The 68,917-nt window shown below is 47.8% G+C and overlaps 4 protein-coding genes across 9 annotated transcripts; all 4 read right to left on the bottom strand.

Annotated features, from left to right (window-relative positions):
* Positions 1-13,276: 13,276 nt before the first annotated feature.
* LOC113935658 (cytochrome c oxidase subunit 6B1) lies at positions 13,277-20,701 on the bottom strand. Of its 2 annotated transcripts, none has more exons than XM_027617982.1 (4): positions 20,565-20,701; positions 18,714-18,829; positions 17,452-17,552; positions 13,277-13,468 (listed from the first exon to the last, which is right to left on the bottom strand). In XM_027617982.1, exons 2-4 carry the CDS (start codon positions 18,817-18,819, stop codon positions 13,415-13,417), a joined length of 261 nt encoding a protein of 86 aa, XP_027473783.1. In that variant the 5' UTR covers positions 18,820-18,829; positions 20,565-20,701; the 3' UTR covers positions 13,277-13,414. The 2 variants fall into 2 exon arrangements, with proteins under 2 accessions (XP_027473783.1, XP_027473784.1); XM_027617983.1 differs by having other exon boundaries at positions 13,280-13,468; positions 20,486-20,605.
* Positions 20,702-22,346: 1,645 nt separating this feature from the next.
* ETV2 (ETS variant transcription factor 2) lies at positions 22,347-25,436 on the bottom strand. 3 transcript variants are annotated; one of them, XM_027617897.1, is made up of 7 exons: positions 25,033-25,436; positions 24,694-24,783; positions 24,485-24,598; positions 24,159-24,218; positions 23,428-23,910; positions 22,809-22,921; positions 22,347-22,564 (listed from the first exon to the last, which is right to left on the bottom strand). In XM_027617897.1, exons 2-7 carry the CDS (start codon positions 24,761-24,763, stop codon positions 22,364-22,366), a joined length of 1,041 nt encoding a protein of 346 aa, XP_027473698.1. In that variant the 5' UTR covers positions 24,764-24,783; positions 25,033-25,436; the 3' UTR covers positions 22,347-22,363. The 3 variants fall into 3 exon arrangements, with proteins under 3 accessions (XP_027473698.1, XP_027473700.1, XP_027473699.1); XM_027617899.1 differs by having other exon boundaries at positions 24,485-24,595; XM_027617898.1 differs by having other exon boundaries at positions 25,218-25,436.
* A 3,356-nt stretch (positions 25,437-28,792) lies between these two features.
* Positions 28,793-36,929, bottom strand: RBM42 (RNA binding motif protein 42). Of its 3 annotated transcripts, none has more exons than XM_027617857.2 (10): positions 36,685-36,929; positions 36,314-36,458; positions 34,926-35,010; positions 34,743-34,817; positions 33,096-33,161; positions 32,841-33,016; positions 32,096-32,428; positions 31,667-31,784; positions 29,135-29,329; positions 28,793-29,042 (listed from the first exon to the last, which is right to left on the bottom strand). In XM_027617857.2, the coding sequence occupies exons 1-10, from the start codon at positions 36,810-36,812 to the stop codon at positions 28,930-28,932; spliced, it is 1,434 nt and encodes a 477-aa protein (XP_027473658.1). In that variant the 5' UTR covers positions 36,813-36,929; the 3' UTR covers positions 28,793-28,929. The 3 variants fall into 3 exon arrangements, with proteins under 3 accessions (XP_027473658.1, XP_027473659.1, XP_027473660.1); XM_027617858.2 differs by having other exon boundaries at positions 32,841-32,995; XM_027617859.2 differs by lacking the exon at positions 33,096-33,161 and having other exon boundaries at positions 32,841-32,995.
* Positions 36,930-42,726: 5,797 nt separating this feature from the next.
* HAUS5 (HAUS augmin like complex subunit 5) lies at positions 42,727-52,774 on the bottom strand. The gene is made up of 19 exons (XM_027617760.2): positions 52,624-52,774; positions 51,817-51,879; positions 51,699-51,731; positions 51,523-51,547; positions 50,790-50,895; positions 50,553-50,712; positions 49,394-49,463; positions 49,222-49,304; positions 48,638-48,695; positions 48,373-48,497; positions 48,108-48,171; positions 47,858-47,988; positions 47,471-47,633; positions 47,167-47,247; positions 46,920-47,065; positions 46,549-46,660; positions 46,339-46,471; positions 43,771-43,903; positions 42,727-43,609 (listed from the first exon to the last, which is right to left on the bottom strand). Exons 1-19 carry the CDS (start codon positions 52,719-52,721, stop codon positions 43,492-43,494), a joined length of 1,902 nt encoding a protein of 633 aa, XP_027473561.1. The 5' UTR covers positions 52,722-52,774; the 3' UTR covers positions 42,727-43,491.
* Positions 52,775-68,917: the final 16,143 nt, after the last annotated feature.

Raw genomic sequence — 68,917 nt, 5'->3', positions numbered from 1 at the left:
TTCATTGAGCACCAAGTAGGTGATCAGGCCGGAACTAAGCCTCAAGGACACAGTGCACATGATGTTTCTCAGGCCCAGCCCTGTGTGGGGCTATGCTGAGAAAACAGCGGTGATCAGGACAGCTCAGTTCCTGCCCTCACAGGCTCACGGGAGAACAGGAAGACTGACATTCAGCAGAGAATGACAGCCCAGCATGGTCAGGGAGATGCCGAAGGGACCCAGGCACTGAGAGAGGAAGCTCAGGCCAGAGTTCAGGGCCACAGCGGGAAAAACAAAGGGTGAGCCCCAAGGAGGCAGATGACCCAGACTGGGGTGTAGAGGAAGGCCTCCTGAAGGAAGGGGTGTTGGAGGAGACTGAGGCCAGCTGGTAAAAGGCAGGAAAGAACATTCCTGACAGAAGGAACATGATATATACATACAGTGGAATATGATTCAGCCTTAGAAAAGCAGATCCTGTGATATGAGACAACGTGGAGCAACCTTGAAGACATGATGCTAAGTGAAATAAGCCAGTCTCAAAAGGACAAATAGTACACAATTCCACTTATATGAGGTATCTATAATAGTGAAACCCATTACAGCAGAGAACAGAATGGTGGCTGCCAGTGCTGGGGGGTAGAGGAAATGGGGAATTGCTGATCCACAGGTACAAAGTTCCAGTTATGCAAGATGCAGAAGTTCTAGAGATCTGCTGCACAACATTGTGTCTATAGTTAACAATACTGTATTACGGGCTACAAATCTGTTAAAAGAGTAGATCTCCTGTTAGGTGTTCTTACAATAATAATAATAATAATAGACATTTAGAAGGACTATTTCCTCATTATGTCAACAATCTAGAAAGGAGACCAATGTGCTGAGAGCAGCTAATATTTAGAGGGCATTTCCAACACACTGGGCACTGTTCTGAACACCCCACATATAGCATCAGGCACAGATCTACGCACCTAACATGTAGCATCTGATTTAATCTGTAAAACGGCCCTATGAAGGTGTCATTAATTTCATTTTATAGATGAGGAAACTGAGACAGAGAGGTCAAGCAACTTGCTCCGAGTCTCACAGCTGGTAAATGGTAGAGCCTGAATTTGAACCCAGGCAGTCTGGCTCCAGTGTCTGTCCCTTTAACCACGACACTGTACTGCTTCTCTGTGTGTATACTGCCTTTGCCAGATTATTTTCCTTTTTTTGGTTTTTCATCAGAAGAATATATTCATGTATTAATTGTACAATTTGAAAAGCTTAAGAACATCAGATTGATAAGGCGTGATCTTTAAGTGCTGTTACTAATGGAGAAAAGCAAGGTTCAGAACATCAGGAATAGCAGGCTATGATGGTGGACAGGCAGGCAGGAGGGAAGATCTTCTTGCAAATGTATAAACTATCTTTAGAAGGAGACACAAGAAACCAGTAATGGCAGTCCCTCCTCATGACTAGAAAAGCTGAGGAAGAAACATATTTTTCCTGCATAGTTTTTGCACCTTTGAAAAGGTAGAGAGTGATATATCCAATGGTGAAATAGTTTTTCTATTCTCTTTCCCCCAAAGAACACTGATTTTGAAAACCACCCATGGACAAGAGCAGCTCTATGGGAATCTGGGAGTCCAGCAGAGAAGTTCCCTCACATGACTGGCGCAAAACCCCCAAGACCAAACGCGTTGAAGAGAAATTCTACACAACTAGGAGTCAGGAAGCAGCTGGGAGATGGCAGCTGGGGTCTTGGAGAACACCAAAGGCACTTGGATCCTACTAATCGCATTGCAGACATCAGAGAGACTGCCCGTGCCTTGCCTGTGGATCCCCTCAACTGATCCTTGGGCATCCCAGTGCTCTGCATGCCTCACCCATACACCCAGGCCTATTTCGTGGCTGGCTCCCTGTGGATGCCTCTGAGGACTGTGAGAGTAAGGTTTTGAAGGTGACTAGTGAGCATGTGCAGAAAGCCGGTTGACTCAGTGGGACTGGGAGAAGGCACGCAAACTTGAGCAATCAGCACAACCCAAGGGAAAGCAAATGGGAGGCAGTCAGAACTTGGTCTGGCTTTGCAGGATCAAGAGGAGGCGTATCATCTTAAAAAGCACCACACCCCCCAAGGGAGTAAGAAGTATAGAACAGGTGTATCCATAGAAAAGGTCTGAGAAAGCCTCACAATCCCTAACAAAGCTGATGGAAGGTATTTCTCACCTGAAGTCAGTCAGTAAGACTGGATAAGGTGAGTGCTTCTACAAATGCGAACACAACGCAAGACTTCAAGGAACATGAAAAATCAAGGAAACAGAATACTACTGAAGGAACACAATAATTTTCCAAGAACTGACCCAAAGAAAGGATATCTGTGATTTGTTTGATAAGGAATTCAAAATAGTTGTTTAGGGGTACCTGGGTGGCTTAGTTGGTTAAGCATCTGCCTTTGGCTCAGGTCATGATCTCAGGGTCCTGGGATTGAGCCCCATGTCAGGCTCCCTGCTCTGCGGGATGTCTGCTTCTACCGCTCCCTCTGCTCCTCCCTGCTTCACTCATTCTCTCTCTCTCAAATAAACAAAATAGTTGCTTATAGGAAGCTCAGTGAGCAACAAGAAAAGACAGAAGGACAATTCAATAAATCAGGGAAAAATATACACAAAACCAGAAATTTAACAGAGAGATAGAAGTCATTAAAAAGTACCAAAAATAAATTCTGGAGCTGAAGAATACAAGGAATGAAATGAAAAATGCAATACAGAGCATCAACAACAGACTGGATCAAGTGGAATAAAGAATGACAAAGAGTGAAAAAAGCCTAAGTGAACGATGGGATACCATAAAGATAAACCACGCATCGGTAGAGTCCCTGAAAGGGGAGAAAGGGGGATAAGCTATATTTACATCAGACAAAATAGCCTTTAAGTAAAAAACTGTAATGAGACGAAGATGGTCATTATATAACAATAAAGGGGTCAATTCACCAACAGAATATAAAAATTGTAAACATACATGCACTCAATATTGCAGCACCTAAATATATTAAGCATGTACTAAGATCTGAAGGGAGAAATGGACAATACAGTAATAGTAGGGGACTTCAATATCTCACCTTCAACAATGGATAGATCGTCTCGATAGAAAATCAATAAGGAAGGGGCGCCTGGGTGGCTCAGTCGTTAAGCGTCTGCCTTCGGCTCAGGTCATGATTCCAGGTCCTGGGATCGAGCCCCGCAACGGGCTCCCTGCTCCGCGGGAAGCCTGCTTCTCCCTCTCCCACTCCCCCTGCTTGTGTTCCCTCTCTCGCTGTGTCTCTCTCTGTCAAATAAATAAATAAAATCTTTAAAAAAAAAAAAAGAAAATCAATAAGGAAAACATTGGACTTGAACTATATACTTTAGACCAAATGGAACTAGCAGACATATACAGAACATTCCATCCAATAGCAGCAGAATACACATTCTTCTCAGGGGCACACAGAATATTCTCCAGGATAAATTCTTTGTTAGGCCACAAAACAAGTCTTAGAAAATTTAAGAAGACTGAAATCATAACAAGTATCTTTTCTGACCACAATGTTATAAAAGTAGAAATTGATTACCAAAAAAACCCTGGGTAATTCACAAATATGTGGATATTAAACAACATGCTCCTGAACAACCAATGCGTCAAACAAGAAATCACAAGAAAAATAAAAAAAAAAAAAACTTGAGAAAAATGAAAATGGAAATACAACATACCAAAACTTATGGGAGGCAGCAGAAACATCTAAGAGGGAAGTTTATAGAGATAAATACCTACATTAAGAAAAAAGAAAAATCTTGGGGCGCCTGGGTGGCTCTGTTGGTTATGCGTCTGCCTTCGGCTCAGGTCATGATCCCAAGGTCCCGGGTTTGGGCCCTGCATCGGGCTCCTGCTCAGTGGGGAGCCTGCTTTTCCCTCTCCCTCTTGCTGCTCCCCGGCTTGTGCTCTCTCTCTGACAAATGAATAAATGAAATCTTAAAAAAAGAAAAATCTCAAACAACCAGGATTTACACATCAAGGAACTAAAAAAAAGAAGAAAACTAATCCCAAAGTTAGTAGAAGGAAGGAAATAACAAAGATCAGAGCAGAAATAAAAAAGATACCAGAAAAACAATAGAAAAATCAACAAAACTAAGAACTTTTTTTTTTTTTAAAGATTTTATTTGTTTATTTGACAGAGAGAGAGAGAGATAGCGAGAGCAGGAACACAAGCAGGGTGGGTGGGAGAGGGAGAAGCAGGCCTCCCGCCGAGCAGGGAGCCCGATGCGGGGCTCGATCCCAGGACCCTGGGATCATGACCTGAGCCGAAGGCAGACGCTTAACGACTGAGCCACCCAGGCGCCCCAAAACTAAGAACTTTTTAAAAAAAAGATAAAATTGACAAAACTTTAGGTAGACTAAGAAAACAAGAAGACTCAAATAAAAAAATGGAAAAGGAGACTTTACAACTGATAATACAGAATACAAAGGACTATAAGAGCCTACTATGAACAATTGTATACCACCATATTGAACAACCTAGAAGAAATGGGTAAGTTCCTAGAAACAGACAACCTACCCACACTGAATCATGAAGACATGGAAAATCTGAACAGACTGATGACAAGTAAGGAGACTGAATCAGTAATAAGAAACCTCCCACCAAAGAAAAGTCCAGGACCAGATGGTTTCACTGGTGAATTCTAGCAGACAGTTAAAGAACTAATACCAATCCTTCCCAAACTCTTCCAAAAAATTAAAGAGAGGGGAATATTCTCAAATTCAGTTTACAAAGCCAGCACTTGATACCAAAGGCAGATAAGTACACTAGAAGAAAAGCAAACTACAGACTAATATCCCTGATGAATGTAGATGCAAAAGTCTCAACAAAATATTAGCAAACTGAATTCAACGGCTCATTAAAAGGACCATACACTATGATCGAGTGGGATTTAGCCCTGGGATGCATGGATGACTCAATATATGTAAATCAATAAGTGTGATACACCACATTAACAAAATAAAAAGAGAACAATGAGGGGATCATCCCAATACATTTTTTCACAGAAATGGAGAAAACAATCCTAAAATTGGTATGGAACAACAAAAGAACCAGGACAGCCAAAGTCATACTGAAAAAGAACACAGCTGAAGGCATCACGCTTCCTGATTTCAAACTCTGTCACAAAGCTATAATAATCAAAACAGCATGGTATTGGCATAAAAACAGACATACAGGTCAATGAAACAGAACAGATAGCCTAGAAATAAACCTGTCCATATACTGTCAATTAATTTTTGACAAAGGAGCCAACAATTTATCAGGAGGAAAGGACAGTCTCTTCAATGAATGGTGCTGGGGAAACTGGACAGCAACATGCAGAAGAGTTCAACTAGAACCCTATCTTACACCATACACATGATCTCAAGTGGATTAAAGACGTGAACATGAGACGTGAAACTGTAAAAACTCCTGGAAGAGAACATAGGGGTAAGTTCCTTGACATTAATCTTGGCAATGATTTTTGGGATTGGACACCAAAGGCAAAGGCAACAATAGCGAAATAAACAAGTGGGACTGCATCGAACAGAAAGGCTTCTTCATAGCAAAGGAAACTATCAACAAAATAAAAAGGAAACCTATGAGACAGGAGAAAATATTTGCAAATCACATATCTGATAAGGGGTTAAACTCCAAAACATGTAACGAACTCATATTACTCCATAGCAAAAACAAAGAACTGCCACAAAGACCCAATTTAAAAATGGTTAAAAGACCTGAATAGATATTTTTTTCAAAGAAGACACGCAAATGGCCAAGGGTACATGAAAAGGTGCTCATCACTCATCAACAGGGACATACAAATCGAAGCCAGCGTGAGATAACACCTCACACCTGTTAGAATGGCTATTATTAAAAAGACAAGAAATAACCAATGCTGGTAAGGATGTAGAGAAAAGGGAACCCTGTGCACTGTTGGTGGAAATGGAAACTGGTACAGCCACTGTGGAAACAGTATCAAAGTTCCTTAAGAAATTAAAAATAGAACTATCATATGATCCCAGCAACCTCATTTCTGGGTATATATATCCAAAGGAAATTAAATCACCATCTTGAACAGGTATCTGTATTCCCATGTTCACTGTAGCACTATTCAGAATAGTCAAGGTATGGAAACAACCTAAGTGCCCACAGACAGGTAAATGGATAAAGAAAATGTGGTGTGCGTGCACGCACACACGCACAGAGGAGTATCGGCCAGCCTTTAAAAAGAAGTAAGCCTTCCATTTGTGACAACATGGGTGATTCTGGAGGGCACTGTGCTAACTGAAATAAGCCAGAAAAAGAAAGACAAGTACTGCATGGCATCACGTATGGAATCTAAAAAAGCTCAGAGGAGCAGAGAGAATGGCAGTTGCCAAGGGCTGATGGGGGTGGTGGGCTGGGAATGGGGAGATGTTGGTCCAAGGGTCCAAACTTCCAGTTAGAAGATGAACAAAGTTCTGGGATTCTAATTTACAGCATAGTGACTAGAGTTGACAATACTGCCTGAAAGTTGCTAAATTTTATTTTATTTTTAAAAGCCTTTTGATTTTTATTTTATTTTTTTTATAAGAGACAGAGAGAGAGAAGCAGAGGGAGAAGCATGCTCCCCACTGAGCAGGGAGCCCGATGAGAGACTCGATCCCAGGACCCCGGGATCACGACCCGAGCCGAAGGCAGACGCTTAACCATCTGAGCCACCCAGGCTCCCTGAGAGTAAATTTTATATATTCTTGCCACACAAATACACACACACGCAAAGGTAATTATGTGAGGTGATGGAGGTATTAACCGTCCTTATTATGGTAATCATTTCACAATACATATGTGAATCAAATCATATCGTATACCTTAAACTTATACACTATATGTCAATTTTATCTCAATAAAGCTGGGAAAAAAGGTTACCTGGGCTTGATTTCAGAGTTCAGGATGTTCAACTGGTTCTGGCAGTGAGACAGCCCCTCCAACTGGGGGGTGGGGGAGGGGGTGGCAGTGAAGCTGATGGTACTTTCCAGCACTGTCTGGACACCCCTGCCCCGCTCCAGCTTCCTACTGTGCAGAAGCTATGCTAATGTGGTGGGCTCTTGCTCCTGCAGCATGTAATAGTATGTTCTTGACATAAAGAGTTCCAACAGGTACCTCCCGATTCCTCAACTTCTCAATTGTAGGGGAGGTAGCTGGGCCCTGTGGCATGCCTGTTCTTGAGTATTTTCTTGAGGGTCATTTCTGCAAACCCAGGCTACAGCCCGCTTCTTCAGATCTTCCAACTGTTAACCACTTTTGGAAGCCATCAATATTTCAGTATTCAGTATACGCAGTATCTCTAGAAAATAATAGCTTAAAACACAACCTCAGTATCATCATCACACCTAAAAAATTAACAATAATTCCTTAACATAATAAAATATTCAGTGTTTAAATTTCCAACTGTCTCATAAATGCCAATAAAACAGTTTGCTTCAAGGGCGCCTGGGTGGCTCAGTGGGTTAAGCATCTGCCTTTGGCTCAGGTCATGATCTCAGGGTCCTGGGATCAAGCCCTGCATTGGGCTCCCTACTCAGCCTCCCTCTCCTATGCTCTCTCTCTAATAAATAAATAAAATCTTGAAAAAAAAAAAGTTTGCCTCACAATGTCCACAATAGCCGAACTATGGAAAGAGTCCAGATGTCCATCAACAGATGAATGGATAAAGAAGATGTGGTGTATATACAATGGAATACTATGCAGCCATCAAAAAATGAAATCTTGCCAACAACGTGGATGGAACTAGAGGGTATTACGCTAAGTGAAATAAATCAATCAGAGAAAGACAATTATATGATCTCACTCATATGTGGAATTTAAGAAACAAAAAGGATCATAGCAGAAGGGAGGGAAAAATAAAACAAGACAAAATCAGAGAGGGAGACAAATCATAAAAGAATCATAGGAAACAAACTGAGGGTTCCTGGAGTGGAGGGGGTTGGAGGGATGGGGTAACTGGGTGATGGGCATTAAGGAGGGCACTTGCTGTAATGAGCAATGAGTATTATATAAGACTGATGAATCACTAAACTCTACCTCTGAAACTAGTAAAACATTTGTTAATTGAATTTAACTTAAATGTTAACTGAATTTAACTTTATTGAACTTAAAAATAATTTTTTAAAAAAAATTTTTAAAAAGTTTGCTTCATTTAGGATCCAAATATTTACCTTTTTAAAAAGATTTTATTTATTTGAGAGAGAGCGTGAGCAGGGGGAGAGAGAAGCAGGCTCCCCATGGAGCAGGGAGCCCAATGCGGGGCTCGATCCTAGGACCCTGGGATCATGACGTGAGCTGAAGGCAGACATTTAACTGACTGAGCCACCCAGGGAACCCCCAAATATACACCTCTTAAATCTCTTTTAATCTATATGGTCTTCCCCTAATACCCTCCCTCCTTTTTTCCTGCATTGAGAGTGCATTTATTGAAGAAAATGGGTCATTTTTCTTGTAGAGTTTTCCAGAATCTAGTCTTTTCCAACTGCTTCCTATGATGCAGTTTAACATGTTCCACTGTCCTCTATAATTCCTGTGAATCAGAAGTTGAATCTAGAAGCCTGATCAGATTCAGGTTTATTTTGGCAAAACTTTTCGTGAGTGGTTATGAGTACTTCCGTCTGGAGGCACATACTATTCAGCTGTCTCTCTTTAGTGATGTCTGCTGCCACCAACATCATGTTTCAATTCATTAGGGGTTGCAAAATGCTGATGTTTTAATTATTTCTCTTCTTCATTTATTAGCTGGAATACCAGGGTTTTGTTTGTTTAGAGAGACGTGTTTAATTGTAAAGTTTGGCACACTCCAGCACCAGGTATGGCCTTAAGTCAAAGCAGCAGGATTTGAATACTATGCAGCGACTCCCATGCAGCCTTACACGGCGAAGAGGATGAAAAAGGCGACCATCAAACAGAAGAGCCCCATGGCCTCAGACAGGGCAAAGCCCAGAATGGCAAACGAGAGCTGCTGCTTGAGACAGATTCCTGGCACAGCCAGGAACATTGTTCCAATGCCAGCCCCCCTGAACCAGCCGCACCAGCTGTGGCAGCCCCAGGAGACACCACCAGTCTGGAACGTGCGTCAGGCCACCTGGCATGGGGAACTGCTGCAGGATGGCTGTTTAGATGGGATCTCTGGCCTACTCAAGGAGGCAGACATAGGCCTGATTAGACCCCCTGGTACAACAGTGGACGAGAGCCGGAAGGATGAGTACTGTCCCAGGGGTCTGCATTTTCAGTCTGCACTCCCACTGCCCCTGCTCCGGCCACAGTGCTTGCCCTGCTCAAGGTGACTGGAATACCAGATTCGTTTTTTTTTTTTTTTTTAATTTTATTTATTTATTTGAGAGAGAGAGAGAGCACATGAGCAGGGGGAGAGGGACAGAGAAAGAATCTCAAGCAGACTCTGTGCTGAGACTGTGACCTGAGCCAAAACCCAGAATCAGACACTTAACCAACTGAACCATCCAGGCACCCCTGGATATTTTTTTCAAGGTAATGTAAAAACTTATTGCAAAGCTACACTGAAACCTGTAAAATGTTGGCTCACGTTGAATTGAAAATAACGAAATACAGGTGTGATACTAGGTCCAACTTCACTAGATCCAAATTCCTATTAAGTCTCTACTTCCTATGCCTTGGGAGGTTTCCATTTTCTGCACTGAACCCTCTGATACAGATGCACTAAAAGGACACCCACAGCCCCACGAACCAGCAGATGGCTGCAAGTGGCAGTGTCCTCACTCATAAAACAGGGGTCATAACAAAATCTATGGCTTGAGTTGTTAGAAGGCCAGAGAATAGGCAGGTAAGGTGCTCAGCGGGGTAGCTTCAGAGTAGTTTTATAGCCTGCAGCTATACCCTAAGGGGGAGTGAGGAAGAAAGTCCTGTACTCAACTGAAAGAGGAGAGGTGGATGAGAAATGGTCTTGTAGCAGTCTCCTGCAAAAGAGATGGATGAGAAACTGCCTCACAGCAGCTCTTTACAAGACCGTCCGTCTCCCTTTGTTTCGGAAGGAATCCCCAGGCCTTCTGCCAAAGTTCGGGCCAGACCACGGCTAAGTTTTCCCTACGTGGCTTATGGGGAGATGTGTAAGGCTGTCACGGTGCCATGGAAGAACCATTCATCCTAGAGCCCCCCCTCCCCCCCACAGGTCACTTGCCAATGACGAAAAGGGAAAACATCTTTCTGGAGGAGATAGCTGGTGGCCATCCCCGTTCCCAGGGATCTGACTTGGCCATCACTATTGGGGCAACCTGGCATCAGGTACCTCCTGACAGGAAGCAATAAGGAAGAAACACAAGAAAGATTCTTATAAAAAGTACTTCACCTGTACCTAATCAGGCCTTTAGAGCAAACTTCCAGTTTTTAAGAACTACAGATCGGGACACCTGGGTGGCTTAGTTGGTTAAGCGTCTGCCTTCGGCTCAGGTCATAATCCCAGGGTCCTGGGGTTGAGTCCCGCATCGGGCTCCTTGCTCAGCAGGGAGGCTGCTTCTCCCTCTGCCTGCCACTACCCCTGCTGTGCACTCATTCTTGCTCTCTCAAATAAATAAATAAATAAATAAATAAATAAATAAAATCTTAAAAAAAACAAAACACACACTACAGAAGATGGCAGAAGCAGCTAAATGACACCATGAGAAAGCAATTAGGCAAATCCGGAGTGGGGGACACTCTACAGGACAGTTGTTGGCCTGGCCTCTTAAAAAAACCCATCTTCTAAGAGCAGGTGGAGCAGGGAGGCTACTGTAGAATTTAAGAAACACTAGAGACCTAAAAAACCAAAGCAGAACTTGAACCTTGATTGGATCCTGGTACAAAACACAGCCAACAGTATAGAAGACTTTTGGGGTACAATTTGGGAAATCTGAGTATCAGACATTAGGGAATTAATGTCAGTCTTTCTTAGAAGTGATAATGGTATGAAGGAACATGTCATTTTTCAGGGATACAGACTTAAGTATTTAGGAGTGAAGTGTCTAGATGTTTGGAAACTACAGTTGACTCTTGAATGAGACATGTTTGAATTGCATGGGTCCACTTACCCACAGATGTTTCCCAATCCACACACATGCAGTGCTGTAAATGTATTTTCTCTTATGATTTTAATAACATTTTCTTTTCTCTAGCTTACCTTATTGTAAGAACAGTATATAATACATATAACATAGAAAATAACCGAGTGTTAATCAACTGTTATCAGTAAGGCTTCCACTCAGCAGTAGAAGCTACTAGTGGGTAAGTCTGTGGGGAGCCAAGTTATATGCGGATTTTTTTAAATACATGGATGGTTGGCACCCCGAACCCTCACTTTGCTCGAGGGCCAACTGTACTTTTAAATGGTTTAGTAAAAAATACGTGTACACACCAAGTGAATATGACACAATATTAACAATTGTTAAACCGAGGTGGTAGGCTAACAGCAATTGTACTCATTGTCCAGTTTTTCTGAAAGTTTGAGATTTTCCATAATAAAATGCTGTAAGAGGGAACGTGCATTTTTAAAAATCCCTGCCCTCACAGAAATTACCTTCTGGTGTGTGTCAGGGCAATGATCAAGGGCGAATTAGTAAAATACAGGGCATATTAGTGGTCAAGCACTTAAGAAACAAAAGGAGCGAAGGGCTGCAAACGTGTGTATGGGAGCCGAGATGGTAGGTCGAGGGGTCAGGGAAGGCCCGAGTTATATCTGAAGAAGACCTAAAGAGAGAGCCAAGTGGGTCTCTGGTGGAAAGGCATTCCAGGCAGGGTGAAGAGCAAACGCAAAGGCCTCCAGGTTGCAGACAGCCTGGTGTATGTCGACGCTTCATTTGCTCACCCCGTTCCTGTCACCTTGAAAGGCCAGCATGGCAGGAACCGTGGGAGCAAAGAAGTGGTAGATCAGAGAAGAGGAGAGCCCTATCAAATCGTTACCAAATCAAATACATATAAAGTACATATTTGTAAATACTTGTAGATATATGGGCAGTCTCTGCGGGGGGAATGCCCGGGAAACTGCTAATGGTGGCAGCCTCTGGGCAGAATTGGGCATCTGGGATCTGAGTAAGTCACCTACATCTTTTCACTAGACTTCCTGTTTTGAAAATTTCACCATGTTGAAGTTCTTTCTTACAGCCAATGCATTACATAAGCTTCTAGTTTCTCAAAGTCCCTGGGCATCCATGAGGGTCCTCTGCTTAGAGCCCTTCCTCCTCATAGGCAGATATTTCAGAAGATTCCTCCCCAGGGCCACCGTCCTTCAATACAAGAATCATCTCTGCTTATCTGAATGTGCTCTGGATAAGTCTGTCTCTCAACCATTTGAGTGGTCTTGAGGAAACACCAATCCAGCCACAACCTGGTGCTCTAGCTAGTTATGCTGACCAGTCTGGTGGATGATATTCTGGACTACCATTGTGTGGCAATTTCTCTGGGAGCAGCAAGAAAATTTGGCCTACTTAAAGGACTTTCTAATCATCACCATAACATTTAAGAGGAGGCCCAGAACAGAGGGAGAAATTACACATTGTGCAGAAAACTGCTTATTAGGGGCTCCTGGGTGGCTCACTCGGTTAAGCATCTGCCTTCAGCTCAGGTCATGATCCCAGGGTCCTGGGATCGAGCCCCGCAGCTGGTTCTCTGCTCAGTGGGGAACCTGCTTCTCCTTCTTCCTCTGCCTGCTGCTTGCCTACTTGTGCTGTCAAATTAATAAATCTTAAAAAGAAAAAACCCAAAAATCCTGCTTATTAGATATTAAAAATTTATCATTAATTTCTTAGATGTAATAATGGTAGTGTAATTATGTGTAAAATAAACCTGTAACTCTAAGAGACACATATACTTCCTTATTTCTGGATAACATATGATCCCCAGAATTGCTTTAAAATCACCTAGAGGGGGAGGGGAATAATTAGAGGTGAAACTGGTCATTTGTTGGTAACTGTTCAAGCTAGGTGATGGGTATATAGGAATTTTTATTATACTATTTTCATGTGGTTCAAAAATTACATAAGAAAAGTTTTTTGAAATTGTATAGATAATTAAGGGGAACATACAGATAAATTTTAGCACATCCAGGGGCTTGAGGCTATTTTGTATCACTCACTCTATTGTCTGGTATAGAGAAGGTGGTCAGTTTAATAACATAAAACTTAAACAAAACAGAAAAAACCAGTCACCTTGAAGCCCCTCTTACTGGTCAAGGTATTGATTCCCACCACAGCTTCTTGCCCGATCACCTGGCTCTTTTACACATACGCAGTCTTACACTTTTCCAACGAGTATTTATTATTAGTTAAGCCATGATTCAGAATCCCAGGGTGGGGATCACCGTGCACCCAGGTCCCCCTTCACCTCCCTGGGAGAAGGAGGGAGGACAGAGGAGAGGTGGGTGAAGCCAGTTCAGATCTTCCCAGGAAATGTGCCTTCTGCCCGCCGGTCGTCCCAGGCTGATACCTGTGGAAAGACAGCCAGTGTTACCCCCTTCCTCTGTGGGGAAACCAGATGGGTGAACTCTGTCTTCCTCACTTTGCCCACCTGTTCAGTCTGTCAACAAGGAAGCCCAGTACTGCCACTGTTCCAGGAGCGGGGGAATCAGTAGTGACCCAGAAAGACAAGAATTACTGTCCAGAATGAACTGAGCCACTGAGGGGGTAGGGGGTTGGGGGGGGGGGCGAGTAACAGGCAGAAAAATCCCACTTCACTGCAGGGCTGTCCCTGGGGAGACACAGGACAGAGATTCAAGAGTGTGTGGCTGTGCCCTGTTTCAGGAACCCCAGAGTCAACATTCAATGATGTACGGCAGAAGAGAGGAAAGAAAAAATACTAGACAGCTGGGGGGGGGGGAGAAAAGAGGCTGATCTATGCTCTGGCATGAAGAGATCTCCAAGATATATAGTAAAGTGCAAAAAGATGCAAAACTGAACAGACCCCTGCCCCATCACTTCCTAGCTGTGTGACCTTGGGCAAATTTCTCAACCTTTCAGGGCCTGAGTTTTTCATCATGTAAAACGAGGGCAGTGATAATAGTACCCATCTCATCCCGTTTTTCAGCAAGTCTGCCCTCATAAGCTATGAAGTGCTTACAAAGCAGCTGGCCCACGGTTAAGTGCCTATTTACACACATATGTACAGACATGCACACACACAGACCGTATCACGAATTCTACTTTTGAAAAACACATATATAAACTGGGCCACACTATATAGATTATCCTGCCACTTGCCTTTTCCCCAAGTCTTAGAGTGCTTTCTGTATTCTGTCACAGAGGTCAAGATAAATGTACCATCATTTGCGGCGCCTGGGCGGCTCAGTCGTTAAGCGTCTGCCTTCGGCTCAGGTCATGATCCCAGGGTCCTGGGATCGAGCCCTGCGTCAGGCTCCCGGCTCCGCGGGAAGCCTGCTTCTCCCTCTCCCACTCCCCCTGCCTGTGTTCCCTCTCTCTGTCAAATAAATAAATAACATCTTTAAAAAAATGTACCATCATTTATCTAACTTGGGTTGTTTCTGAATGCTCCTCATTACAAACAACTCTGCTATGGACACATCCTTGTATACAAGCATCTTTGTAGGATGACTATATGTAAAACTGCCACGTCTGGAGAGGTTTTTTTTCCATTTTGACAGATCCTGCCAAAATGACCTCAATTTATAGTACCACTAACATTTAGCACAGTCAACCTTTATAATTCTTGCACCAGACTGCAAGGTAGAATTGAGCATCTCTGCTGTTTGAGTTGTGTTGTCCTGATGACTTGAATGGGGATGGACATCTTTTCAAAAATGCCTGGATTCCCCCGCACTGGACTTGTACTGTCCATAGTCCACAGTTTTCTATGTGTGAAATTTCTCATTCGCTGGATTTACCTCTCTGTCTCTTTTTAAAGAGTCAGGCTGGTCTGATCCAAATTTCCCTTTGCCCAATAATCCCACTTCATGGAATGGAAACTCTAGAAACCATTCAAATAGAGGGGAAAATATTTCTTTTTTAAAAAAAAGATTTTATTTATTTATTTGACAGAGAGAGACACAGCGAGAGAGGGAACACAAGCAGGGAGGAGTGGGGGAGGGAGAGCAGGCTTCCCGCTGAGCAGGGAGACCGACTCGGGGCTCGATTCCAGGACCCCAGGACCATGACCTGAGCCGAAGGCAGACGCTTAACGACTGAGCCATCCAGGCGCCCCGGGGAACATATTTCTTGCAATGAAATTGTACACTGCAGTGTCATTTAAAAAAGTGAAAAAAAGGGGCGCCTGCGTGGTTCAGTCAGTTAAGTGTTCGACTCTTGGTTTTAACTCAGGTCATGATCCCAGGGTCCTGGGATCAAGCCTCACATCAGGCTCCCTGCTAGGAGCTAAGCAGGGAGTTGGTTTCTACCTCTGCCCCTCCCCCTGCTCATGTTCTCGCTCTCTCAAATAAATAAAATCTTAAAAAAGGGCGCCTGGGTGGCTCAGTTGGTTAAGCAACCGCCTTCGGCTCAGGTCATGATCCTGGAGTCCCGGGATCGCGTCCCACCTCAGGCTCTCTGCTCAGCAGGGAGTCTGCTTCTCCCTCTGACCCTCTTCCCTCTCGTGCTGTCTCTCATTCTCTCTCTCTCAAATAAATAAATAAACAAAATCTTAAAAAAATTTTTTTTTATTCTTACTTCACCAAGTTTTTGAAATAAAGAAGCCAGGGCAGCCAGTATAAAGGGGGCTTTGCAGAATACGTTTATAAGCCCTAACAAAGGGGACATTGCTGGCACCTGAGGGTAGGAACCACACAATCTGATGCTCCCAAGGCGAGGGCAGACCCAGGTCACAGAGAATGGGGTGTAGGGCCAGCACTGGGACTGGAAGCATGCTTCCTGGCACCCTGTCTAGCACAAACCTGATGCAGGCTCTGAGGCTGGAGGAGGGATGCTATGTACTTAACAACAGGTTACTCAAGATCACCCAGGGATAAGGGGAAATCCTGGAAGGGCAGAGGGCACTCAAAGACACTTGAGACAGTGTGGCTCGGGGGGGGTGGGGGTGGGGAGGAAAACCAGGCAAGCTGAGGGAGACTGCATTAAGGCAATCTGTTCTCAAGAAATAAGCCCCAAAGGCATACATCAAGGATGCTTCAAATATACTGGAAAAAATAGAACATCATCTCCATCAAAAGCGAATCAGTTAAATAAAAGCATATGAAAGTTACTAAAACAAGTAAGGCAGACCTATATGCATTATTGTAAGAAAGGCTTCAAGACACACTGATAAGTCAAAGTAGTCCAAAGACTATATAGTATGACCCACCCATACACAGAAAGCTCCACAGGTCTCTGTATGATTAATTTATACAGAGAAAAAAGCTAACAGTAGTTACCTCAGGGAAGGGGAGCTGGGGAGCACAAGAGGGCTCCTACTTTTATTTTACTGTACTGCTTACTTTTTTTTTTTTTTTTAAGACTTATTTATTTGAAAGAGAGACAGAGCAAGAGAGCCCGCCTGAATGGGAGGAGGGGGAGAGGGAGAGAAAGAATCTCTAGCAGATTCCCTGCTGAGCGCATGTCTGGGCTCCATCTCATGACCCTGAGATCATGACCTGATCCGAAATCAAGAGTCGGATGCTTAACTGATTGAGCCACCCAGGCACCCGTTTTTTGTTTTTTAAATGAGTACTATGCCTTGTAGTAGAATCATATTTTGATTCTAAGACACAAGGGCTTTACATTTTAACATCTCTGAAATTAGCATGCTGGTTACGTTCACTTCCGGCATTTTATTTGACCATCTCTCCATGTTTCTTATAGTCAGTGGGATCTTTACTTTGAAGAAACAGTACAATGTTAAACATAAATTCCTTATTTGAAAAAGTGTATGACAGAGTATTAAATGGTGACAAAAGCTCTGGTCAGATCAGGGCTAAACTAACTGCCTTATTGGGTCTGCGTCTTCTAGAGATGCACACTGAAGTAGGTAGGGATGAAAACACATGCTTGGGATTTGCTTCAGAACACTTGAGCAAAGAAGAAAAGGGGACAGATGAAGGGACTGTGGAACAATCTTGAAACTATTCAATTTGGGTAGTGGGTATAATTGGGGGTCACTGAATCATTCTATTTTTATGTATAATCTGAAAATGTGCATAATAAAAAGGCAGAGAACTGCACAAGATGGTGAGCCCCACAGGGACGGGGAGCCGGCACTGTGTATATATTTGTGGAGTGCATGGGCGAGAGGGACGTGGTGAGGAGAGGGCCCCGGTCGCCCTGGCTGAGAGCCTTGACTGGTTGAGAGTACCGGTGAAAAGAGAGAAGGGAGGCAATTCCAGAAAGAAGACAAGGCCGAGTCCCAGGGATGGTGCAATGTCCTGTCCTCCCTCTGCCTCTCCCAGATGAACCCCCTCCAAGCTACTATACTTCTCTCTGCTAAGACCCCACCCCAGCGTCCCAAGGGCCCCAGGAGGTGGCACGTACCCAGGATATGGGGCAGAGGGACTTGTACACACGACGGTACCATTCGCACACGGAGACATCACCCCCTTTAGCAGTCATTGCCTTCTCACAGCGGTGGAAGTCTGTGGAGAGAGTGGTTCAGGGTCAGCCCGGGCCAAGGGCTGGAACACATTTTTTATCAAAACTCGCAGAAATTGTCTTTACTTCACAACCAGTTACATACACACATACACCCACAAAACAAGGAATGTCTATTTCTACAGATGTACCGAAAAGGGCTAGACAGGCCTTGCTAAGTTGATTTTGTAACCCCTAGACAACTACTGTTTGATTTGAGAATTCTGGGGTCTGGAATGAGGTGGCAACATGAGGGACATATATGGGGATTATGAAGTCCAAAACCAGGGCAAGGGAAGGGGAAGATGATCTTGGGGCTAAGATGCTGGCATCCTACAGAGGAGGACAGGAGGGGGATTATCTTTTTTTTAAGTAGGCAATTAATTAAAAAAAAGAAAATTACTCCAGGTATTCCACTCCTGGGCACATGCTCTACACAGAAAAGCATTCGCATGGACATCAAATTACATTTAAGAGAACATTTATAGCATAGTCATTCATAAAAGCCCCAAACTGGAAAGCACACAAGTGTCTGGGAATACATTAAGGAAAACTGCACACAATGAAAATGAGCAAACTACACACCACAGCAAGGATGAATCTTCACAACTGCTGAATGAAGAAACCCACACAAAAGAGAATATATACAATATTTGTCAAGTTCATCAAGAGGCAAACCTAAAAGCAGTGATAAAACCAAAATGTGACTGCCTTAAGCTGACAGGGTAGCATCTCTGGTGCAGAGAGTAGGATGTTGTGTTTACGACAGGGCGTGCAGAAGGCAAAGAAGCTCAGAATGCTGACAGGATCTAATTTTCTATCCAGGTTATAGTTACACAGGGGATTCACTTAAGTATTATTCATTTAGCTGTATATTTTATGTATTTCCTGTATGTATGTTAACATGTCTCATACACACACAAATAAATCTTAAAATATATATATATATATCATTGTAGGAACCAAAGTTTGTGACCCTGGCCCAGATCTTGGATCTTGAACACAGCTGTGATGAGGGGCATGGGCCTGGCAAGGTAGAATGTTCAGACGGAAAAAAGAGGCCTGGGATGTACAGATCCCCTAGGAGTAGGCAATAGGTAAACACCTTGAAGTGTAGGACCAGGAAGAGGTTCCGCATCCCTTCGCACCCCCCGTGCCCTGCTTACCCAGGTAGTTCTGCCAGCAGTTCCTGGTCTGGTTCTGGTTGGGGAAGCGGCTGTCAAAAGGGGCGGTCTGGTAGTTCTTGATTTTGGTCTTGATGTCTTCTGCCATGGTGCTGATTCTTGGGAGGCAAAGAGAGTGGATGTTGGCAAAAGTTCTAGGGGGCCTGGGCATGGGGATGTCGGCCCACCCAGACACAGGAGAATGGAGTAGGTAGGTGTGAACAAGCCACCACTTTCTCCCTCTCAACATACACACACAGAGGTGAAGGGTGGGGCAAACCCATACATCTAAGTGTGGCAGTTACAGCGGGGCTTGGTGAAGGGGGGTTACTACTTAGCAAAATCAGGTCTTATTCATTCCAAAATAACATCAGCTAACATTCACTGAGTGCTCAGTCAAGACGAAGCACTGTTCTACACTTTACTCCTGCAGCCACTCTAAAAGGTAGGAACTATTGCTATCACTGTTTCACAGACAAGGGACCGGGTGTCTAAGTGACTTCCCAAGGTCATACAAGTGGAGGAGCTGCACCCCATCATCAGCAGAACCTACACTGGAGAGGTTCTTCATCTCTTTGGTGCCATGAACTCCTCAGGGGTCTAATGACCCTCTCTCAGAATATTTTTAAATGCATTAAAAAAAACTGCAGAGGATCACAAAGAACACCAGTTCTATATAGCTGAGGACTTACTGACTACCACAATCTTGAAGTAATCCTAAGTGGAAATGTATTCTGTGACATCTGCAACCATAATGTGATATAAGATGACCTGTGATTTTGATTGCTAATATTACTAGGGTTGCTGCCTCCAGTTCTAACTGAAGGAAACTCTACATTTCAATTACAGATTAAGAAAAATACAGATGTAGGGCGCCTGGGTGGCTCAGTTGGCTGAGTGACTGCCTTCGGCTCAGGTCATGATCCTGGAGTCCCGGAATCGAGTGCTGCATCCCTGCTTCTCCCTCTGACCCTCCACCCTCTCATGCTATCATTCTCTCTCTCTCAATAAATAAATAAAAATCTTTAAAAGAAAAATACAGATGTAATTTCTTCCCCATTCAAGTCCTAGCACACCTTGCATTTTATTGATTTTGCAGACCCAGAGTTAAAAACCTGTTATAAAGTCTTTTAGGAGGTGACGCGCAGTTTTCACCAGGGAATGTGAAACTGCCTTTATCCTAGAGAATTCGAAGAATAATGGGGTTACAAAGAAGTGATCAGGCCAGTGTTAAATTCAAGAGATCCAAGGTAGTGGTGGGGATCTGGGGAACCACAGCGTTGTCTCTGGGGGAAAAGCGCAGACGGGTGTAGGGAGGGGGACGTAGAATACCATCGCTGGGACCCAGAAGATTTGTTCAGGGCAGTTGTTTTGCGGGGGGGGGGGGGGGGGTTGTTCAGGGATGACTCTGAGGCCTCTCCAATGTCCAAGCGGGAGGGAGGACCAGAAACTAGGGAGCCTGCGACCCGGGCAAGCCACGGGAGGCCACGCCTGCGGCCTGGTGACTGAGGGCACTACAGTCCAAACTACAGAATCCAAACCCTGACACTGGCTAAGTAGCTTAATATCGCTGAGCTTCAGTTGCGCCACTGTCACAAAAGGATCATTACAGTCCCTACCTCATAGGACTGGAGGGAAAACAAAATGAATTAATAAAGTCACTTGAAATGTTACCTGGCATTCAAGAAGAGCTACATAATCGTTAGCTAGAGGACTACTAACAGAACAGAACCCCAGGGACCAGGGAGGCCGGACGCCGCGGGCTAGAAACTCACTTTGTTCTCGGGAAAACTAGAGTCCGGTTCCTCAATTCCCCAGGATAGGGTCCCAGCTATCCAAGCCCTCGACACTCACCTAAACACACCACAGCAGCACCTCGCAGCTCAATGTGACCCTCAGCTGAAACGCCAGGGCCGGACCGGAAGCGGAATTAAGACCGGCCGGAAGTGGGGAGAAGCCGAGTAAAGGGGAGTCTTCCGCGTGGCTAGAGCGCCCTCGGGGAGGCCGTCCGCGAAGCCATTAAGGCCACGCCCATCCGGGCGAACTCCGGACTCCTATTGGGCTGAATGCCTGTTCATCATCACTCTCGGCCCAATCGTGAGCTTGCGTGGCACTTCGAAGGTCCATGGGGGGCTTGAGACGCTGGTTACCGGTTCTTATCGCCTTCCTGTTTTTACCTAGGGTAAGGAGTTTTGTTTCTTGGGGCTAGTTGTGGAGTGGGCCTGGGGAAAATATCCCAGCAAAAGTATCCTTATTCATGCAAGAATTACTTATTGAACAATTACCCTGTGCCAGGTACTTCTATAAGGCTTGGGGAAGCATCACTGAACAAAACACAAGAATCCTTACCCTCTTTATGCTTATTACGGTATCAATTGTTAGGGGTTTGAAATCGAACCAGTTTTTCTCCCAGGGTCATTTGCCACATTATGAGGAATACCCAGACTCCACTCCCTGTTCATTATCTTCTTTCCCCAGGCCTCAGAAGGCACAAATACGGGTTCCTGAGGACTCAAAGTCCTGCATCGTAGGAGGGGTTAAGAATAAAAGCTTGGGTCTGGCAGAAATTAGTCAATCTCGGAAAGTGACACATCTATGCTTCTAGTCACAGAGGTTGCTCTGACTCTCATACCCCACAGCTGATCTATCAAGAAATCCTGTTGGCTCTGCCTTAGCAATATATCCAGAATTTTCTCCGACATCTGGTTCAAGTCACAGGCACCTCTAGCCTGGGCTATTGCAGTAGTCCACTCCCTGGCCTCCTGGCTTCCCCACTGGCCTCCCCAATCATCCACTCAGCCAGAGGAGACCCTGTTAACACCTCAGTCAGATCACTTCCCTTTGGTCTAGAACCCTCCCCTTGGGTCTTGTCCGACTCTCAGTCAAAAGCCAAAGTCCTTACAAACGATCTACACAGTTTTGTCTCTCTTATACCCTCATTTCCTATCCTTCCTCCCACTGCTCCAGCCACACAGGCCTCCTCCTCCTTAAACATGCAGGCTGACTTCCCTCTAAGGGCCTTTGCTGTCCCCTTGGTCTGCAGTGCTCTTCCTGAAGCTGGCTCCCTCCCTCACCTCCTTCAGGTCACCTTGGTTAGTCCTCCCCAGACCAGATATTTAAAATGGGCATCTTGTCAGTCCATGGAAGGACCATTCTTCTTTAGGGGCTCAGTGGTTCCCAGAATGGTGTAGGCTCTCCTTGGGGTCTAGATCGCAGTTCTATCACCCTCAGCTTGGAGTGGGAAGACGGGAGGTGGTTTGGGGGATCAAACCCTAGGCTGAATTTTCCTTAGGAAAAGCACTGGAAGGACACACATTAAATCGTTTTTTGGAGTCTTGAGTCCTCTCTTCAGGAGGGACACGGTAGGTAAACTGGAAGTTAGTGATTGGGTCTGATTCCTTTACAAGTCCCAGCAGGACAGGCACACAGTAGGCCCTGGAGGGACTGAGATGATTCCTCTGAAGGTCCCATCACACAGTGAGCACACAAGTAGGTCCCCTAAGGGTCTGGGTGTGTCTTAGGATCACACAGGCGGGGGTGGGGGTGGGGGTGGGATGTGAGTGTGGTGGTGCACACTTAGGGTCCCTAGCGGGTTTAGTCAGTATCCGTGGGAAGGACGCAGGCAGCACTCACGACTAGTTTGATGGGATTTTTTATTGGGTCGCTCCTCCCGGTCCACCCCCCGCGCAGTCCGGACAGGCCAGGCCGGGCACTCGGCCCCCGAAACGGTACGTGTACTTGCGCCCACCGCTCTTGCGCACTATGTCGCGGCGGTAGTAGTAGCGTAGGCCTCGGCTCAGTTTCTCGTAGTTCATGCCGGGTTTCCTCTTGCGCTCACCCCACAGCCGCGCCACCTAGGACAGAGGCCCGGCTTAGTCTGAGAGGGCAGGAGGGAGCAGGGCTTGGCCACGGACGGGCGGGGCGGGGGGCGCGGTTTCGGGTACGATCTGGTCGCGAGTTAGTCCAGGTAGCTCCCTGCAGGGTTGAGAGGAGTACGAGCTGGGGGCGGGGCCAACTACTAGGCAAACGGAATGGCCCGGCTAAATTGAACGGGAGGAGACCGGGGCGGGACTCGGCGCGTCTGGGAGGCTCCCGCACCTCTCTGGGGTCACACAGCTGGAACTCGCGGCTGTTGCCAGTCCAGCGGATGCAGTTGCTACGCTCCCCGTCTCGGAGCAGCTCCAGGAGGAACTGCCACAGCTGAATGGGACCTGCAGAGTGCAGGCAGGTGAACACTCAGGATTCCTAGCCCCAGACCATGTCCCTTCGACGACCCAGCTGTCCGGGCTCCCTCGCTTCGAAGGTCCAAGGGTCCAGGTCCTCCCAACTCGGGGCCCAGAAGTCCAGATCCCCTCCTCCTCGGGGCCCCAAGTGTCCGGATCCCTCCATATAACGAACCCAAGAATTGGCCTCAGGGACCCACGCAGCCGAGGCCCCCATCTCGGAAACTTGGAGGCGTTTGGCTGCCACACCTTGGTGACCCAGGCATCCAGACCCTCACCTCTTTCCTCTCACCTAATCCAGGAGCCTAGGTTCTGGTCTCCTGTTCCCTATTAGACTACCAGTCTAAGTCCTCTCCTCCCTCAGGACCCCCCCTCACCGCCTCTCTCGGACTCTTAGGTAACTAAGCCCCGCACCTTCCCGGCCAGTTTCCCGGGTCCCGCCCTAACGCGCCTAGGCCCCGCCTCACTAGAGTCCGGTCCTGCGGACTTCTCACCTCGGTGGTTATTTTTGGGGTAACAAGCCACGGTTACGCCGCCCGACTGCTGGCTTGGTTCGGAGGACGTGGTGAGATCTGAAGTCTGGTACCCCTTTGAAGAGGTGTTGCAGTCCGTTTGCAGCCCCGAGACCCAGGAGGTGGTATAGTCTGAGCCCGCAGGCCCACCCAACGAAATGGTAGAGTCCGCGCTCGGCTCCCCGCGGCGGCCCTTGCCCCAGTAGGTGGGGCCGTCGAGGCCAATAGAACAGTCCCAGTTGGTGGAGGAGCTGGCGGCGGCCTGGGCGCGGGACCACGAGTTGGTCCCTCCCCCGGAGGTGGTCCAGTTCTGGTCCGCGGCCCCCGCAGCACCAGCTAAGGGGGCGGGACCCAGGCCGGGAGGGGCGGGGCCCAGGGCCTGGGAGACGCCGCTCGAAGGGTCCGAGCCCGTGCACGCCAAGTCTGTCCAGTCTCCCGACCACCGAAGAGCCTGCGGGGCGGGCTCTGTGAGGAGTAACAGACCCCAAGTGAGGGGAGCACAGGTGTCCCGGTCCCCGGCCCCCTCAGGGGTTCTTGGGAGTCTAAGCTCTCAGCCCTGGCGCCCTGGGCTCCCGGATCTAGGCCATGCCATCTTGAGGACACAGGGGTTCCGGTCCTAGCCCCGTTCCCCTCAAAGATCAAAGAGTTTAAACCTCTAGCTACGGTGGAGGACCCCAGTCCCCTCTTTACCCCGCCTCTGCGCACACACTCACCCGCCCCCCATGGAGCTTCTGGGTGCGGTAACGCGGAGCCCCAGTCCGGCTGTGGGAGCCCTGTGAGGGATAAGAACGAGCAGAGTTTAGGGAAGGGTGTGAGCAATGACTGGAGACGCCCCCTCGACCACTCAGCCAGCAGTCTTTATTTGTCAGGGACTGAGTTATTGCCCCCAGCCCCTACTCACTCACACCTAGAACTCAGGACCCTGGCCTCGTCCTCTTTCAACCTCAGGACTTCAGGCCGGCAGCCCTCTCCCCCTTCCGCCTCCGGAGTCCAGGCACGCCCCCTTCCTCCCTCAGCTCCCAGGAGCCCAGCCTCTCACCTTCCTCAGCTCCCAGGAGTCCCAGCCCACAGCCACCTTTCCAGCGTGTCTCCGCTATTAGCGTGTCCCCGGGGAGCGCCAGTTCGGGGAAATAGAAGCCGAGTTCAGCTCCTTCTGCAGGCAATGAGGCGGTTAGGGCCGGGTCGGGGTCAGCGGAGGCCCCCACCTATGCACCCTCCCCTCGCATGGACTCCGCCCCAGCAGCCTACCCAGCCCTGACAGCCTGTTCCCTGGGGGCACTTCCTGTGGAGACGCTTCATCCCAGTTCCAGAAGTCCATGGATGCTCCTTGTGAATGTTCTGGGCAGGGAGAAAAAAGGGAGTAAGCGGTGAGCCGGTGACACTTAGGGACCCTGGAGTCTGGGCCCCAGCCCTTGCTTCCCTCAGACCCAGGAGTCCAGGCCTTTTGCTCCCTCCTTCCGCAGGACCCTGGAATCTTGGCCTCCAGTGTCCCTTTTCTCAGACTAGGAGTAAGGGACCTCAGCCCTCTCCTCCCTCAGACCCAGGAGTCCAGGCCCCCAGACATCCAGTCCCCAGCTCATGGCTCACCTCTGGCGGGTTTCTCTGTCCCCGACCAGGGGTCTCAGCCCCATTTCATACCATGTACCCCCTCCCCTGGGGGCCTGGGCAGGGGGGAATTTTCCGAGACGTCAGAGCCGGGGGTCGCAGCGGGGTCGAGTTGCAGGGCCCGGGGCGGGGCCAAGGGCCCCCCGCCCACCCCCCACCCCCCACACCTCAGGGATGGCCGCCTGCCTCCTGATAGCTACAGCTGTCCTGCTGCAGGGGTGGCTTGGACTTGGGACAGGAGCTGGGGGAACGGCGGGCTGTGAGAGACCCGGGGTGCGGAGGCGTGTTTACGGGGTGATGGGGGTGGAGCGGGGGGTTGGGTGGCCAGGTTTTCCGTCTTGGGGACTTGATCCTGCGACATGGGGGGTAGGGGGGAGGGTCTGGGGTCAGCTGGGCTGCGCCAGGCTTATCTGCAACAGGAAGGGGGATTTCCGGCCAGACCCCAGGTCCGCCAACGTCACAATCTGTAGGGGGACTGCGAGGCGGGGTGGAGGAATATGGTTGGGGGAGGCCAACCCAGGATCCCCCTCGAGGGCTTTGAGGACGTTCTGGGGCTGCTCTTGAGGAGTGTCAATCATGATAACACACCAACAATGTAAACAATAACCAGAGTAATTCTAATAGCTAACAGTTATTGAGGGCTCACTGCATGCCACCAACTGTACCAGGGGGCTTCATTTAATCCTTTTCTGAAGTAAGTACTAGTCTTCATTTTATGAAAAGGGAAATTGAAGCAGACTTCCTTTCACTTCTCTTCATCTCTAGAATCCTATGCTATAATAGTTTGAGACAAATGGGGGAAATTTGAGTATGAATTGAATATGAGATATAGAATTATTCATTTTCTTAGATGTGATTATGGTATGAAAGCTGTCTCTATAAGGACATGAACACATATTTGGGGGTGAAGTATTACTTGCTTCAAATGATTCAGCAAAAAACCCAACCCACCTGTATACATGTAACATATACATACATGCAATAGTTGGGACATAATTATACTCAGAAATTATTTATCCGAAACTTCAAATATAACCTAGGTCTCCTGTATTTTTTTTTTTAAGTTTTGTTTATTTATTGGAGAGAGAAAGAGAGAGAATGCGATCAGGGGGAGGGGCAGAGGAAGAGGTGGAGAGAGAAGCAGAATCCCCACTGAGCACTTGAGTGCAGAGCCCAAAGCCCAACTGGGGGCTCGATCTCACAACCCTGAGACCATGACCTGAGCCAAAATCAAGAGTTGATGCTTAACTGACTGAGCCACCCGGGTGCCCCTGTCCTGTATTTTTATTTCCTAAATCTGGTAACCCTAAACCTAGGTAGCTTGGCTTCAGAGCCTGTGGTTGTACCCATCCTGCTGCATGTATTAGTAAGTATTTACCATTAAAAAGAAACTCTTTGATATGGGCACTTTCCAGTATTCACCCTGCCTGACCATTAACCAGTGCCATTCTGAGGGTGGGAGGACCGGGGTGTGGGCACTGCTCTTCTGTTCATGTTACATTAGGGAAACTGGGCCTTAGGAGGGAGAGCCACTTAATGGGTCACAGAGTGGGCAAGTGGGGAGTGCTGGCATTGGCCTCAGCATTGGGGGAGCAAGGAGCCCCCAGGCATCACTGCTCCACCATCCATCCAACCCAGGGGCCTGCAGGGTGTCCTGCTGATCCCCACCAGGCACCAAGCCTCCTCTCCCTGAAGCTGGCCTTTCTCCTGTGTGTGTCTGTCTGTCCATGGCTCTCTGCCCAAGTCAGGGTCCCTGGCTCTGGGTCTCTGTTGCACCAGGCCTGACTCCAGTGAGGCCTCGTGAGGCCATGTCACCCAGTCTCACCCTCCCCATCTCTCTCCCTACTTCTTTATCTCTGTCCCCATTTCTCTCTTTGGGTTTTCTCCCCATGTCCCTTCCCATTGTACTGCCTTCACCTGCAGTTCTCACCTCTCCTTCTTTGTCCCCCCCCATCTCTCCATCTCCCGCCAGCTACATCTCTTCATCTCTTGCCATCTGTCTCTCAACCCCACCGTTGAGCTTTCTCTCCCTTTCCTCAGGAGGACTTAAATGCACACATTTAAAAGCTTCCTTTCGGAGATAAACCATAAGAGACTCTTAATCATAGGAAACAAACTGAAGGGTTGCTGGAGTGGAGGGGGGTGGGGGGGATGGGGTAACTGAATGATGGACGTTAAGAAGGGCACATGATGTAATGAGCCCTGGGTGTTATATAAGACTGATGAATCACTGACCTCTACCTCTGAGACCAATAATACATTATATGTTAATTAATTGAATTTAAATTAAAAAAAAATAAAAGCTTCCTTCCTGCAATCATTCCCTCTTCCCATCTCCTCCCTTGTTCCTCTGACTGAAGTGAGCAGAAGGGGGTTGGAGCAGGAAGGGCTAGTGATGTGGGGGGGTAGGGATTGAGGGTCTTGGGGCTGGGTTGTCTAGCCCAGGTGGCAGGGGGCTGAAGGGCACTTCCTGTGAGGGAGGGAGGCCCTCACCCTTCTAACCGGACTGGAAAATGTGACGTCAGAGCGGGAGCAGTAAGGGAGGAAGGCGGGAACAGAGGAAATTTGACACCTCTCCCGGGTGACCAGCTTCCCAGAGAGGTCTTGGCATTGTTTCCTTCCTCCTCCCATGCCCCCTCTCAACCCAGGGTTCTGCTGGCTCTGCCCCTTGGAGACCCTCATCCCCTCCCCACGGCTCGAACCACGCAGTCTCTCTCCTCTGCCTGGTCCCCGCTCCTGCCTCCTTCAGGCCTCTAGTCCACAGCATGGCCGTGTTAGGGCTCCTTCTAAAGTGCAAATCTAATGCCAGTCCCCTGTTTGAACTTGGTTCCAGCTTCTCAGGGCTTCCTGCTGCCTTCAGGGTAAAGTCTAAGCTCTTAGTCTAGTGTTCAAGATCCTGCTTCGACACTTCTTCAGACAGGCAGTGTCAAGCTTGGGGCTGGGAAAAAGAGAGGTGGGAGAGATCCATAGATGCAGAGAGAGAATAGAGACTCAGAGACAAGAAACAGAGGGGCACTCACAGAGACACTCACAAGGAAACAAGACACAGAGAAGCACTCGAGGGGGTCCACACAGACATAAGGCGAGAGAATGCGGCTGGGGTTTGGCAGAGAGAAGAAACTGGGAAACAGTCTCAGAGATGCAGAGGGTGAGAACTGCAGAGACTGGGAGAGAATAACAGGAAGAGCACGAGACAGACTCAGAAGTGGTCAGTTCCTTCAGGAAGCCCTCCCCAACTCCCAGGTCAGCACCCTGGGCTCCGCCATCCCAACTCTGACCATTCCATGTGGCAACGGGCCTGTCTGCCGCCACTGGACCAGGAGCTCTGAGGGAACAGAATCCAGGACTGTTTCAGTCACCATGCCCCCAGCACTGGCGAGGCCTTCGGTGAGTTTGCTGCATGGATGAAAGCCTGGAAGGCTGTGACCTCCAGAAAGGCAGGGCCCAGAAGACTCCCTACCTTGGTACTGAGAATACAGGATGGAGTCAGAAGATAACTGGACTGAGTCTCGACTTGGTTTTGGCCTGGCTGTAAGCCTCTGCTTTCTCCTCTGTGGAATGGGCTGCACTCAGCATGCACGTAAAAGAGGCTTCAGGAAGATGTGATGGGTGCACAGCAGGGATGAAAAAAATGCCCATCTGCATGTTTGTCTATGTAAACTTTTAAAGCTCCACACTATTCACTATTCCCAGATCGAGGGATGCCAAGCCCTGTTCCCCAAAGAGTGCTTCCAAGCCCAGCCAGGGACGGAAATAATGTAAATTTATTGAAACTGGTTTTGGGGAAGGTGGGTGGGTGGATAGTTGGGGATCTTCCAAAGAGAACTGGGAGAAGAGCCAGCGCCCGGCCAGGAGGGAGCGGGTGCCCGGCCACAGACCCTATCTCAGGCCCAGTTTCTTCTTCTCCTTCTGCTTCTTGCGTACCACATCCAGGTTCCGGTCCTTCCACATACTCTTGCGCAGCTTGATGGGGCGTGAGCCCACATACTTCCCTGTGGGAATGGAGGGTTCAAGGTCAGGCTAGGGGTCAGGCTTAGGCCAGACGCTGGTCACACCCACGGTCCCTGAGAGAGGCCTCACCCACCGTTCATCTCACGCATGGCGCGCACGTAGTCGCTGGGGTCCTTAAAGCTGACAAAGCCATAGCCCTTGGTCTTGCCTGTGCGCTTGTCTCGGATCACCTTAGCCTTAAGGAAGGATGGGAAGCGGCTGAAGGCGCGTGCCAAGATGTCATCATTTACTTCATTGCCCAAATCCCCACAGAAGATCCGGAAGTCATCTGGGGTTGGGAAAGAGGAGGTCAGAAGATACAGAAGTCTGGCCCTGTGTCTACCTTATTTAAATAGCCCCCCTGCTCTGGAGGCATCCCCCAAACCCTCCTCCCTCTGTATCCCCAGCAGTCTCGGGCTGGGGCCCTCTCCGTAATAACAGCCAACATCTGTATGGTATTTACCCTGCGCTAGGCTCTCGGCTAAGTACTCATGAGGTTTTAACACATCTGGAACTCCCAACGGCCCTTTTACCCCGAGGCACAGAGAAGTCATGTTACCTGCCTAAAGTTACTCAACCAGGTAGTGGCCGAGCTAGGACAAGAACTCAGGCACCGGGCTCCAGAGTCCTCACTTTTAACTACCTGCACTGCCTTTCCGCACCCCAGGGCCATCTCGCCCATTGCCATGATGAAGGCTCCTCTGTCCTAGCCCTGGCCTCTCCTCTGAGCCTCTGGCATCCCTTGGTCTCCTGGACAGCTCCCCATAGATATCCCCGAGGCCCCTGACACCCGTTTGCTTTCTCTGCAAAGCCCACCCTACTTCCCCGAAAGATGAACGTGCTGTCTGATCCCTCTCCAAGGCTGACCTCAGCTGCCATTCCCAAGCATATCCCCTGGGCTGGGCCTGAGCCAGACCAAACATACTCAAGCCCAAAGCATCCCTTCCCCAACAAGGCACATGCTATTATTATCCCCTTGCTGGAGTAAGGAAAGGAGGATAGAAAGGCTAAGTGACTTGCCCAAGGTCACAGAACTAGGGTCTACAGCCTGCACTGACCACATCTAGGCTGACACTGCCATGCCCTGGCCTGGGGCAGGTAGACGTCAGGTCCATTTCCTCAGCTAGCACTGTGGCTGCCCCACGGCTTCTGTGGTGATCAAGGACACTCTCCCAGAACAAGTTAGACCGCCCTAAGAGGAAATGGTCTGATAAACTCAGAGGGAGGGGTCTTCTACAAAACAACTGGGCTGGACACTGCAAAAAACTGTTATACGCAAGACAAAAGTGGTAGGAGGGAGACCATTCTCATTAAAAGATAATCTAGAGGGTGCCTGGGTGGCTCAGTTGGTTAAGCGACTGCCTTCGGCTCAGGTCACGATCCTGGAGTCCCGGGACTGAGTCCCACATCGGGCTCCCTGCTCAGTGAGGAGTCTGCTTCTCCCTCTGACCCTCCCCCATCTCATGCTTTCTCTCATTCTCTCTCTCACATAAATAAATAAAATCTTAAAAAAAAAAAAAAGAGGGGCGCCTGGGTGGCTCAGTTGGTTAAGGTGACTGCCTTCGGCTCAGGTCATGGTCCTGGAGTCCTGGGATTGGGTCCCGCATTGGGCTCCCTGCTCAGCAGGGAGTCTGCTTCTCCCTCTGACCTTCCCCCCTCTCATGCTCTATCTCATTCTCTCTCTCAAATAAATAAATAAAATCTTAAAAAAAAAAAAAAAGATAATCTAGAGACCGAAAACTGCATGCATCCTGATTCACAGGAAAAGATGGCTGTAACAGATGGTTTAGGGACAACTGGAGAAACTTAAACATAAAGGGAATATGAGATACCACAGAATGACCATTCATTTTCTTAGGAATGTTAATGATATTATGATATAAAAAAGACTGTCACTTTTCTTAGGAGATGAATGCAGAGGTATTTAGGAGGGAAGTGGTAACTTCATTTATAACTTGCTCCAAATGACTGAGCAAAATCCAAAAAAAACATACATACACATAGAAGGATAAAGTGAATACAGCAAAATGTCAATTGCTGAATCTAAGTGGTGGATATACATGGCTGTTCACTGTGCAATTCAGTGTTAAAAAAATTTTTTTTTAAGATTATATTTATTTATTTGACAGAAAGAGCACACCACACACAAGCAGGGGCAGTGGCAGGCAGAGGGAGAGAGAGAAGCAGACGCCCCACTGAGCAGAGAGCCCAATGTGGGGCTGGATCCCAGGACCCTGGGATCATGACCTGGGCCAAAGGCAGATGCTTAACCGACTGAGCCACCCAGGCGCCCCAAGTGTTTAAAATTTTTCATAAGAAGCTGAGAGGAAAAAAAATAATGCTCTTTTACCTTTAGCAAGCCAGGCCTCTCATGAATAAAACAGAGTTCAGAAAGTCCTAGGTGCCAATTGCCTCTACCACATTCTGTTCAGTGGTTAGGTGAGGGCCTGCCCATCAGAGACATAGTCTAGCCCTCCATCATGCAGGCAAATACCAGGGCCTGCCCTATAAGAGAGGTGGCAGTTGCGGAGTGACCTGGTTTATGTTCCCTGTGTTTGCCCCAAAGAGGAGACCTTGGTGTGTCCGTGACTGAGCGATGCCTGGCCCTGCACTTGGGCCCCCTTACCTGCATCCCACTCCAGCAGGCTGGGGTCCTCCCAGCTGCTCCCAGCTGCTGTGCGAATGCACCGTTTCAATTTCTCTGGCTTTCCTTTCTTCTTGTCCTCACCCAAGGGCTCTGGGACCTGTAGAGGAAGGGGGATGGGGGGCAAAGGGCTTGGACCCATGTGTCCCTTTCAGGCTCCCCCACCTGCCTATGCCCCTCACTCTCCTGCTTCCATAATTAAAGAACTGGTTGTACTTCTGAATGTGAGGTACCTGTGTCTGCCTCCTTCTCTCCCATGTCCTCCCAGCCCCTCCAATTTCCTGGGTCCCTCCTCCCTCCATCAGTAGAGGGCTACATGTGTTTCTGGATGTGGAAGGCCATGGGTTCTTGTCTGCCCTCCCCGTCCTTTCTACCTGCCTTCCACCCCTGACTGCTATGCTTCCTGCTTACCTCAAGAGCCATGAGGCCAGGGGGTGGCTCAGGCCGTGGGGGCCGGGGTCGTGGACGCAGGGACAGGAGCTCAGGAATGCGCAGTGGGGGCAGTAGGCCTCGTACAACTTCCAGTGGGAGGGGCAGGGGTTCAGGCTCAGGCAAAGGCATGGCCAGGGCCAATGGCAGGCTAGGCCCAATGACCGCAGGGCCGGCGGGGGCACCTCCTGCTCCAACAGCCACCGCTGCGCTAGCCTCCTCTAGCCCAGCTGCTGCTGCCACCACTGCCTCTTCCTTCTCTTTCAGGCCCAAACCCAGGCCCAGCCCCAGCTCTCGAGGTGTTGCTGGCTCCTCCTGTGGGCAAGGGGAGACAAAGAGCGCCCTTTCAGAGGCTCAGACCTTACTCTCATCCTGTACAACAAAGCAAGGGCCTGAGGCCAGAGAGCAGACAAGAGACACCTAGACAGAGAAAGGAGTCTCTAGTCACAGACAGACACAGGGACAAAGATACCAGGACAGAAAAATAGAGAGGGACAATCAAAAGAAAAATAGAGATACAGGGATAGAAACAACCCACGGCCTGTGTTTCTCTCTCTACTTTCCTCACAAAAAGAAACAAAAACAGATTAGGCACAAAAAGAAATAGTGAGAGACTGAGACAGAGTCAGAGAGTGAGAAGGCAGACTTAGACATGGCCCATCAAGCCAGGACTGAGCATCTCCCCACCCTTCACACCTCTAACCGTGAGCTCCCTGTCCACACTTACCAGGGGAGGTCTCAGAGCAGCCATGGAGCCCAGGGGGGGCCCTGGGGCCCGAGCCATTGGTGGCAGCATCATAGGTGGTCCGGGGGGGCCAGGCAGAGGGGGGCCCACGAGGGCCTGGTGAGGGGGCCGCAGGGCCATAGGGCGGGGACCACCTGCTGCAGAAGAAAGAGCAGAATCTGTCAGGGTGTTAGTGGGGGAGTTGGAGGGCTTAGGGGGGAAGTTATGTGGCAGAGATGATGACCCTGGCCCCCTCACCTGCTCTCTGTAGCACGTGGGGGACGAAGGCCGGACGCAGGATAGGGGCCCTCTGGGGGGCCACAGCTGTGGGAGAGAGAGATGGGGGTGTGTGTCATGGGGGACCGGGGCACTTGCGGTGAGGTGTGTGTGTGTGGGTACTCTCAGCATCCAAGAGATCCTGGAGAAGAGTCTGGGGAACCTTCTGGGAGATGCAGGAGTCTTTCCATTTGTTCATTCAGCAAAAATTTACCACTGAGCATCTCCTCTGGGCCTGTCCCTTTCCTGGACAATACTAGGGACACACTGAAAGACCCAAGGCTCTCAGGGAGCTCCTGGTCCAGAACAGGAGGGAATAGACCCATCATCAGAGAGTGACAGCCCAGAATGATCAGGGCCAGGATGGGGTAAAGCCCAGGCAGGGTGATTGGAACTAGGAGGGGGAAGCCTGGGGAGTGGTGGGAGCCCAAAGGAGCCCTCTGACCTAGCCAGGGTGGCTAGAGGCTTCCTAGAGAAACGGACTTGTGAGCTGAAACCTAAAGGATAATAAAGACCCAACTGCCTTTGGTCAGGCAAAGGGTGACTAGAAAGACTACTGGCAAGTGGAACATTTACAAATAAAATTTTTTCCCTTTTCAGTTTAGTTTAATTTTAATAGCAGAAGCTGAAATGTGGAGAGCATCGTAAGAGAATGGTCAAAAGGTCAGTAGGCGTCCAAGCATAGCCTTGTTGGCTGGATCATGGATGTCCTCCTGAGGGCAGCAGGGAGCCACAGCAAGGCTGGAAGCTGGGCAGTGTGACTAGGTCAGATGTGCATTTTGATCGAGACCATACTAAAGAATAAGAGATGTTGAGATTTCTCAGACATCAGATAAAAAAAGTATGACAGGAATTAAGTAACACAATCAACAAGTTTGATCCAATAGAGATTGTACCAGAACTTTACAGAACATGTATTCTTTTCATACATATAAGGAAGTAGTGTCACAAAAATTGACTGTGTGTATAAAGGTCATCCTGACAACAAAAGTAAGAATGACCTGTGGAGAGGATAGATCTTAGTTAACTTGATTCTGATTTAGTTAATAGGCTTTGGAAGATTATAGTTGGGCGACAGTGAGCAGGAGAGAGAAGGGAGGTCAACAAGAACATTGTGGGCATATTCTAGCAATGCTTAGGGCTCCTGGGGAGTTTATGGGGGATCTCTCTTTAAGGGGCCAGGTGATGTAGGGTCTTGACTGCCAGGTGAGGAGCTTGGTGCTTATTTGATGGTTTCTTTATCCCATCAACAGATAGCATATAATGCTTACAATGTGGCAGGCACCAAGACTTTTGTCCCTCATGGAGCTTGTATTTTAGAGGAAACAAAAGGTGATAACCATAATGAGTAAACTGTATAGCTTGTTACAAGGCATTAAGTGCTATGGAGAAATACAGCAAAGAGTAGGGATTACGAGTAATGATAAGGGGGTTGGTTTGCAATGATAAGTGAAGCCTTACTAAGGCCAAACTGACAAGTATATGATCAGGTTTGTGCTTTAGAAAGATGGTAATGTCAGAGCGGGGATGAAATGAAGTGGCTGAGTTAGCGCAATGATGTTGGTAAGATGCTGCAGTAGTCAAAACAAGAGTACTTGGTTAAATGTGGGGTTCCTGGCCCACACCTACCTGCTCGACGTAGGAACATAGCTTCTCGAGCCTCTGGACTGTCCAGGTGACTCCGATCACCAGGGCCAAAGCCAACTGTTGGAATGGGAAGAGACAAGGATGGTGGGAGGAGCGTCCCAGGCATCCCTTTTTATCACCCTGCCTGATCCCCTGGTTCCCTCTCCTCCACCACTCCTTGCTTACCTGGACCCACAAAAGGAGGGCCACCCACCATGGGAGGAACCACTGTGGCTGCAGCAGCTGCCCGGGCCTCCAAAGTCTGTTGGACCTGTTGGGGAGGAAATTGGGGTGAGGGGCCTGACTCAGTCCCCGCAAGGTGCCCTGGCTGGCTTACCCTGGGAGGCCAAGGGTTTCATTCTTTGCATTCTGTGTGGGGCTGGCTGTCAACCTTAAGCCTAAGTTAAAATGTCACTTTTCAGGGAGGCTTTTGGGATCATACTAGTGAAAGCTGTCCTTAGCCCCTCCCATTAGCAACTTTTCTTGCTTTCCTGTTTCATCTTCCTCAGTGCATTTAGCACTATCTGAAGTTATGTCCAGCCTGTCCTTCTCATCTCCCATGCCTCCACCCTGGTCCAAGCCATCATTATCTCTTGCCTAGATGATTATGGTAGCCTCTTCTTCAGTCTCCTTGACTCTGCCTTAGTCCCCTACAGTCTATTCTCCAAACACAGCCATAGTTAGTTAATATCTTAGTTGGCCCATATTACCACTCTGCTCAAAATCCTTTAGCAGCATCCCATCTCAGAGTAAAAACCAAGGTCTTTATGGTGGCCCACAAGGCACTACCAGGTCTGGTCTCTATCACCTCTCGGTCCTCATCTCCTCCCACTCTCCCTCTTGCACGCTTTACTCTAGCCTCACTGTTCTCTCTGCTGTTCCTTGAACATGTCAGGTATGCACCTGTGTCATGGCCCTTGCACCGGCAGTTCTCTCTGCTGGGAATGCTCTTCCCCTAGATATCTCCAGGGTTCCCTCTATCATGTCTTTTATATCTTTGCTTAACTGCCACCTCCTCAGAAAGGCTTTCCCTGACCACGCTGATAAACCTCTTGCCTTTCTTACTTTACTTTGAGCTGTCTTTCCCCCAGCAAAATGTAAACCCCAGAAAGGTAGCGATTGTTTTTCTCTATATTGTTCTCTGTTATGTGCTTAATGACTAGAATAGTGCCTGATGCATAGAAGGCACCCAATAATTATTGACAGAATAAACAAGTTTCATTTACTTGCTTTCCTTTTAGTAGTCTCTCTCTCCACTAGTCATATATAGCTTACTATTGAGCAGGTCAATGTAACTAATGAGATTGAGGAACTATTTACCTTAAAATGTAAATTTTAAATAGATACAGAATATTTTTATCATTACAGAAAGTTCTACCAGACAACATGCTCTAGAATATAAGCTCCCAAAGGGCAGAAATATTGTTTGCTTAGTCGTTACTATGTTCTCAGTGCCTGGCACATAAAACATTCGCCATGCTAATCGATGATCAATATGTCAATAGCTCTCTGTATACAAACACTGCGTTCAAGGCACTGTGCTCTCTGATTTATATGCCTTAGCTCAGCCGTACCTGCTGGTAAGTGTTGGTTGCAATAATTGGGCGGATCACAGGAGCTGCTGGAACCTGCATCGCTTCTACCGTGGGGACCGTGGGCACCGCAGGCACAGCAGTTGGGATGCCAGTTACCGGAGCCCCCAGAACTTCCTGCTCAAACCTAAGGAGGCAAAACCGACACCACAGCTCAGGACCTCCCGTTAATTCTGAAACGCTGGGTATGCTGCGACAGCGCCTTCACTCCTGCCAACCTCTTCTTACTCCTGCCCCCACAATCCCAAAAGTCCCATTTCCCCATGACAGAGCCATGTCGGGCTAATTTCGGCCTGGAGACACCAGGGCTCGGTGGCTCTGACTCTGGGACGGCTTTTTATCGCGGGCCTTACAGTGCCATCTCCGCCTCCATCTCCTTCAAGCGTTCCTCCCCGCTCTTGCCCGGCATGCCGGCGCCAGGGCCCGGAACCACAGGTCCTCCTGCACCCGGGAGTCCCGGGGCTTGCCCCGCCCCGGCCATCGCTGCTGCCGTCGCTGTCGCCACCACTACCCGCTCGGCTCAGCGGCCTCGGCCAGTTCCGCGGTCTACTCTCCAGTCTTGTCGGGGTTGGCGCCCGTGAATGACGTATCAGCGAAAGCGACAGGCGCTGGTCCATGACATCATACGGAGCGAGGCCAATGAGAATCTGGCCACACATGGAGGGCCCACCCCGAGGAGGAATATAGACCAATCAGAGTGTCGGAAAAAGAAACCAATGAAGAGCCTGTTTCTAAGTAAGTGCAGCTAAGTGAGGCGGCCACGCCTTCATTGGAGGAATAAGGGCTAATGAGAGCGCTGTGAAGTCGTTGGCCCCGTCCCTAAAGAGGAAACTGGACCTTTGAGAGCTCAGAAAAGTTCGGAGGCTCCGCCTGTGCCACTGAGGCTCCTTCCGGAAGTGTTAAAGCCCACTGAGGTCCACATCAGCCGGGGGCTGGGCGAGGCTAGAGATTGGTGAATGCCGTGGCCTTGCAGTCGGTAGAGACACACTACCGGACAGCGACTTCCTGAAAGACGAGGGTCGGGATGTGGGAAGCGCAGAGGGGGCGCCTGGCCCAGGCTTTTTGGGGAAGGTGACGTCTGAAGACTTGCTAGTTGAAAATGGAGATGTTCTGGGTGGGAAGAATAGTTCGCGTAAAGGCCAAGAGAGTGGTAAAATGCGTCACCTCATAGTCACGTGTGTGTAGGTTTGGTCGCTGTGTCCTTTCTTGGGACACAGCTGATCCTTTTTGTAGTCCTCGGTGTGTTTTATTACGAATATTTAAAATACACAACACTAGGGGCGCCTGGGTGGCTCAGTGGGTTAAGCTTTGCCTTCGGCTCAGGTCGTGATCCCAGCGTCCTGGGATCGAGCCCCGCATCGGGCTCCCTGCTCAGCGGAGAGCCTACTTCTCCCTCTTCCCTCTGCCTGCTGCTCCCCCTGCTTGTGCTCGCCTGCACTCTCTCTGTTAAATAAATAAAACCTTAAAAAAGAAAAATAAATAAAATACACAACATTAGAAAAGAGTAACAAACCTACAGGTACTTCTTAGCAATTACTAATATTCTACCCTTTTTGTTTCACCTATACCTCTCATTATTATTATTATTACTATTATTATTTTGCTGGAGTATATTAAAGCAAATTCCAGACATTAATAAATTCACCCATAAATGCTTCATGATAGATCTCTAACAGATAAGGACTATTTAAGAGAAGAAAAGAGCATTTTCATACCTAAGAAAACATTTCTGGTTCGTTCCCGGGTTCGGCACCACAAAAACAAAAACGAAAAACGAAAAGAAAAAAAGTATTAATTTCTTAGTATCGTCTAACATCCAGACTGTTAAAATTTCCCTGCCTCAAAATGTCTTTGTATAAAATCAGGCTACAAATAAGGTATGCACGTTGCATTTGGTTGTTTGGTGGTTTTTTTTTTTTTTTTTTTCCCCTGTCAAAACTTACTTTTACTGGCTGTCTTGGTTTCTTGAAGTTCCAGGTCTAAATCAGCAGTAATGAATGCTTTGTTAAAATACTGGCTTTTGGGGTGCCTGGGTGGCTAAGTTGGTTAAGCATCTGCCTTGGGCTCTTTATTACATCATTTTTGTCGTTATGGACTCACGGATATTTTATACTTTGGGTTATAATTCAATACTACTTTAGTTATTTTGTTGCCGAAATTGTTCCAGCATTTAAAATCTTCAGTCTTTTTTAATCTATAAATTTCCCTCCCCCTGACTTTTTCTTCCTTCCTTCCTCCCTCCCTTTCCTTCTTTTCCCCCCTCATCCCCACCTTGTTTTGCCTTCTATTTGTTGAAGAAACCGGACCAGTTGTCCTATAGGATATCTTACATTTTGGGTTTAACTGATTATATTGTTTCATTTGTTCCTCACGGCCCTCTCCCCCCTTTCTTATATAGTATATTGACAGCTAGAAGCTTGATTAGATTTAGGTTTTATTTGGTGAGAGAATACGTCCTCCAAAGTGCTATTGTAATGTATCTTATTGTATTCTATCAGGAGCACATGATGTCTAGTTGTCTTCTTTTGGTGCCCTAAGACTGATCAGTGTCATCCTGCTCCATCTTAAGATGCCCAATCAACCTTTCCACTACTAGCTTTAGCAGCCCTTGATCATTATTACCTGCATCTACTACTTCGTTGATATATGGACAATAGTGGTTTTCAAATTTTATTATTCTCTCTGTAATGATCAGTTATTTCACTCGTTCAGATACAGGAAAGACATGCTTGATTCTTTCCCTATTTTATGAAAAAAAAAATCAAAACGACTTGGTTCCTAGCACCCTTCAAAGGTGACCAGTGAGGTATTGTATGAACACTAACATGAACTTACATTTTCGAACATATTTCATGTGCTTCAAATCATTGCAGTCGCTCTAGTTGCTGCTCAGAATGTCCCATCTTTGGCCAGTGGCAACCACTTCAGATTGACTCCTGAGTCCTTCTGACTCAAACTCAAGTCTTGGAGGACTTCCTTGCTTTCTGGCACATGATGCCTCATACTCATGTGCCAATTTCCTGTCCCAGACCTGGAATCAGCTGTTTCCCCAAAGATCCCTAGTTCCATCTAGTAAAAAATGGCTTTTAGGGTCCACAATCTGGGGACGAGGGTTGCTCATTATTACTGGGTTATCATATTTAGACCTTTTCCGTGGTCTGAGCTAGGGAAATAAGTATTTTCTAGAAAGAGAAAAACCCACGAGTTCATTATGCTATTTCTAAGTCAAATGAAAGATTACAGGGTTAAAGTTTACTCCTTTGATTTGATACTTGATTTACATTAAAAATTTTGGTCCTCAGCAGGGCACCTGGGTGGCTCAGTTGGTTAAACATCCGACCCTTGATCTCAGCTCAGGTCTTGACCTCAGGGTCGTAAGTTCAAGCCCCTCATTGGGCTCCATGCTGGGCATGGAGCCTACTTAAAAAAAACTTGGTACCCAGAAACATTAGCACAAATACTTATTTGCTTTAGTCAAGTATAAAATTTCAAAATATATAATGTAGGTCTCAAAAATGTAAACTATATATTTTATCAAAATAAAAACGTGTTATTACAAACAAGACTAATACATGCAGTTTAAGATTGTATTGCAGTTCTTTTTCCCTTAGGATGCATGTACCACTGGAGGCATCAAGGGAAAGTACTATTTTATTTATTTTTAAAGATTTTATTTATTTATTGGCAGAGAGAGCAGCAGAGGGAGAGGGAAAAGTAGATCTCCTGCTGAGCAGGGAGCCCAATGTGGGACTCAATCCCAGGACCATAGGATCATGACCTGAGCTTAACCGACCGACTGAGCCACGCAGGTGCCTTGAAAGTACTATTTTAACCTCACCTGGAATAATTCTTTTTTTTTTTTAAAGATTGTATTTATTTATTCATAAGAGACGGAGAGGCAGAGGGAGAAGCAGGCTCCCCGCTGAGCAGGGAGCCCGATGCGGGACTCGATCCCAGGACCCTGGGATCATGACCTGAGCTGAAGGCAGACGCTTAACCATCTGAGCCACCCAGGCGCCCTGGAATAATTCTTATCTGAATCAATTGTGCCACCAACTTGATACAGTTAGGTTCGTTTGTTTTCAATTTTTAGGGATTTTTTCTCACTTCTTTTTTTTTTTTTTTTTTAAAGATTTTATTTATTTGACAGAGAGAGACACAGCAAGAGAGGGAACACAAGCAGGGGGAATGGGAGAGGGAGAAGCAGGCCTCCCGCCGAGCAGAGAGCCCGATGTGGGGCTCGATCCCAGGACCCTGGGACCATGACCTGAGCCGAAGGCAGACGCTTAACAACTGAGCCACCCAGGCGCCCCTCTCACTTCTTTAAATTACGAAAAATTAGATGTTTCCACAGTGCAAAGAATGAAACAGTGTATATTCATATGTTTGAAGATGTTTGGCTTCCATCCCTGTCCCTTTTACCTTATTCTCTTCTCAACTATCTCAAAGTGGCAGACATTATCCTTAATACTTCAATATGCATCCTCTAAGAATAATCTCCCACCTAAACACAATGCCATTATCCCAGCAAAGACATTTAACAAAGACACAGTATAATATTCTCTAACATACGTTTCCCATTCCCAATTTTCAAATTTCCCGTTGTCCCCAAAACGTACTTTCACTGAAAAAAATTCCATGGTTCAATCAAGACCCACCTTGCATTTGTCATGTCTCTTTTAATCTAAAGCAGTCCCCACCTGAGCCCCATTGACCTTTTGAAGAATAGTCTAGTTGTTTCGTATATGGACCCCCAACTTGTATTTCACCCAGTATGTCTTTGGAAGAGAATTCAAAAGTGGGATTGGTTAGGCAAAGAGTAAATGCGTATGTAGCTTTGCTGGAGATTGTCCCATAGGTGTTCCACGTTGCCTGTCCACTGATGCACCAAGTGTTGTTTTCCCACAGCCTTGTCAACGGTGAGCTTCCAAAATTTTGGGTTTCGTTTTTTGCAGTCTGATAGGTGGAAAATGTATCAAAGTAGGATTTTAATTTGCTTTTATTATATCAAATTGGAGGATATTTTCTAAGAATTGTCCATTTAACTTTGCCAACTTTTCTATGGACTTTGAATTTTTCTTTTCCACTTTGACGTACACACGTGTGCGTGTGCACACACACACATCCCTTTATGCAGATTGCAAATTCCGCCCCCTAATTTATCATTTTTTATTTTGCTTTTTTTTGCCATGCAAAAAGTTCTTTAAAAATTTTTATTTATTTAGAGTGTGTGCAAGCAGGGGGAGGGGCAGAGGGAGAGGGAGAAAGAGAATCCGAAACAGACTGCGCTGAGCAGGAGCTCAAGGCGGGGCTCAGTCCTACAAACCCAAGATCATGACTCGAGTGGAAACCAAGAGTCAGCCACTCAACTGACTGAGCCACCCAGGCACCCTGCAAAAGCTTGTTTTTACGTTCTCATCAATAATTCCCCTACTGCATCTGGATTTTGAATCATATTTAGGAAAGTCTGCCCAATTTCTGGTTTATAGAGAACTTCACCTTCATGGAGCTCACATTCTGTTTGGAGGACAACAAAGGATAAATAAAATAGAACACAAAGTATGTTAAAAGATGTACTATGGAGAAAAATTAAGCAGGGAGGCGGGACAAGGACCCCCATGTTCAGTCTTGGCTAGGAGCCAAGATGAAGAAAGGAGGGGAACACTGAGGTGGCACATAGGAAAGGAGATATGGTAAAGACATAAAGATGTCAAATCTCCCTCATTTGTAAACTTACTGCAAACCCAGCAAAACTCCCATCCGTGTTTGTATTTTTTCTGGAACCAGGCAGGTTGGGTATAAAGTTCATTTGGGAGAAAAAATTAGCAAGAAGAGACAGGGAAACCTTGAGAAATTAGAGCAAGACAGCAACCAGACATTTCAGATACTAAAACAGAAAACCTTTATAATTAGAACACTGTGGGGATGGCATATGAGTCAGACACAATAGACTTGGAGAGAATCCAGATACAGCCTGGTTAATCATGGACATTTAGCATATGAAGAGGTGGCATCTCAAATCACCTGAAGTTTTACTTTATATAGGTGGGTAAGGTTTTACTTTATAAGCTGAGGAATAATTCACGGTGAAGTGCACAGACCTAAGACTACAGCTAGATGAGTTCTGACACCTATCCCTACTGCCTTCAACATGTAATCCGTTTCCAACTCTAGAAAGTTCCCCTGTCTCCTCCCAACCAATGCTCTGAGGATTTTAAGAAATACTATTGGGGTATATGTAAAATAAGACAAAATTGGATCCACTTGGATAAATTCCAAATGACTTCAGAGATTTTTTTTTTTTTAAAGATTTTATTTATTTGAGAGAGAGCAAGAGAGAGAGCAAGAGAGCACATGACAGGGAGGAGGGTCAGAGGGAGAAGCAGTCTCCCTGCCGAGCAGGGAGCCCGATGCGGGACTCGGTCCCGGGACTCCAGGATCATGACCTGAGCCGAAGGCAGTCGCTTAACCGACTGAGCCACCCAGGCGCCCCGACTTCAGAGATTTAAATACAAAAAAGGAAACTACGTAAAAACTAGAAGACCTCCCCGACCCCGCCCGCTGAACACCCCCACCTCCTCAACCCTCTCACTGGCATTTTGAGCTCAGGGCCATTGCCTGAGCTCTAGCCTCCTTCCCACTCCAGCCCCACTCCAGCCCTCCTCAGATGCCCACGTGCGTCCCTCTCATTACCTTTACAGGGTGTGTGTAGCCTTCTATCTAAAGTTGCACCTCCTACATCCTGCTTTATTTTTCTCCAGAGCCGTTATCTTCCAACATACTACATATTTTGCTCACTTAACTTGTCAGGGGTCTGCTTCCCTGTCCTAGAACAACTTCCTGAAGGCTGGGACTTTTGTCCATTTTGTTCAGTGCTGGATCCTTAGTGTTTAGAGCAGGTGCTCAATGACTTTTTGCTGAGGGTGAGAGTGATGAGAGGAGTTTCAGGGGGACCTAGGGTGGGGTCCAGAGCACCCTGTTCTCTTGGCTTTGATGGATGAAAGGACAGGTCCCAGGCAGTTGGGAAGGACAGAAATGCCTGTGAGGAGGACAGCAAGGTGGGTGGAGACAATGGGTTGACACATCCAGGTGATACTCTCTTCCCAAGGTCTCATGGAGGGGAGAATATGAAGCTCCTGACTCCTGTTTGAGGCCCGTTTTCATCTGCACAGCTGCTGCAGGGCACCTTGGGCCTGGACCCAGCGCAGCCGCCACTGGGGCAGGGACAGGCCCTGGCAGAGCTCCTCAGACAGGGCGGCTTGGCCTGGCTGCTCCCACCTGGGGAAGGGAAGCGTCACAGGAAGGCTTGGACCTCTAGACACTCGGCCTCCCCGCCAACACCATGGCCTGCTTGTCACCAGCTGCCCTCCCTCCGCCGCCCGAGTTCTCCCCGCTCCACCCAGCTCAGCACCCTGCCCTGCCATCATATGCCCCCTCACCAGTCCTCCACAACCCCCTGTAGCTTGGGGATTCGCTCCAGTGCTTTTTTCAGCAGGTCCTCCAGCTGCTTCAGAGCCTGCCCCAGATTGTCTTTCTGCTCCTTCTCCCAGGATGCCCGGATCTGCAGCAGCTCTGCAGGTGAGAAACCCAGGAGGCAGTGTTGAGTCCTCAGGCTCCCTGGTGCCTCATGGCCAGTAAGTCCCCAAGTCTCCAGTCACCTCGTCGTGACCTCAGCATCTCTCCCAAACCTCTCCCTCCTCCCAGGTCTTCATCTCGGGGGCAAGCCCACCATCCCCCAGGCCTCATCCTGGACACCTTCCTCCCTCCTCGACAGACTATCAGTCTCCTTGGCAAATCCTTCCCCTTCTTCCCCTCTTCCCTACTTGTCCCCCAGCCTCCCTCCTAGGCTCCAGGCCTCAGCCTCCCATTCTGGTCCATTCTCTACATGGCAGCCAGAGTGATCTTTCTAAAGCATAAACCTGATCCTTTCTCTCTCCTACATGGAACGCTCCAAGGCTCCCCAGTGCCCCCAAGACAGAGTCTGAGCTCCTCAGCCTAGTACTTGAAAGTTTGCGTTATGTGGCCTCTGCTTACTACCAAAACCTCGCCTATCCCTCTGGGCCCACTCAAGACACCATCTTTCCTCCTGGAAGCCCTTCCCAGTGTTCCCCACCCCAAGGCTTCCTCTTCAGACTGCTACAGCCCTTCACTCCAGCAGTGTTTCCCCCTGGAGACATGACTGGGTCTAGTCCCTCTCCACAGGCCCCAAACAGGTCCATCTCAGAGCAAGTACAGATCAGCAGTGCAGTCAGAGCCCCTGGGCCTGAATCCTGGCTCCATTCCATCCTTGCCTCTGACCTCAGGCATGACACTTGCCCTTTCTGCAGCCACTCCTGCAGTCGGGTGTAACACGGGGCAGGGGGCAGACTGGAGCATGCTGGAGTGGGACCTACAAGGCTTGCTGACAGGTTGAAGGTCGGGGGGCGGGGCGGCAGTTAGGGTGCTGGGAGGAAATAAGAATGATTCCTGGCTTGCCGGCCTTAGTAAGGAGAGTGGGGTCATTTATTGAGGGAAGGAAACGAGGCTAAAGAAAAACAAACCTGCTTTTCAGAACAGAGGGAACTATGTTCTGTTACATGTTAAAGCCCAAGATACCCATGAGGTGGGATGATGCTGTGTCATGTCTTGGGCTGTTTCCACACATAGCTCCCTGCGCATTGGAGAGGGGAAGGCAGGAGCCGAAAACTCAAAGGCTCAAATATGGTCTCTTCCTGCTTTGCTGATGGCGCCCCAAGTCATTTCTCATCAATACACCTCTCCTACCTATTTATCCTTTGATTCTGGGCTCTTTGCTTCTGCCACTGGGATCCCTGGGGATGGGCAGCTCCGGCCTCTCTCCCCATTGAGCTCTCGGGGCCAGTGGCTGGTAGGTGCCCAGCAAGTCCTTCCTGAGGGAATCTAGTAATGAACAACTTTGCTGAGTTTCAGTTTCTTCATCTGTAAGTTGGGTCTTAATAATCCCTACCTTGGGGGGCACCTGGGTGGCTTAGTCGGTTAAGCATCTGGCTCTTGATTTTGGTTCAGGGCATGATCTGAGGGCTGTGAGGCTGAGCCCCGTGTTGGCCTCTGTGCTGGGCATGGAGCCTGCTTAAGATTCTCTCTCTCCCCCTCTCCTCCTCCCTGCTCCTCCCTCTCTCTCAAAAACAACAACAACAACAACAACAACAAAACGTCCTACCCTCATCGTAAGGACCGAAAGAGACTGCACACGTGCAGGCAAAAATGATCGTAATCACACCAGAGACACTTAGCGCTTACTGAATGCTGTGCGTTGTTCAGTGCCCTGTTTGGGTAACTGGACTGAGTCTTCCCAGCAACTCTGTAAGGTACTATGATTATGCTTACACCACTGAGGAGGAAACGGAGGCACTGGGAGATCGCAAAGCAGGGAAGAGGTAGGGCTGAGAGGAGTTTAACTCCACAGCCTAGCTTGCCTTTTTAAAAAAATGAATTAATTTGTTTGTTTGACGGAGAGAGACAGCAAGAGAGGGAACACAAGCAGGGGGAGTGGGAGAGGGAGAAGCAGGCCTCCCGCGGAGCAGGGAGCCCGATGCGGGGCTTGATTCCAGGACCCTGGGATCATGACCTGAGCTGAAGGCAGACGCTTAACGACTGACCACCCAGGTGCCCCACAGCCTAGCCTTTAACTACTCACATATCCTACTGGATGGTGATATGTGAGTACTTGGCAATTTAATGGGCAGGATCACCTGGTTAGGAGTACAGACACATGTCAGACTGCCAGATTAAAGGTCAGATTTAAATCCTAGCTCTCCTACCTGGGCAGCCAGCAAGGCCTCCCATCTTAGTTCCTGCCTCTGTAAAAGGGACAAATGGCAGCACTAACCCCATGGGGCTGCTGTGCAGATGAAACCAGTGAGCATGCTTAAAGCACTAGGTGCACAGTAGGCACTGTGCCAGCAATGGGCGTTTGGGATTTTTTTCTGGAGGCTGATGGCCCTGGGAATGGGCAGGGATGCCGGTTGTGAAGGCAGGGCAGGCCTTACCTTGGGTGGATGGTCCTGGTGGCAGGCTGGTCTTCATGTGGCGCAGATCCCAGCACCGGAGACTCCGCTGGTCCTGGAGGAATAGAAGGTCCTGACGAAGAGAGGCGGCCTTTGGGAGGAGCAGTTCCGGAGCCTGGAGGGAGGGGGAAGGATGGTCACTTTGGGCGGGAGGAGGGGTGGGAAGACAGGTCCTAGGGAACAGGCACTCACCTTTCCTGCAGGCAGCCCCAGTGTGTGGCTCAGCACTATGAGGCTGGAGCCCCTCGGGGATGCAGGATGCAGCTGGTGGATGGATGGCAGGACCGTAGGCAGGGGCTGCAATCTGGAGGGATAGTCCAGGTTGGGTGGGGTACTTGGAGGGAGGCTTGGATTCCAGAGGTTCTGGGGGCTTAGAGGTGGCCTCAGGAGGCCCAGGAACTTGGAGGTGGGTCTGGGGACCAGGATTCCAGAGTGGGACTGAGACCTGAGGGTGAGGTCTGGCAGCTTGGGAACATTGGAGGCCTGGGATTATTTTTTTGGCGTGGAATCAGGGAGTGATAGTCACCCATGGGAGGGGATTTAGGGGGTGGCTCCAGTCTTACCCTCCGGGGCTGTGCCGAAGCAGGGTGCCCAACATAAGGTGGGGCAGATGCCGGGCTTCCTCCTCTAGACAGCGAAGCAGCTCCTGGCTCTCTGGTGCCACCGCCTCAGATGTGGGGACCAGTTTTCGCTGAACCAGAGCCAGCACCTGTGGGGGAGGAAAGGGGTGGGAGGGGCAGCCTGGAGCCAACTGGCCCCATCTCTAGGAGCCCCAGCCCTACCCAAACCTTGCCCCAACTTCTCTCTCACCTCTGCAGGGCTCCGGCACAGGCGTGTCTTGCTGGCTGAGTTGCCCTTGATGAGAAGGCGGACCTGTTCCTGTGTCTCCTCCTGGGCAACAATGAGGCCACCGAGATGGGCGCCTTTTACTTCCCACCTCCCACCTCCCAGCCTCTGGCCCTGCCCTCCCCTTTGTACAGGTCCTGCTTCCTCTTGGGAGACTCACCCTGGGCCTCTCCTCACCACCAGAGGCCCAGTTTTAGATCTTAAGGCTCCCAGCCTCTCTCTGGCCCTCCATCAGGCACTGCCACTTCCCCCAAGGCCGGCCTCTCACCACCAGCTGGCGCCAGTGCAGGATCCGTTGCTGTTTGGCCTGTAGCTCCTGCAGCATAAGCTGCCGCTGCCCAGCCACCTCCTCCAGCTCCTGGCTCTGGGCACGTAGGGCCTTGAGCTCTGCCCACAGGCCACAGCCCCGGAGCCCCAGCATCAAGGCCTGCCTGGGGCACAGCAGAAGAGAACCAGGGAGAGGAAGATGACTAAGACTCCTAGCGGAGGAGGGAGATCAGATCTGTAAGGATGCACAAGGAGCCACAAACACAGGGGGACAAACCAGGAGAGCGGGGAGGCAGAGCTGGGAGCCACAGGGGCAGAAGAAGTCTAGTATTCTGAGACCTCTGGGAAAGAGATGGCCTAGAGGCCTCTGGTGAGGGAGCCCCCTCACCTCTCACTGGATCCCGGCGCACATTTCTTCACCTCCTCCATCAGGCCTTGGAGGCGCTGGGTCAGGATTTGATGCTCCTTCAGAAGGGGGCCCCGCTGGGCAACCAGCACACCCACGGCCCTCCAGCCCTCCTGGGGCAGGAGTACAAAGTCAGGGTGGGCATCATCCCTGGGGGTGAGGGGATCAAGCAGGCCTCGGGATGGGAAGGGGATGAGGGGATGGAGTCCTGGGAAGGATGCCTGGGGGTCACCTGGATGAGATGCACCATGGATGGCAGGGCCTGGCTGGAGTCTGACTGGTCTGGTGCCTGGGACCTGGGGGTGGGGTAAAACCGCTGAGGGAGGAGCCCTCTCCCCTTGCCTGGGCTCTTGGGGGTGGCCAATGTCAGCCCACCTGCCAGACTGGTCACTGGGTTTCAGTTCCACTCCCATCAGCAGGTGCGCCTGGTCCTGAGTCTGTTCCGGCTTACCCATCCACCTGCCCCGCCCCGCCCTTAGGAGCACTCCACTCCATACCTGGTTATCTCCGTATCTCGGAGCCCATCCGGACTGCACAGGGACCGAATCTCTGCCTCCCGCTCTGCAGCCAAGTGCTCCAAGGAGGCCAGGACATGGCCCGGAGGGTGGTTTGTCAGCAGTGTCTGGTGGGGGGAAGGGTGAAGCAGGGCCAGATGGGGGGCAGTGCTCTGAGCTGGGATCCATGGTGATGAGGTAGGGATCAAGAGTTAGGTCCTGGCACCCTGAGGTTTGCTCATGGGGCAGAAGGTGTGGTCCCCCTCACCTCCACTGAGCTAAGCCAGTGCTGGTAGGAAGCTCCAAAGTAGTCATCTCGAGGGGTTCTGTGGGATTGGGGAAGGGGACAGAGATTGTTACAAGACACATCAACTCTCCCTCTACTGATCACCACTACCCTATAAGGTGGGGGGCTATCACTGTCCCCATTTCAAGGATGAGGAAACCAAGTCTATCTATGCCTGCTAGACTTCAGTTCCCCGCTTACACCAACTAGCTGGCCTTAGAGCCTTTCACACGTGCTCTTTGTCTAGAATACTGTCTTAACCTTTCACCCTGGCTAAGCCTCCTCACCGGGGAACCTGTCCTCCCTGACTCCTTAGGTGAGGAAGGTGTCTCCTCTGAGTACCTGGAGTCTCTCAGACTTCCCCACCCCCAACAGCCCTAACCACCCTGGTTGCCACTGTCTGTGGTAGATTTGTCTCTTCCTTGTCCTAGCCTGGGAGCCCTGTCTGGGTAAGGCCTGGGGCTGATGTAGTCCAGAGGCTGAGTGTCTGAGGAATTAACAGAAAGTAACTCCCCCCTCAAAGCCCAGGTTCTTGGCAGGGTCTGTGGAGCTTGGATGACACTCACGGGATGCTGCCTCCCTTGGCCTGAGGAATTAGGAGTTTCTGCAAGAACTGGGTCCGGAGGGTGCAGGCTGTTCGGACATCACCCTGCAAAGAAGAGGATGGGGCATGAAGGGAACCCACGGGTCCACCTGATCTGGCTCCCCACTCCTTTCCCCACAGCCCAGGACTCTTACCAGGACCACAGGCTCCAGGCCCAGGGCTGCTGATGTCAAGGGTCCAAAGGTTATATCTACTTTGGCCTTCCTGGAGAGAGAAGCAGAGTTGGGGTGGGAGTCCCCGGGAAAAGGGAGCCAGAACAGATGTCTGTGTCTCCTCCTGCTATAAGGCTAGTCACTGAGCCTGGATCTCAGGGGCCACCTCTAAAATCAGGCCACTGACATTTCCTGGCTGTATTAGCTTCCTCACTGGCCTCTGCTCTTGGCCCCTGCAGTCTGTTTTCCATCTAGTAGTCAATGATCCTGTTAAAACCTCAGACAGATCATGTCACCTTGCTGCCTAAAACCCTCGAAAACAATGTGATGTTTTCCCATCACACTCAGAATAGTAACAATGGGTATTAGGTATCCTCTAAGCACTCTGCATGATTTAACTCAATTGTCATACCTACCCTATAAAGGAGGTTTAATATTATCCCCATTCCATAGAGCTTACGCACTGAGGCACAAAGAAGCCAAGTAGTTTGCCCACGGTCACAGAGCTGTAAGTGGCCAGGCTAAGGCATGAACCCAGGCTTTGAGTAAAATTCTGACGCCTCCATGGCACTCTGTCCACCTCTCTGACGTCACCTCCTCGTGCCCTCCCGTTTGCCTGTGTAACTGAAGCTAAACTGGCCTCCTGGCTGTCCTTCCCATATGCCAAACTCGGCACCTCTGCTCTTGCTATCCCTCACCATGGAGATTCCTCCCCCAACTCAAATGTTACCTCCTCAGAGAGGCCTTCTCTGACCATCCGCCCTGGAGTAGCATCTCCTTCGCCCTTACTATCATATCACCTTTTTATCATAGCACTTATCTCTCCCTGCAATTATACTAGTTTATCATCTGGCTCCTCTGCATAAGAGTGTAAAAGCTCCAGGAGGGCAGGGACTTGTCCCTTATTTACTGTTCTTTCCCCAGAACATACCCTAGACATACAGTTGGCACCATTCTAAGCACTGGATATATAAGTGGCTGAGATGAGAAAACTTTCTGACCTCACAGACTTTAAATCCTAAGGAGTGGAGCTCAGAATTTTGGAACCCAAGAAGGGTCAGGGTGGAGCACTGAGGTCTCTAAGAAAAATGTCTGCCCGCCCTGCCTGGTGAAGGCTGGTCCCTGGGCACCTGAGGCCCACCTCTCTATGTCCTGCAGACGCCTCAGCTGATTCTGCAGCTGCTGCATGGGATCTTGCAGCCCACGCTGCTGTCTTCGCATGGCCCCAGCTTGGGCCCGGAGGAGGAGAGCACGGCGCTGGGTGTCTTGAATGCTCTGAAGGGCTTGCTCCAGGGCCATGTCTGGAGGAGAAACACGTGGCTATCAGCCATTCCCCTACCCCCACTCTGTTGCTCATCTTCCCAGCCCCATAAGTCACCCTGAGCCTCGGTCTCTTGCTCCATCAGCTCCAGACTCTGGTCTAACTCCTGGATCTCTGCCCGCAGGCGAGCAACAGTGGCTTCCAGCTCCAGCTTCCGACGGGCCTGGCGAGATCAGGTACAGAGTCAGATACATGGCCTGGCTTGGGTCTTGGCCTGGCCTGGCCTGGCCTGACTGCTCTTTGTGGAGCACTGGTCTCCTTGCCTGCACAGGTAGATGACAGAGGGTTTATCGTAAGCAGTTTCTGTGTCTGATTCTCTAGGCCTAGAAGAACACTAGGGTACCATCTGGCCTCCTCCTTCCTCCTGGGATTGCCTCCCCTACCCTCCTAAATTGTTTCCTGTCTCTGACTGATGACACTACACCTCTGCCCCAGTTCTCACCTCCCCACTAAGCCCCACATCTAGGGGTCCCAAGGTCTTCTGGAAGCCTCCCCCTAGATGTCACCAGGGCCCCCTGCACATAATAGGTCCTACAATGGCCTCAGTCTATCTCCCAAACCAGTCCCTTCTCCCATCCCCCCTCATCAGGTTGGATGCCTCATATCCATGTCCCCTCAACACCCAGCTCATGCCTGTCTCCCCTGGACTGTAAGCCCTGTGAGTGTGGGGATCAGGGCTGTCTTGTGACCCAGTGTCCCCAGCATCCCCTAGCACAAGGCTGGGCCTAGAGCAGAAATCTACAAGTCCTCTTTTTGGATGAAAGAAAATCTTGTAACACATGCTTCTCACCTCTGGACTGTCCTGGTGGCCATACCTGAGGAAACGACAGGGGATGACAGGGACTGTCAGAGTTAGGGGATGACAGGGACTTCCAGGGGGATGACAGGAGGTGTGAGGCTGTGGGTGAAAACACAGCTGGATGGGACTAGGGGAAATAGGAAGGAAGAGCTTTTAGAACCAGTTACCAGAGTAGGTTTCCCCGGATCTTCTTGACACTCCTACAGTGGAGAGGCAGAAGGAAGAGGTGTTACTGTGGGGCTTGCCTGTGTCCCCTCCCGTCACAGCCTCCCTCATGTGGCTCACCTCTGGCTGTGCACATGCCGCAAAACATAGGCCCAGATGTCAGCCCCCTGGCCCAGACACAGTCTGTGGGGAGAGTGTGTAAAGGTATGCCTTGGGTATCACACAGGGTGGATCATCCTTATTCGCAGGGTGTTCATGGTGGGTAAAGTCTTCACCAGGGAATTCTCACTTCTGGGGGGAAAGAGGGTCCCTACTCTCTGGGGTGAGATATTCCCTCCTGGGGAGTTCTCGGTCACTGAATTGTGGGCTTCTCACTGGGTGTAGGGACATTCTCATTCCCTGGTGGGGTGATTCCTTTCTCCTGGGACAGGGCTATCTCTAGTCACTTCCAGAGGAGGGGTGGGAAGTATACTGCCAGGAAGTGCTCTCATTACCAGATGTGGGTCATCACTCCTATAGATTCAACCTCCGATGGGGTGGTCTTTGGTGACTCGAGTCTCTGCACTGGTTAGGGTGGGTGGGGGTGGTAGGGTGTTGCAGAGACAGTCTCACTCCAAAGATCTTACTTCCACACAGGAAGGGGGCTTCGTTAACTCTCAGAGGATCCTCACTGGTGCCTCGGCCGGCCCTCACTCTGGGCGGTCTCACGGGGTAGGGGGTGGGAGTGTGGGGGTCACCGCCCGGGGGGGGTCTTCACTCAACCCCGGATCCTCCTCCTGGATATACTACTGGGTGTATGTGGGGGGCCGCCCTTAAGGGTCATTCTCACTGAGGCAGAGGAAGGCGGGTCTTCAGTGAGGGGTGGGGTTCTCACCCCCGGAGACTATCTCCAGGGTTGGGAGTGCTTACACTCAGAGCGTCCCTCACCTGCGCAGCGTCGACTCCGGGGCTTGGGCTGCGACGGGCGCCCCCATCTCTTCCGTCGCCCAGCAACCCAGTTCCCGCGCTTCCTGCATTAACTCCATGATAACGCGGAGCGGCTTCCCGCACCCTCTTCAAGTGTGGCGCCCGCCTCTGACGTCACGAGCGCGCCGGCAGTGACGCCATCGCTTGCCAGGCGGACTGGGGCCTCGCCGTTCCCTAGCGCCGCTGAGCCGCCCAGTGTCTCTCGCTCTTCCGGGGTGGGTCGCTTTGAGTGAAGATGAAAGGCGTGTGGAGAAACGGTGAGGCCCGTTCGCTTTCCTCGTCCTCCCGCTCACCACCAAGTGTCCCCTAAGAGGCAGAAGGTCCCAAATGCCTCCCTTGATTTTCTTGACAAAATGGGACTTTCATCCTAGGAAGCCAGGTACGGAGATGCCAGACTTACTGCTCTTTGATTTCAGAAACAGGGTGTTTCAGGCCTGAGTGAGGGATAGGGGGCCGATAGCATGACCCTGGTATCTCCCCGGCATGCATTCTTCCAAGGATTCGTTCGTCTTTACCATTCCATAGCATTCGTGATCCGACCCTACCCCGGGGACACCGCGGTGGACGAGACAGCCCCCCCAGTCTCCATGCTACGGAGCTCAGGTTCAGTGGGGGACTTAGACACATCACCATCATCAGGTAGGGATGGTAGAAAATACGCAGCAGGAGCGGGTTAGTTTGGGACACAGGGAATGTGAAGGGTCTGTGGGCTGCCCCAGAAAGCACTGGATGCTGGGCCAGGAATTGTGGAGAGCTCACTCAGCCTCAGACAGGGCCCTGAGAAATGGCAACATTCAGGGACATTTCACTGAACATGCTTGCCTAGGTCACCATGCTGTCCTCAGTGTCTAGTTCAAAGCCTGACTCTAAGTAGTTAGTCAAAAAAACACATGATGGGAGAAGTGGTGGGGTGAGAATAAAACTGGGGACTGAGGGAGGGGGGTGGAGCAGGATGAGGTATGCGGGTGGAGGGCAATGGTGGGCCATATAAGGCTGTGGAGCCGAGAGGAGACAACTGAGTGAGTGGGTCAGGAGATTGATTGGCTGTAGGGGCGGGGTGTCCAGCCTGAGGTCCAGGGCTCTGCGCTGGGAATTAGGTGGAACAGACCTTGAAATGTGGATGTGAGAAAAGGGACAATTTTGGGGGAGATGCTGATAACAATGTGGGGCCCTGTGGGTGTGAGGAGTCAAAGGGACATCCAAGGGTTGGCTGAGTCTCTGGCCCAGGGACAAAGGGACCATGGGATCACCATTAAGATACCAAATTTGGGGGAGAAGCTGAGTTCAGCTTCAAGTGTTTCATAAGGGCTGAGAAGCAGAAGAGGATGCCAAGGGCTGATGTAATCCAGGTGGGTTTCCTGGAAGAAAGAGCAGCTGGTACTCCACAGTGCCTAATTCTCAAAAGGTGCCATTTCGCTCAAACATTGCTATCCTTCTGCCTTTTGTGCGGTGTTTTGCTATTAAAAAACAAAATCAATTAGACAGCATGTCTGCCATTGGGCTTTGAGCCTTTCAAGGGGCTTTAAAAAGTACTGGCTGTTAAGAGAATGAAAAGACAAATCACGGACTGGCAGAAATATTTGCAAAACACATACCTGATGATGGACTTGTATGTAAAATATACAAAGAACTCTTAAAACCCAACCATAAGAAAACAAAGAATCTACTTAAAAATGGACAAAACTAATGAACAGATATCTCACTGAAGAAGATGTACAGGTGGCAAATAAGCATGAAAAGTTGCTAACCATCATGTCATTAGGGAATTGCAAATTCAAACAACAATGGTATGTCTCAACACACCTATTAGAATGTCCAAAATCCAAAAAAAATGACACCAAATGCTGTTGAGGCTGTGGAACAACAGGAACTCTCCTTCTTTGCTGGTGGGAATGCAAAATGATACAGCTGCTTTGGAAGACAATCTGAAAAGGCAATAGACTCTATGATCACAAATATATGGCATTCTAGAAAAGGCCGAACTGTAGAGACCAGTAAAAAGATCCGTGGTTGCCAGAGGATCATGAGGTGGGGGGTAGGGATGGAAAGGTGAAACTATTTCGTATGATGCTGTAATGGTGGATACATCACATTATGCATTTATAAAAAGCCAGAGAACTGTACAACACAGAGTGAGCCTTAATGTAAAGTATGGATTCTAGATAGTAATAATGTTTCACTGTTGGCCATCAATTGTAACAAAGGTACCATACTCCTGCAAGGTGGTATTAATAGGGGAAAATGTGTGTGGAAGGACAGGAAGTATATGGGAATTTTCTTTACTTTTTGTGTAACTTGCTGTAAGCATTAAGCTGTTCATGAAAAATAAAGTCTATTAAAAAATAATGGTTGAAAGTTGGAATATTATTTAATGAAACATCTATAACCATAACCTAATGACAACTAATCAGATGCACCTTGACTGAAGCTATAACATAAAAGGATTCTTAGGGCGCCTGCATGGCTCAGTCGTTAAGCGTCTGCCTTCGGCTCAGGTCATGGTCCCAGGGTCCTGGGATCGAGCCCCACATCGGGCTCTCTGTTCGGCGTGAAGCCTGCTTCTCCCTCCCCCACTCCCCCTGCTTGTGTTCCCTCTCTTGCTGTGTCTCTCTCTGTCAAATAAATAAATAAAATCTTAAAAAAAAAAATAAAAGGATCTGTATGTTTTGGAAGAAAGGCTAAAGCCAAATAAGAGATGGCTACTACCAGTTGTCCCTCCAACTCTTAAAAAAAAAAAAAAAAAAAGGCCACGCAGACGTTATTAGACACATGCATTCCAGGTGCCTCTGCTCTCCCCAGCAGCCACTGACGGATCTTCTCACCACTCTCCTCCAGTCTCTGTGCTGTGGCTTTGTAATGTATCAGCTTGAGCAGGCTGAATGAACTGTAGCTTAGAATTACCTTCTCCATGTGCTTTCAGTTAGGATGCACCAATAGAGATTCTCGGGCAGGATTTGGAGGCAGAGGTGAAACAGCTGCCATTTTGTAGATCACACAGGCTGTCGCTGGCTGGCTGCTGGCTCATCAGGTTTGCATCAGGGCAGGGGCAGCAGCGGGCCAGCAATTGTTCCACCTGTTCCTGCATCTTTGTCTCAACTGCTCCAACTCCTGGGCTGGGTGTGTCTTTGGCTCCATGATGAAGGATGCCAGCTTCTCCCTTGGACGCTCTTACCACCAAGGGCAGAGGCCAGCTTGTACCAGCTTGTCCTAGCTTCACCCCACTTTATATCTGTCTTCCCTTCCGAACTGCCTGTCCTGTGCACTTCGAGTGCCAGCATCAGACACTGAGACCACAATGTTGGGAACCGCTTCATAACTCCAACTGCATAAGTTTAAATCCCAGTTCATCTGTCTGTCTATCTAATCTATCTATCTATCTATCTATTTATCTATCTATCTATCTATCTATCTGATCAATCTATCTAATCTAATCTAATCTATCTATCTATCTATCTATCTATCTATCTATCTATCTATCTATCTATCTATCTATCTATCTATCATCTACCCTAGTGGTTCAGCCTCTCAGATGGAACCCTGATCCACTCTGCAAGCAGGAACTCTTGGTGTCTGTGGAGTTACTGTTAACCTCAAGCTGCTGTTCCTGGAGGAAGTTGGAGTGACTCTCCTCTTCCTCTCCTACATAAGAAGAGGATGTTTTCTTCTCCATTCCCCAAAAGGTTGATGCAAAAATGTGAGATTGGCATCTTACAGAAAGAAGTGGAAGTCATATTTGTACTCCCCACCCTGTTCAGTCTGTTCAATATACAAATGACAAAATGATTATCATCCCCAAACTGAGATAGTTAACCCGTGTTCTGCTCCTGATCCCTGTTTGACAAGCTTCAGGCTCTCACATTAATGCCTGTAATTTGCTGCTTATAAGGTGTTCAAGGACCAGCATCCTCCAGGGGCTTGTTAGAAATGCAGAATCCCTTGCCCCTCCACTCCTGGACTTATTGAATCAAAACATGCGTTTTGACCAAATCTGTCAGGGATTTGTATGCATATTAAAGCTTAAGTGCCATCTACAGGACATTACTTTGGGGGGATAAAACCTTTATTAGCATGAATACCCAGAGATGGATTCTTATCATTGGCTTCTTGGATATACAGTTGTAAAATTTGTGATGACTATGCGGCACATTTTAGACCGTCCTGTCTCTAATTTCCTCATAACAGTTGGCCTTTTTATGACAGTGTCAACTGAAACGTCAACTGGGCCAGCTGAGAGACCCAGAAGGTGAGTCTTAGAAAGTGAAGAGCTGGAAAGGTTCGGCAGAAGTCACTAAGGTCACTGAAACACCCAAAGCAAGAGCTCTGTACCAAGTGTGTCCACACATACTGAGTAAAAGTATGAAGTACACACAGGGTTGATATACAGCAACATGAGTTTGGTGGTTTCTTTCAGGGATGGAGGGAAGAAGGAACAGAGAAGGGGGAGGGGTTTAATTTGCATCTACAACATTTTATTTCTTTTTCAGAAAGAGACACAGCAAGAGAAGGGACACAAGCAGGGGCAGAGGGAGAGGGAGAACCGGACTCCCCGCTGACTTGGTGCAAGTAGGAAAATGTTTACATCTGTGAAATGTGGGTGGCATGTGGGGTTCTGTTAGACTTGTTTCGAACAGTCTGTAGATTTGAAACCATTATCTAAATTAAGAAATTAAAAGTTAAAAAAAAGTGGGGGGGGGAACATTCTAGGTGTCCTGTGGGTGGTGAATCAGAGGAGGAGACAGGCCAGGGCAGGGAACTGGGGCAGGTGATGACAGAGTCGAGGCTTAGCAGGGGCTGGTGGGAGAGATGATCAGGCTGAGTGGAAGACACTTATCCATAGGCCAAGCCCTTTCCAGAGAGGAAAGCAGTGTTCTCATTGGGACATTACCTGTCAAGGCTCCCTCCCTCCCACCTCTGGGATTGTCTTCCTGCTGTGCCCTCTACCTCCATCACCCTTCTTCATTATCTTCAATGGCTACCTCCTCCTCATTTTTTAGGTCTTATCTCAGATGTGCCCTCCTATGCAAGCCTTCTCTGACTGCCCCCCCCACGCCCACCCAGGTTGGTTGGATTAACTTCTCTGGATTCTCATGGTTGAGCCCAGTTGATGATGACAAATCCCAAAAACCCAAGGTAGTGTTTTTCCTCCCAAACAAGAAATAATCTTGGCTCGTGTGATTTAGAAAGTGTCCTGGTTTATCCTGATTCAGGTGAGGTCTGATCCAGCAGCTCAAACACTGGAGGGCAATTTTATTATGAGCAAAGGCTCTGCAGCCTGACTCATTGGGTTTGAATCCTCATTCCATCATTCAGGCTAAATGATCTAGGGCAAGTCTCTCAATCTCTGCAGCCTCAGTTTCCTCATTTATGAATTAAGGACAAAAATAATACCTGATTTTTAGTGTTGTTGTGGGGTCTAAATGAGACAATATGCATAAGCTCCTTGAACAGTGCCTGCACACAGTTGAATGCTCAGTGACTATCATGATGGTGGTGATGATGATGGTGGTGATGTCACTGGGGACCCAGTTTCTGGCTCCCCTTCCTAGCGCTTGCTTCTTTTTTGGCTCCTCTTTCATCCTAGAAGTTCCAGGCTCTTCTGCCTGGTTGTAGAATGACTTACCCAGCACCATTGGAAGGGGAGAAAGATGTGGTTTTAGAGGGTGACATGGAAGGGGGGGGGGCTGCTGCTTTTTACCAAAAGCTCCAGAAACCATTTATCTAAGTCTCATTTGCTCAGGCAGGGTCACATGCTCACTCTGAACCAGCCTGTAGCCAGAACGTGGCTCCCAAACAGAATGACCACTACACTGTACCTCCCCAGACTTGTTTCTCTCTCTCACTTCCCCAGATCACACAAGGGCAGCTCTGTGATTCCAGTTCCTGAGGCCAAAATTCCCTCTTTTTCTTACACCCATATCATGCATCAGCGATTCCTGTTTACCTTTAAAATTCATCAAGGCTTTTCCCTTCTTCCCCACTCATCACCTCCCATCTGGAAAATCACTGGAGTCTCCCTGCTGTCATCTGTTCACCGTAGTCCGCTCCCCTCCAGGGTCCTAGGGAGCCTATTAACACCTGAGTCAGCATATGTCACTTATCTGTTCAATGTCTGTTCATGTCACTTGGAGTAAAGTACGCTCGCTTTGATCTTGCCCATGTTACCTCCCTGATTTCATCTCTAACTCTTCCCTACCTTACTTCGCTTCAGCTATTCTGACCTCCTTACTATAGTTCAGAAATATCAGGTGGGCTCCTCCCTCGAGGCCTTTGCACTAGCGGTTCCATCTGCCTGAGACTCTCACCGCAGATTCATTTCTGGTCTCCTCTCTTAAGTCCTGCAAGCCTTTGCTAAAAAGTCAGATCCTAATTGGGGCATTACCTGCCTCTCTATTTAAAACTATAGCCCCTCACCCATCTCCAATACTTCTGATCACCCTTGCCATGCTTTACTTTTTTCCCCACAGTAGTCTTAATATTTTTCTTACTTAAGCTTATCATCTTTCACACACCACCAGAATGGCAATGCAGGAGATGTACAAGAAAACTTTGCTGAAGGAAAGAGTAAGTGAAAGAACAACTCACAGTCCCATCTGTGTGAGCCTGTCTTCTCCCCTGGACTGCAGATGTCCTGAGGACAGGGATGGGATCTATGTTGGTCACTGTTGTGTCCCCAGCATCACCCAGTGCAGAGCCAGGCGTAGAGGGGGTTGGAGGTCCTAAAGATAGACAGCCTGCAAAAGATGTCTACAAAAGATTCCTGTGAGCAGATCTTTGTCAGATGGAAGGTAAAGAACACGTGTTGGATTTCCTCTTCAGGAGAGCTGGAAAGCACCTATAAGAGTTCTTATAGGGAGGAGGAGAGAACCCCACCTGCTTTGGAGAGTGGGAGATGTGTGACGTTACTCACTGCCACATTGGCCTCCCTTTTGTTCTTTGAATCTCCAGCCTCATTCCAGCTTTAAGTCTTTGCGATGCCCATTCTGGGAACCCTGTTCTCACAGTTCTTGGAGCAGCTCTCATACTTGGGCTTCCATGTCTCAGCTCAAAGAACATCTTAGAAAGGCTTTCTTTTTCTTTTCTTTCTTTTTTAAAAGATTTATTTATTTGAGAAAGAGCGAGCAAGCAGGAGCAAGGCAGGGAGGAGTGGCAGGCAGAGGGAGAAGCAGACTCCACGCTGAGCAGGGAGCCCGATGTGGGGCTCGATCCCAGGGCCCTGGGATCATGACCCAAGCTGAAGGCAGAGACTCAACTGACTGAGCCACCCAGACACCCCTTAGAAAGGCTTTCTGTGGCAAGGCAGCTAGGTGTCTATAGACTACCCAGTCGGAGACCACATTTTCCAGAGGCCCCTGCAACCAGTTGAGGCCATGAAACTAGTTCTGTCCAGTGGACTGAGAGTAAGAGATGTGTGTCACTTAGGGCCAAAGCTTTATTTTAAAAAAATTCCCCCTGGCTTACTGAGGTATAATTGACAAAAAAATGTAAGCTATTTAAAATGTACAACATGGTTATATGATATACGTATACATTGTGAAATTATTACCACAATCAAGTTAATTAATACATCCATTACCTCACATAGTTACCTTTTTTTCCTTTTTTGGTGTGAACGTGTACGATATACTCTCCTAGCAAATTTTAAGTATATGATACAGTATTAGTCACCATAGTCACCATGTTGTACATTAGATCCTAAGATCTTATTCATCTTATAACTGAGTGTTTGTATCCTTCTAACAGCCTGGCCCCATTTCCCCCAGGCTCTGGCAACCATCATTCTACTTTCTGTTTCTGTGAGTTTGGCCTTTTTAGATTTCATATATAAGTGATACCACACAATATTTTTCTTTATCTGACTTATCTCGCTAGCATACCGGCCTCAAGGTCTGTCTGTGTTGTTGCAAATGGCAGGATTTCATGTTTCTCATCGTTTAATAAGATCTCTTTATATACATATATACAGCAAATCCTCTCTATTCCTTCATCCACTGGTGCACACTTGGGTTGTTTCTGTGTTTGGGTATTGTGAATAATGCTGCTGTCATTATAATACTGATGTCCCCGAGACAGTAATGTTTTTCCCCCTTTGGATATATTCCCAGAAGCAGGATTGCTAGACCATGTGGTAGTTCTACTTTTAATTTTTTGAGGAACCCCCATATTATATTTCACAGTGGCTGTACCAATTTACATTCCCATCCAAGGGTGTATAAGGATTCACTTTTGGGCTGAGGATTTTAGGAAGCAAGTGGGGGTTCTCCAGTCTCTTATCTTCTGGAGTCCTTCAAAGGACTCTGAGCATTTTAGGAGATGGTGGAATCACCAAGTGGAAGGAGCCTGGATCCCTAACTTAATATGTGGGCAACCAGAAATGCCCACTTTGGGAGGTTCTGTGAATGTGAAATAAACAATTTTGTGTGCTACTGAAATGGTGGGGTTTATTTGTTACGGCCACTAGGCATGACTCTAAACAGTCTACTTCTAGACCTCATTGTCCACTAGCTCAGTGTACCTCAAACTATTTGTGATTGTGAGTAGGAATCATTTTTTGATATCTCCAATCTGTCATGTACTGATTCTTTTGGTCTATATCCTGTTCAACACAACAAGTCTATTGATTATATTCTTGGATGTCACGGCCATGTCAAATTTCTGTGAGTTTTGAAGTGCTTATTGGTAATTCTGCACTTCTTTTGTTGCAGACCATTAACAAGAGTGGACCAGTAGTGGTACTACTTTAGCTTATTTATAAATAAAACATTACCCTGTTTTATTTCTCTCCTTATCATTTACCACTCCCTGTAATTATCTTGTTTATTTAGAGGTCTATTTGTGTATGGTATTCTTCCTCCTAGTACAGCGCCCGGTACATCGTATGTGCTCAGAAATTCTGTGTGGAATAATGAATAAATGACAAACTTTGGTGGTGAGGGGGAGAAGAGGCAACCATACCTGTAATAGAAGTTCTCTACAATTGTAACTTGACCTGAATTCCTATCAGTTCATTGACAGCTGCTTGACTCCCTGGCTTTCTGGTAGACTGTAAGTACCCAAGCTAAGGTCTGGCCTCTTACAACCCTCCTCTCTAAGTGTCCCCTACTAGAGATGAGACCACACTGGACTGTCACTGGCCTGGTGATATGTCTGTATTCACCTAGTTTATAAGTCCTGAGGGGGGTGTGGTTGAATCTGAAGTGGTAACTGCTATATCCCCAGCATCATAAGCACAGCCAAGGCCCTTGGTATGAATAGATTTATGGCATGAATGCATGATGTGAACAGGAGGGGAGACTGTCCTGAGGAAACAGTGCCCTACCCTGCCTCCACAGCCCTGTCTCCTGGCAGGGTCCCAGGGTTGATCTTGAACTCTGGTCCAGTGGACTGCCCACCTGGCCCCTTTTTTTGCCCCATCGACTACCTCAAGATGCTGGCTCAGGCTGTCAACACTTAGCAGTCCAGACATTTAGAAAAGGTGTCCCATTTGGCCCAAATGGATACTTAGAGTCAAAGTAAGTAACACTGTTGTATATATTTGGTAGTTTGCTGAAAAGGAGGTTAACGAGCAAGTAAGTCCATCATGAGGAAGATCAAGACGGTGAGTGTGACGAGGCTTCCCAAAACAATCCCCAAGACTGCAATGTAGTAGACTTGGTGGGAGGTCTCGGCTGCCAAGGCTCGGTTATTCCACCTGTTGCTGTGCCTTGTCTGATCAGAGAGGAGAGGGAGGGCAGGAATAGTTGGGCTTCAGTGGGTTATTGTAATGGGTGAGCTGCAGGACTGTAAGGACACAGGGTGGGGACTTGAACCCATGGAGGGACAAAAGAAAGAATTTGAGCCAAGGTCAAGGCCAGGATGAAAAGGGAGTAAAGGAGAGGATCGGCATGACGCAGATTCCCACCTGGACAGAGAAGATCAAGGCTACAATGCCTATGGGAAAACACAGGAGGAAGGCGCAAACCGACAGGCACATGTAGTCTTTGGGGGGCTTGTCCTGCAAAATTTCAAATGCCTGTGGGCAGGGAGTGGGTCATGGCTCAGTATGGCTTTTGGACCATCCTGTCCCCTCTGACTCATTTTCATGATAACTTGGCTCCTATAAATCCTTTGTTGACCTCCTTTAAAACCCCTACTGACTCCCTCTAATTCCTACCATGTCCCCTCTAACCTCTCATTATTCCCTTTAATACCTCCTTCTACCATGGATCTCCCAGCCCCCTCCACCCCTATGCTCTATAATCCCTGCCTGTTCCTAGTAACCCTTTCCCTGTCTCCTATAACCTCCTCCTTGTCTTCTAGAACTGCCTTGCAGGTCCCTACAGCATGTCTCACTTGGCCCCTAACACCGCCCCTACAAAAGCCCTTGCTGACTCTGATCGCTCTCACTGGCCTCCCTGGAACCGCAACTGAGCCAGTATCACACTTTGTTCCTATCACACCCTCATGGTCCCCGAAAGCAGCCTTTTTGCCTCTATAAAACACCTACTAAGAAGACCCTATTCAACACTTGAACACTCTCGCTTTCCATCTATAAAACCTTGTTCCCTCGTAAAGCTCTCACCCTATGAAACTGTGCATGTCTACAATACCTCTCTCCTGATCTCATTTGTAGTATCTCTTTCTCCCCATGAACCTGTCGTGGTCCTGTTATGAGCCTTACTGTTCCCCCATAAACTTCTCCCTTCCCCTTCCCCCCACCCATGGCCTCTCTGTTGGCTCCTCTAAGACCTTCTTTGACCAACTCTAAATTCTAAGTCCTCTCCATGTCCCCTTGTAGCCTCTTCTCTCTCCCCTTATAAAGGCCTGCTCTTTCTCCCTCTACCACCACCTTCTCCCTATCTCTGAAACCAGCGTCCTGGCCCTCTGAACTCCTTTCCTCCACTCACGGCAGCCTCCCCGTTCTCCTAAACCTGTGTTCCCTCTAAATAGTTCTTGAAACACCCTCTCTGCCTCCGCCTCAGACCCTTCTTGCCCCCTCATTCTGCCGCTGCTCACACTCTCTTCCGCCTACCCTATCCCCCCATAAATTCCCTCCCTTCCCCTTCAAACACTCCCATTAGGGCATCTGGGTCTGGGTACAAGCAGTCTCTCCCTCGTTCCAACCTGCCAGGGGTTACCGTGGAGACCATGCAGGCCCCGCCTCCTATCCTGTCTTTCTATTACTATTGGCTGATTGAGGTTGCATGTGATAGGGTGGGGAATCCAATACTCACATGGCTGCTGATTGGTCTGAAGGAGTTCAAGCTCTTCCTACTCTGTCAGGTGATTGGTCAATTCCAGGAGTTGTTTTTATTTGTTACGAAGGTTGTTTATATGTCTTGGATACAAGTCTTTTCTCAGATAGGTGATTCGCAAGTGTTTTCTCTGGGTCTGTAGCTTATCTTTTTAATTTTTTAACAGTGTCATATGCAGAGCAAAGTTTTAAATTTGCATTAAACCCAAATTATTTTTTTTCTTTTTATGGACGTGCTGTTGTTGTCATGTCTAAGAATTTCTCTGTTTAATCCAGTGTCAGGAAGATTTTCTCCTATGTTTCCTTCCAAACGTGTGATAGATTTGCATTTTACATTTAAATCTGTAATCCATATTGAGTTCATTATTGCATAAGAGGTGAGGTTTTCTTTTTTTTTTCTTTTTAAGATTTTATTTACTTGAGAGAGAGAGCAAGTGAGAGGGAGGGGGAGAGAAAATCTGAAGCTGACTCTGCACTGAGCGCAGGTCCTGACCTGGGGCTAGATCCCATAACTGTCATGACCTGAGCTGAAACCAAGAGTCTGATGCTCACCGACTGAGCCACGGGTGACCAGAGGTGAGGTTTTAGATGAGAGGATGATGATGATTTTAATTTTTTTTTCAATTAATTAACACCATTAAAAAACCCTAGGGGCGCCTGGGTAGCTCAGTGGGTTGGTGTGGAACTCTTGGTTTCAGCTCAGGTGGTGATCTCAGCGTGGGTGAGATGGAGCCGCCAGTGGGACTATAGCGCAGAGTCAGCTTGAGTTTCTCTCTCCCTCTCCCTGTCTCTGCTCTGCACGCTCTCTCTCAAATAAATAAATAAATCTTAAACAAACAAACAAACAAAAAACAGCCCTGGGGCGCCTGGGTGGCTCAGGTCATGATCTCAGGGTCCTGGGATAAAGCCCTGCCTCAGGAGCTGGGGCTCAGCTCTCCCTCTCCTCAGCGCCTCCCCCCCCTTGCCCCACGTTGTTTTCTCTCTTACTCTTTCTCTCTCAAATAAATACATTTAAAAAAATCTTAACAAAACAAAAAACAAAAACCCTATTCCTTCTATGATAAATTGCATTGACCTTCTTTTGAAAATAAATTGGCCATATCTGTATAGGTCTCTTTCTGTGCTGTTTGTTCTGTTCTGTTGATCAATGTGTCTGTCCCTTGGCAAATACCACACTGTCTTTTAATGTAGATTTACAGTGATTCTGAAAGTCAGGTAGTATGAGTACTCCAACTTTGTCGGTCTTTTTCGGAATTGTTTGACTATGTGTAGATCTACAAATCTTGTTGGTTTTTTAATAGGAATTGCATTAGCGTTTCAGATCAATTCGGGAGAGACATGGAACCTCCTTTTCACCAGGGAAAGCCTCCCCGTTTATTTATGCCTTTTATTTCCTTCATCAGCAGCTGTAGTTTAAACACACAGCTGATACACGTAATTATTTAGATTTACACCCAGCTACTTGCTTTGTGAGAGCTATTGCAAATGGCATTATGATGATCATTTTTTGATAGCTGTTATTTTATTTTTATTTATTATTTTGTATAGAAGTATAATTAACATACAGTGTTATATTAGTTTCAGGTGCACAATGTAATGATTCAGCAATTCTTTATATTACTCAGTGCTCATCAAGATCGGTGTACTCTTAATCCCCTTTATTTATTTAAATAAATCTGATTTCTGATTGTTCATTGCTAGCATAAGGAAACACATTGGATTTTTGTGTGTTGATATTACAAACTGTGATCTTGCTAAACTCATTTTATCAAAGAGGCCGAAAGTAAAAGGATGGAAAAAGGTATATCATTCTGGAGTGATATTAATATCAGATGAAGTATATTTCAAAGAGTAATACTGGGGGGGTGCCTGGCTGGCTCAGTCAGTGGAGCATGTGACTCTTGGTCTCAGGGTGGTAAGTTCGAGCCCCATGTTGGATGTAGAGACTACTTAAAAATAAAAAATAAAAAATAAAAAATAAAAAAATCTTATTAAAAAAAACCCAAAGAGTAATACCAGGGAAAAAGAAATTTCTTTCTTTTTCAAGAAGGACACAATAGTTCTACGTGTTTATACACCTAATAACAGAACTTCAAAATATATAAAGGAAAAAACTTTAGAAAAATCTAAGCCTAAGTCAGCCTGCACTTAGGGGAAATGCCTCACTGTCAAGGAAAACTAACATACACCAATCACAGCCTTCTAAATCCCTTCCCTTAGAAAATAGGACCTGCTAGCCTTTATGAAAATCCCTGACCTCCTAGCCAATCATACCGTTTCCACATTTCTTCTTCTAAAGCTCTATAAAGGTCAGTGTTGCCTAAAATCACTTGAGAAGGGTTTGCCACTTCTTGAGAAGCACTGTATCCCCCCAACCCATGGATTGTTTTCCCTCGAATAAAGGACATCAAAATCATTACTAGATCGTATTATTTTTGTCACTTGACACTAAAGTAGAAAATCTGTAGGGATACAGAAGACTTGAACAACACCATCAACCAACTTGACTGAATTGACATTTATAGAACATCCTACCCCCAAACACCAGGCTACACATTATTTCCAAGTGCACCCAGAACAATTATTGAAATGGATCGGCTTTTTTATTTTATTTTTTAAAATTTTTTATTGTTATGTTAATCACCATACATTACATCATTAGTTTTTAATGTAGTGTTCCATGATTCATTGTTTGTGCAGAATACCCAGTGCTCCACGCCGAACGTGCCCTCTTTAATACCCATCACCAGGCTAACCCATCCCCCCACCCCCGCCCTTCTAGAACCCTCAATTTGTTTTTCAGAGTCCATCATCTCTCATGGTTCGTCTCCTCCTCTGATTTCCCCCCCTTCATTCTTCCCCTCCTGCTATCTTCTTTTTTTTTTCCTTAACATACATTGCATTATTTGTTTCAGAGGTACAGATCTGTGATTCAACAGTCTTGCACAATTCACAGCGCTCACCATAGCACATTGTCTATCACCCAGCCACCCCCTCCTTCCCACCCCCCACCACTCCAGCAACCCTCAGTTTGTTTCCTGAGATTAAGAATTCCTCATATCAGTGAGGTCATATGATTCATGTCTTTCTCTGATTGACTTATTTCACTCAGCATAACACCCTCCAGGTCCATCCACGTTGTTGCAAATGGCAAGATCTCATTCCTTTTGATGGCTGCATAATATTCCATTGTGTATATATACCACATCTTCTTTATCCACTCATTTGTCGTTGGACATCTTGGCTCTTTCCACAGTTTGGCTATTATGGACATTGCTGCTATAAACATTGGGGTGCACGTACCCCTTTGGATCCCTACATTTGTATCTTTGTGGTAAATACCCAGTAGTGCAATTGCTGGATCGTATGGTAGCTCTATTTTCAACTTTTTGAGGAACCTCCATACTGGAAATGGATCGGCTTCTTGACCATGAAACAAGTCTCAGTAAATTTAAAAGGGCTCAAGTTATACAGTGTTCTCGGTGATATAAATGGAATTAAATTAGAAATCAATAACGGAAATATAGCTGAAAAATCTCCAGATATTTTGAAACTAAGTATTTTAAAATTTCCTACAGTTCAAAAAAGAAATCAAAAGAAAAATGAAAAAGCATTTTGAACCGAATATAAGTGAAGACACAAAATGTAAAAATATGTGGAGGTTGTCAAAGCAGTAGTTAAGGGGAAATTTATAACAATAAGTGGCTGTTTTAGAAAAGAACAGTGTCTTAGTCCACTCAGGTTGCTATAACAAAATGCCATAGACTGGGTAGCTTATAAACAACAGAAATGTATTTCTCACAGTTCTGGAGACTGGGAAGTCCAAGATCAAGGTACTGGCAGATTCAGTATCTGGTGAGAATGCCACCTTCCTCATAGACAGTAGTCTTCTTAGTGTAATCTTATGGTGGATGTGGCAAGGGATTTCTCTCAGGCCTCTTTTATATTGGCCCTAATCCCATACATGAGAGTTCTGCCCTCATTAGCTAATCACCTCCCAAAGGCTCTACTTCTAAGTTAGGGATGAGGCTTAAGTGAATTTTGTTGAGATACAAACATCCAATCTATAGCAAGCCATCTAAAATTAATGATGTCTGCTTCCTCTTTAAATATCTGGAAAAAAAGAAGAGAAAATTACCCTACAAGTAAGCACAAGAGTCTTTTCAACAAATGGTGCTGGAAAAGCTGGATATCCATATTGTAAAAGAATGAAGTTCAACCCTTACCTTATACCATCTATCAAAATTAACTCAAAGTGGATCAAAGACCTAAAAATAAGACCTAAAACTATAAATTTTTAGAAGAAACATAGAGAAAGCTTCATGACATCAGATTTGTCAGTGGTTTCTTGGGTATGACACCAAAACCAAAAATAAATAAATGGACTCCATCAAAATGAAAAAGTTCTATGCATCAAAGGACATAAAAGAATGAATAGGCAACCTGGAATGGGAGAAGATATTTGCTAATCATATATCTGATAAGGGGTTAATATCTGGAATATATAAAGAACTCCTACTACTTAACAAAAACAAAAATAACCTGATTTAAAAATGGGCAAAGGACTTGAATAGACATTTCTTCAAATAAGGTATGCAAATGGCCAATAAGCATATGGCCAATAAGCTCGACATCACTAATCATTAGGGAAATGACAATCAAAATCACAACGAGATATCACCTCATACTCATCAAGATAGCTACTATTAAAAAAAAAAGCAGAAAATGACAAGTGTAAACAAGGTAGTGCAGAGAAATTGGAACATCTGTGCACTGTTGGTGGGAATACAAACTGGTATAGCTGCTATGGAAAAATATGTGGTGGTTCCTTAAAAATAAAAAATAGAATTACCATACGAAGCAGCAATTCCACTTTTGGGTATATACCCAAAGGAATTGAAAACAGGGTCTGTAAGAGGTATTTTTGCATCCATGTTCACAACAGCATTATTCACAATAGTCAAAAGGTGATACTAACCTTAGGTGCCCATTGATAGATGAATGGATAAATAAAATGTGATAGAG

Source organism: Zalophus californianus, chromosome 17 (assembly GCF_009762305.2).
Source record: "Zalophus californianus isolate mZalCal1 chromosome 17, mZalCal1.pri.v2, whole genome shotgun sequence".
NCBI lineage: Eukaryota > Metazoa > Chordata > Mammalia > Carnivora > Otariidae > Zalophus > Zalophus californianus.
Note: the sequence above shows the minus strand (reverse complement) of the source record. Positions and strands in the feature narration are given on the sequence as shown.

What these genes read in the sequence shown, in the direction of transcription:
- LOC113935658 (XM_027617982.1), bottom strand. Translation starts at nt 18,819, where the DNA reads ATGGCAGAAGACATCAAGACCAAAATCAAGAACTACCAGACCGCCCCT. An exon ending in CTGCTGGCAGAACTACCTGG is followed by an intron (nt 17,553 to 18,713) that starts GTAAGCAGGGCA and finishes CTCTCTCCACAG; the next exon opens with ACTTCCACCGCTGTGAGAAG. An exon ending in CCCTCTGCCCCATATCCTGG is followed by an intron (nt 13,469 to 17,451) that starts GTACGTGCCACC and finishes GTCTTTCCACAG; the next exon opens with GTATCAGCCTGGGACGACCG.
- ETV2 (XM_027617897.1), bottom strand. Translation starts at nt 24,763, where the DNA reads ATGGACTTCTGGAACTGGGATGAAGCGTCTCCACAGGAAGTGCCCCCA. An exon ending in AGAAGCTCCATGGGGGGCGG is followed by an intron (nt 23,911 to 24,158) that starts GTGAGTGTGTGC and finishes TACTCCTCACAG; the next exon opens with AGCCCGCCCCGCAGGCTCTT. An exon ending in CCCCAAAAATAACCACCGAG is followed by an intron (nt 22,922 to 23,427) that starts GTGAGAAGTCCG and finishes TGCACTCTGCAG; the next exon opens with GTCCCATTCAGCTGTGGCAG.
- RBM42 (XM_027617857.2), bottom strand. Translation starts at nt 36,812, where the DNA reads ATGGCCGGGGCGGGGCAAGCCCCGGGACTCCCGGGTGCAGGAGGACCT. An exon ending in CCCTCCTTTTGTGGGTCCAG is followed by an intron (nt 34,818 to 34,925) that starts GTAAGCAAGGAG and finishes CCATTCCAACAG; the next exon opens with TTGGCTTTGGCCCTGGTGAT. An exon ending in TATGTTCCTACGTCGAGCAG is followed by an intron (nt 33,162 to 34,742) that starts GTAGGTGTGGGC and finishes TCTCTCCCACAG; the next exon opens with CTGTGGCCCCCCAGAGGGCC.
- HAUS5 (XM_027617760.2), bottom strand. Translation starts at nt 52,721, where the DNA reads ATGGAGTTAATGCAGGAAGCGCGGGAACTGGGTTGCTGGGCGACGGAA. An exon ending in GCAAGAGACCGAGGCTCAGG is followed by an intron (nt 50,713 to 50,789) that starts GTGACTTATGGG and finishes TTTCTCCTCCAG; the next exon opens with ACATGGCCCTGGAGCAAGCC. An exon ending in TGTGCCGGAGCCCTGCAGAG is followed by an intron (nt 47,066 to 47,166) that starts GTGAGAGAGAAG and finishes CCTCCCCCACAG; the next exon opens with GTGCTGGCTCTGGTTCAGCG.